Here is a 72,089-nt window from a genome sequence, read left to right as displayed (position 1 = left end):
GGAAGCCGAGAAGGAGGAGGTGGCAACAGGAGGCAAAGAATGTTGCCCTGCGATCCTTGGCGGCGGAAGGACGTGCGCCAAACAGCTCTCCGCCTGGGGCCCAGCTGCCACTACATTTACCCAGTGTGCAGTTAGGGAGATATAGCGTCCCTGGCCGTGCTTACTGGTCCACGTATCTGTGGTTAGGTGGACCTTGCCACAGATGGCGTTGCGCAGTGCACACTTGATTTTATCGGATACTTGGTTGTGCAGGGAAGGCACGGCTCTCTTGGAGAAGTAGTGCCGGCTGGGAACAACATACTGTGGGACAGCAAGCGACATGAGCTGTTTGAAGCTGTCTGTGTCCACCAGCCTAAATGACAGCATTTCATAGGCCAGTAGTTTAGAAATGCTGGCATTCAGGGCCAGGGATCGAGGGTGGCTAGGTGGGAATTTACGCTTTCTATCAAATGTTTGTGAGATGGAGAGCTGAACGCTGGCGTGTGACATGGTTGAGACGCTTGGTGACGGAGGTGGTGGTGGTGGTGTTGGTGGTACATCCCCTGTTTGCTGGGCGGCAGGTGCCAACGTTCCTCCAGAGGCGGAGGAAGAGGCCGAGGCGGCAGCAGCAGAATAGGCCGAGGCGGCAGCAGCAGAAGAGGTAGCAGGGGGAGCCTGAGTGACTTCCTTGGTTTTAAGGTGTTTACTCCACTGCAGTTCATGCTTTGCATGCAGGTGCCTGGTCATGCAGGTTGTGCTCAGGTTCAGAACGTTAATGCCTCGCTTCAGGCTCTGATGGCACAGCGTGCAAACCACTCGGGTCTTGTCGTCAGCACATTGTTTGAAGAAGTGCCATGCCAGGGAACTCCTTGAAGCTGCCTTTGGGGTGCTCGGTCCCAGATGGCGGCGGTCAGTAGCAGGCGGAGTCTCTTGGCGGCGGGTGTTCTGCTTTTGCCCACTGCTCCCTCTTTTGCTACGCTGTTGGCTCGGTCTCACCACTGCCTCTTCCTCCGAACTGTGAAAGTCAGTGGCACGACCTTCATTCCATGTGGGGTCTAGGACCTCATCGTCCCCTGCATCGTCTTCCACCCAGTCTTGATCCCTGACCTCCTGTTCAGTCTGCACACTGCAGAAAGACGCAGCAGTTGGCACCTGTGTTTCGTCATCATCAGAGACATGCTGAGGTGGTATTCCCATGTCCTCATCATCAGGAAACATAAGTGGTTGTGCGTCAGTGCATTCTATGTCTTTCACCGCTGGGGAAGGGCTAGGTGGATGCCCTTGGGAAACCCTGCCAGCGGAGTCTTCAAACAGCATAAGAGACTGCTGCATAACTTGAGGCTGAGACAGTTTCCCTGGTATGCATGGGGGTGATGTGACAGACTGATGGGGTTGGTTTTCAGGCGCCATCTGTGCGCTTTCTGCAGAAGACTGGGTGGGAGATAATGTGAACGTGCTGGATCCACTGTCGGCCACCCAATTGACTAATGCCTGTACCTGCTCAGGCCTTACCATCCTTAGAACGGCATTGGGCCCCACCATATATCGCTGTAAATTCTGGCGGCTACTGGGACCTGAGGTAGTTGGTACACTAGGACGTGTGGATGTGGCAGAACGGCCACGTCCTCTCCCAGCACCAGAGGGTCCACTAACACCACCACGACCATGTCCACGTCCGCGTCCCTTACTAGATGTTTTTCTCATTGTTATGGTTCACCACAACAACAAATATATTATTTGGCCCAATGTATTGTATTCAAATTCAGCGGGATATAAATTTGAGGCCTAGTATTTAGGCGCTGGGTGACCGGTATGGATTTAGTGACAGAATTAGACTTGGAAATGCACAGAAGCGTGTGTGTGAAGTTATTCTGAATGACCCTATGTGCACCTTGAATATTATATACCCTTTTAGGGATAGATTTCAAATAGCTCTGATATAGCAGAAACCACTAAATTATGAAATTGCTAAATTGGGAATTGTATTTCAACCCAGAACAAGAAATGTGCTTGAACGGACACTAAATAACTCGCCCAGCTACAGCACTAGGGACAGATTTAGCTGGATATAAATTTGAGGCCTAGTATTTAGGCGCTGGGTGACCGGTATGGATTTAGTGACAGAATTAGACTTGGAAATGCACAGAAGCGTGTGTGTGAAGTTATTCTGAATGACCCTATGTGCACCTTGAATATTATATACCCTTTTAGGGATAGATTTCAAATAGCTCTGATATAGCAGAAACCACTAAATTATGAAATTGCTAAATTGGGAATTGTATTTCAACCCAGAACAAGAAATGTGCTTGAACGGACACTAAATAACTCGCCCAGCTACAGCACTAGGGACAGATTTAGCTGGATATAAATTTGAGGCCTAGTATTTAGGCGCTGCGTGACAGGTATGGGTTTAGTGACAGAATTAGACTTGGAAATACACAGTAGCGGGTGTGTGTGAAGTTATTCTGAATGTCCCTATGTGCACCTTGAATATTATATACCCTTTTAGGGATAGATTTCAAATAGCTCTGATATAGCAGAAACCACTAAATTATGAAATTGCTAAATTGGGAATTGTATTTCAACCCAGAACAAGAAATGTGCTTGAACGGACACTAAATAACTCGCCCAGCTACAGCACTAAGGACAGATTTAGCTGGATATAAATTTGAGGCCTAGTATTTAGGCGCTGGGTGACAGGTATGGGTTTAGTGACAGAATTAGACTTGGAAATACACAGTAGCGGGTGTGTGTGAAGTTATTCTGAATGACCCAATGTGCACCTTGAATATTATATACCCTTTTAGGGATAGATTTCAAATAGCTCTGATATAGCAGAAACCACTAAATTATGAAATTGCTAAATTGGGAATTGTATTTCAACCCAGAACAAGAAATGTGCTTGAACGGACACTAAATAACTCGCCCAGCTACAGCACTAGGGACAGATTTAGCTGGATATAAATTTGAGGCCTAGTATTTAGGCGCTGGGTGACCGGTATGGATTTAGTGACAGAATTAGACTTGGAAATGCACAGAAGCGTGTGTGTGAAGTTATTCTGAATGACCCTATGTGCACCTTGAATATTATATACCCTTTTAGGGATAGATTTCAAATAGCTCTGATATAGCAGAAACCACTAAATTATGAAATTGCTAAATTGGGAATTGTATTTCAACCCAGAACAAGAAATGTGCTTGAACGGACACTAAATAACTCGCCCAGCTACAGCACTAGGGACAGATTTAGCTGGATATAAATTTGAGGCCTAGTATTTAGGCGCTGGGTGACCGGTATGGATTTAGTGACAGAATTAGACTTGGAAATGCACAGAAGCGTGTGTGTGAAGTTATTCTGAATGACCCTATGTGCACCTTGAATATTATATACCCTTTTAGGGATAGATTTCAAATAGCTCTGATATAGCAGAAACCACTAAATTATGAAATTACTAAATTGGGAATTGTATTTCAACCCAGAACAAGAAATGTGCTTGAACGGACACTAAATAACTCGCCCAGCTACAGCACTAGGGACAGATTTAGCTGGATATAAATTTGAGGCCTAGTATTTAGGCGCTGCGTGACAGGTATGGGTTTAGTGACAGAATTAGACTTGGAAATACACAGTAGCGGGTGTGTGTGAAGTTATTCTGAATGACCCAATGTGCACCTTGAATATTATATACCCTTTTAGGGATAGATTTCAAATAGCTCTGATATAGCAGAAACCACTAAATTATGAAATTGCTAAATTGGGAATTGTATTTCAACCCAGAACAAGAAATGTGCTTGAACGGACACTAAATAACTCGCCCAGCTACAGCACTAAGGACAGATTTAGCTGGATATAAATTTGAGGCCTAGTATTTAGGCGCTGGGTGACAGGTATGGGTTTAGTGACAGAATTAGACTTGGAAATACACAGTAGCGGGTGTGTGTGAAGTTATTCTGAATGACCCAATGTGCACCTTGAATATTATATACCCTTTTAGGGATAGATTTCAAATAGCTCTGATATAGCAGAAACCACTAAATTATGAAATTGCTAAATTGGGAATTGTATTTCAACCCAGAACAAGAAATGTGCTTGAACGGACACTAAATAACTCGCCCAGCTACAGCACTAGGGACAGATTTAGCTGGATATAAATTTGAGGCCTAGTATTTAGGCGCTGGGTGACCGGTATGGGTTTAGTGACAGAATTAGACTTGGAAATACACAGTAGCGGGTGTGTGTGAAGTTATTCTGAATGACCCAATGTGCACCTTGAATATTATATACCCTTTTAGGGATAGATTTCAAATAGCTCTGATATAGCAGAAACCACTAAATTATGAAATTGCTAAATTGGGAATTGTATTTCAACCCAGAACAAGAAATGTGCTTGAACGGACACTAAATAACTCGCCCAGCTACAGCACTAAGGACAGATTTAGCTGGATATAAATTTGAGGCCTAGTATTTAGGCGCTGGGTGACAGGTATGGGTTTAGTGACAGAATTAGACTTGGAAATACACAGTAGCGGGTGTGTGTGAAGTTATTCTGAATGACCCAATGTGCACCTTGAATATTATATACCCTTTTAGGGATAGATTTCAAATAGCTCTGATATAGCAGAAACCACTAAATTATGAAATTGCTAAATTGGGAATTGTATTTCAACCCAGAACAAGAAATGTGCTTGAACGGACACTAAATAACTCGCCCAGCTACAGCACTAGGGACAGATTTAGCTGGATATAAATTTGAGGCCTAGTATTTAGGCGCTGCGTGACAGGTATGGGTTTAGTGACAGAATTAGACTTGGAAATACACAGTAGCGGGTGTGTGTGAAGTTATTCTGAATGACCCAATGTGCACCTTGAATATTATATACCCTTTTAGGGATAGATTTCAAATAGCTCTGATATAGCAGAAACCACTAAATTATGAAATTGCTAAATTGGGAATTGTATTTCAACCCAGAACAAGAAATGTGCTTGAACGGACACTAAATAACTCGCCCAGCTACAGCACTAAGGACAGATTTAGCTGGATATAAATTTGAGGCCTAGTATTTAGGCGCTGGGTGACAGGTATGGGTTTAGTGACAGAATTAGACTTGGAAATACACAGTAGCGGGTGTGTGTGAAGTTATTCTGAATGACCCAATGTGCACCTTGAATATTATATACCCTTTTAGGGATAGATTTCAAATAGCTCTGATATAGCAGAAACCACTAAATTATGAAATTGCTAAATTGGGAATTGTATTTCAACCCAGAACAAGAAATGTGCTTGAACGGACACTAAATAACTCGCCCAGCTACAGCACTAAGGACAGATTTAGCGGGATATAAATTTGAGGCCTAGTATTTAGGCGCTGGGTGACCGGTATGGATTTAGTGACAGAATTAGACTGGGATATGGCCAAAAAATAAACAGACTATTGCTGGTTAAATGCACTTGGTGTGACAGCTTCACCCTGATGTAGGCTTTAGCCAAAAAACAACCACACCATTGAGGGTTAAATGCACTTGGTGACAGGCGCAGCTTGCCCCTGATTTAGTATATGGCCAAAAAATGAACAGACTATTGCTGGTTAAATGCACTTGGTGTGACAGCTTCACCCTGATGTAGGCTTTAGCCAAAAAACAACCACACCATTGAGGGTTAAATGCACTTGGTCGCAGCTTGTGCTGGCGCACCACAAGACACAAAATGGCCGCCGATCACCCCAGAAAAATGTGACTGACAAACGGTCTGTGCAGCCTAAAAACAGTGAGCAATTGAGGATCAGCAGCTCAATGATCCACAGCTGCAGATCGATCAGTTAATCAAGTCCTTTGGAGGAGTTAATCTGCCTAATCTCGCCCTACTGTCGCAGCCGCAACCTCTCCCTACGCTAATCAGAGCAGAGTGACGGGCGGCGCTATGTGACTCCAGCTTAAATAGAGGCTGGGTCACATGGTGCTCTGGCCAATCACAGCCATGCCAATAGTAGGCATGGCTGTGATGGCCTCTTGGGGCAAGTAGTATGACGCTTGTTGATTGGCTGCTTTGCAGCCTTTCAAAAAGCGCCAAGAAAGCGTCACAAAAGCGCGAAGAAAGCGACGAACACCGAACCCGAACCCGGACTTTTACGAAAATGTCCGGGTGCGGGTCCGTGTCACGGACACCCCAAAATTCGGTACGAACCCGAACTATACAGTTCGAGTTCGCTCATCCCTAGTCACTACTAGGCAAATAAAGTCATTCCTGGGAATGGTGGGCTATTACATGAGGTTTGTTCCCTACTTTGCTACTCTAGCCGCGCCCTTGACAGGGCTCTTGAAGGGACAAAAATCAGTGATGGTTCACTAGGATGATCGGGCGGAAGAGGCTTTTGCCGCTTTGAGTGCTGTACTGTCTCAGGAAGTCAACAGGGAGGAGCATCCCATTGTCTTCGTAAGCCGTAAGCTCACCCCAGCTGAAGCCAGGTACAGTATAGTGGAGAGAGAGTGCCTGGTTGTCAAGTGGGCACTCGAGTCTCTCCAATACTATTTGTTGGGGAGAAAGTTCCGCCTGGTGACCGACCACTTCCCTGTCAAGTGGATGAGCCAGGCCAAAGACTGGAATGCCCGGGTCACCAGATGGTTTTTGTCTCTGCAGAACTTCGGTAGAACACAGAGCAGGGCGGTTGCAGGGAAACGCGGATGCCCTGTCCCGGGTGCATTGTCTGGCGTGTGTCCACCCCTTCAGGGTTGAGCAAAGGGGGAAGGGGTTATGTGACACAGTGAGGGGTTTTGTCTGGCAAGGCAGGTATTTTCCTCCCAGCATGTGCGGCTGGGCTGGTTTACAGCCAGGTGAGGTCAAATACCAGACTGGAGTTTAAGTGCGGATCTGGGTTTTGGCAGCACCTGGCTGTCCTTAAATAGGCAGCTGGGCTCAGCAGAGATGTCTCTGCTTTTGGGATCTGAGGCTTTGTGCCGTGGTGGAGGGCTGAGAGCCGCATGCTGGGGAAACAGGCCCCCTAAAGCCTGCTGTGGACTACTGGAGGCAGAACTGCCAGCAAGGTGACTTGTGTTATATGAACTTTTCATTGTGTGTGAATTAACACCAAGACTGCAAAGTTACGTGCTGTTTTGTGCAATTGCCTCAAGTGTGAATAAAAACTGACGTTTTGAGTTAAGAACTTGTATTTTGCCTCTGTACTGCGCCCGCTTACCCTATCTACCAGAGCGAAACCCCACAAATGAAACTTCACCGCTGAACAGCAATTAAGACATATATTTTTTATTTATTTTTCCTTATTAATATTCCCCCCAAAAAAAGTAAAACAATGTAAAATCAACGCAGAACAGCTATTAATACACCCCATAAATGGCTATAGTACAATGTAACATCACCGCTGAATGGCAATTAAGACATTTTTTTTTTTTCTGCTTAATAAACTCCCCCCCTTAAAAAAAAATAACAATCACAATTCACTGCAGAATGGATAATAGGAAGTTTATTTCCCTTCAATATACCGCATAAATGGCTGTAGTACAATGTAACTTCACCGCAGAACCGCAATTTAGACGCATTCTTTTTCCTATGACTACATCCCAAAAAAAGAAATATAGCAATCCCAATTCACCACAGAATGGCTAATAGGACGTATGTATATTTCCTTTTAATACACTAGGTAAATGGCTGTAGTACAATGTAACTTTACTGCTGAACGGCAATTAAGACGTATATTTTTTCCCTTTTTATTCTATTAATACACCCCCCCAAAAAAAGTTAAACAATATAATATCAACGCAGAACAGCTAATAGGACGTACGTATATTTCCTATTAATACACCTCGTAAATGGCTGTATCACACAGGACTTGCACCCCAATCACAAGCAAGGTTTGCTGGAATTACTGATGTATCATATAGTGCAAACAACCTAAAAGCAGCTGTATAACTGCAATTTAGATACCCAATTAGTGCTGCAAGGTGTAATAGTAATCGCTCCTATTACCCAGGCTGTACACTTTCCTATTGCACCCTGTTCTACTTTTATAGTGTAGATGATGCCTCCCTATCCTTTCCCTACAGCTTGAATAATCTTTCCCTGAACTTGTCAATCTATTTTTCAGCACAATTAAGTCTTAGGGCTCTTTCACACAAGCGGATCCCATGCGGGTAATCCGCTGCATGAAAGAGCCAAGCCCCGTTCCGGACAGCAGAGACACATGTGAGCAGTAACATGATTAATACTGCTCTGTGCCTCTCTGTGATCTTTTCACTGCAAAATCACAGTGGCAACTTTATCTCACTGTGATTTTGTAGTAAAAAGATCACAGAGAGGCACAGAGCATTATCAATTATGTTAATGCTCCGTATCTCTGTTGTCTGGAGCGGCGTTTGGCACTCTTTCACGCAGCGGATTATCTGCACGGCAAAGAGCCCCTGTCCCTAGCGCCTGCTGACGTCTCTCCCTGCACTAAGTACACTGGAAAATGGCAGAATCCAAGATGGCTGAGGCTAATTATAGGGCTGTGACATCACAGGGCTGGCTGCTGATTGGCTGCATGCATGGCATTGTGGGTGATCCCTCGTTCCCAGAGTTCTTTGCTCCATGTCCTAACACATGCAGCAGCCATTTTAGGAAAAAATGTGATTCGTTACCACAAAGCATGAGGAAATTAGGCTTCGTTACGAATCGAATGTTTCCTGAAATTCCGATCTAATTCCACTTTGTCAACTTCGATTCGCTCATCTCTAGATACAATCTATTCCCTCTGACTTCCACTGGTAACACTATAGTAAATAACATTGAAGTATTTCACCCTTGACTTTGTATTTGCTCTTACAAAACATTGTTCATTATTGCAGAAAGTTGTATTGTCCAAACTAGAACATACAGTATATTTTCCTTTCTTTTCTTTCTTTGTAATCAGTTTCCATTTTGGGAAATACGCCTGCAAAAGGGTAAAAAGTGAGACAATTATATGCAAGGCCAGGTTCTTTACTGCTAGTCTACACATACGTAACCCTTTTAAGACCAAGCCATTTTTCACCTTCGTGACCAAGCTTAATTTTTCAATTCTGACATGTGTCACTTTATGTGGTGATAACTTTTGAATGCTTTTATTTATCCAAGCCATTCTGAGATTGTTTTCTCGTGACATCTCGTACTTGATGTTAAGGGTAAATTTGGGTTGATAACTTTTAATTTTATATCATAAAAAATCCCAAATTTACAGAAAATTTAGAAAAAAAATGTAATTTTCTAAATTAGAATTTTTACACATTAAAGGCAGACAGTGATACCTCATTAGATAGTTTTTACTTAAGATTCCCTATATGTCTACTTTATGTTGGCATCATTTAAAAAATTACATTTTATTTTTTAGGACGTTAGAAGGCTTAAAATTTGAGTAGCAATTTTTGAAATTTTCTTTAAAATTTTCAAAACTGACTTTTTCAAGGACCAGTTCAGTTCTGAAGTCACTTTGAGGTCCTTACATAACAGAAACCACCCATAAATGACCCCATTTTAGAAACTACACCCCTCAAATTACTCAAAGCTGGTTTCACAAACTATGGTAACCCTTTAGGTGTTCCACAAGAATGAAAGGTAAAAGGAGGTAAAATTTTCAATTTTCAGTTTTTATGCAGAATTTTAACTTTAATCCAATTTTTCCTTTAACACAGCAATGGTTAACAGCAAAACGAACCTTAATATCTATTACCCTGATTCTGCAGTTTAGAAAAACACCATATTTATGTTCATAATCTGCTGTATGGGCACACGGCAGGGCACAGAAGAAAAGGAGCAACATATGGTTTTTGGAGAGCAGATTTAGCTGGAATGGCTTTTGGGTGTTGTGTAATATTTAAAGGCACACTAAGGCAATCCTACAGAAGAAACCCCCTAAAGCCTTCTGCACACGAAAGTGGCCGCAATGCACGAACACCGACCGTGGGGCAGCCGCAGCGGATCGCGGACCCATTCACTTTAATAGATCCGCGATCCGGCCGTTCTATAAAAAGTTAGGACATGTTCTCCGTAGTGCTTCCGTGGGGTTCCATTCCGTGCTTCTGTTCCGCATCATACCGCATCTCCGGATTTGCGGACCCATTGAAGTGAATGAGTCCGCATCCGTGATGCAGAATGCACACGGAACGGTGCCCGTGTATTGCGGATCCGCAAATGCGGTTCGCAATACAGCAATGGGACACCTACGGTCAGGTGCAGGAGGCCTAAAAGTGACTAAATTTTGGAAACTACACCCCTCAAATAATTTATTGAGAGGTTTACTGAGCACTGTGACTTCACAGGCGTTTCATAAAATTTAGAAACACATGGCTGTGAAAATGAAAAATTATTTTATTTTACAAGAAAAAGTTGCTTAAGCACAAATTTTTCACTTTAACAAGGGATAATAGGAGAAATGCACTCCGTAATGTGTTACCCATTTTCTCCTGAATACGGAAACACCCCATGGTTTACGTGGTTGTAAACTGCTGTATGGGCAGACGACAGAATTAAAAAGGAAAGGAGCGGCATCTGCATTTTCTAATGTGGAATTTAGCTCAAAATAGATTTGAAGGGCCATATCTTTAAAAAAATTTTGTTAATTGAGCTGTGTAGGGGCACATTTTTTGCGGGATGGGTTGTTGTTTTTAATGGTACCCTGGTACATATGACTTTTTGATCGCTTTTTATTTAATTTTTTGTGAGGTGAAGTGGGCTAATATTGCAATTCGGCCAGTGTTTTAAATTCTTTTTTTTTTATGAGGTTCTCTATGTGGTATATTTGATAAGATAATTTTATTCTGTCGGTTGACACGGTTAGGCGATACCAAATTTATATTGTTTTATTTATGTTCTACCACTTTTATATTATAAAATTACTTTTTATAAAATGTAATTTTTTTTTTGCATCACCAAATCGAAGACTTGATTTTGATTTTTCCATCAATGTAGCTGTGTGAGAGCTTGTTTTTTGCAGGACGGGCTATAATTTTTACTGGTACAATTTTGGGGTCTATATGACTTTTTGAGCGCTTTTTATTCCATTTTTTAGGAGGTGAAGCAGGCAAAAATTGCATTTCTGTCAGTGTTTTTTATTTTTTTATGGGGTTCTCCATGTGGTATATTTGATAAGATAATTTTATTCTGTATTGTTTTTTTTTTCATGCTCTATAACTTTTATATCATAAAATCACTTTTTATTAAACATTATTTTTATTTTTTTTGCATCACCAAAATCTAAGACCCATATTTTTATTATTTTTGCATCAACATAGTTATATGAGGGCTTATTTTTTGCGGGATGGCCTGTAGTTTTTATTAATATCATTTTTGGTATGCATATGACTTTTTGATCACTTTTTATTCATTTTTTGGAAGGTGAAGCAAAGAAACAAAAAAAAAGAAATTCCGCTATACCGTAGTTTTTTTGTTTTTGTTTTTTACAGAATTTACCATGCGGGATTAGTACCATATACGGATGCAGCAATACCAATCATGAGTAGTTTATTTATTTTTTATCTTTTATAAATGAGTGGATATGTGGAAAAGGCTATTTATTTTCTTTTTCATTTACATTTTAATTTATTTATTATTTTACATTTATTTTTTTTAACTTTTTTTATTTTCACAATTTTTTTTTAATTAAGTCCCACTTGGATCTTGAAGATCCAGTGGGACTCATAGCTGTACTGTACATGTGCACATGCACTTTAACACTATTATTACCACATTGGGGCCCATATACTCTATATAGTTTTTCCTTTATGGCTCTTTTTTGTGACAACAGCATCCATATGATCCCTGATACTTTCCTCATACATGCACTTTGATAGAATCTGAGGAGTAGTCCGCACTTTGGTGTATCATGTCTCTTTTTATCTATGTTATATGTGTATTTAATAAAGTATAGTTTTGATTTGAAGCCTGTTTAGTCTCAGTTGTCTTGTGTAGGTCTGATCTGCAGAGTGTAGATCAGAACCTGAAACTGGCATTTTAACACAGCCGCGCTCCGATTGCTTAGTATGCACAGACTAACCAATCGGAGCGATCGTCAGCAAGAGACCACTCTAATTGGTCCCTTGCCGGCATTACTGGGCTCTGCACTGACAGCTTTGCAGCGCTTAGATTAAGGAGGTGCCATAACGTTTATATACATGCTAGCTGCACACGGTTTGTGCAGATAGCATGTATATGGCCATATGGCAGTCGTGAAGGGGTTAAAGGGTTTGTCCAAGCTTTTAATATTGATGACCGATCCTCAGCATAGGTCATCAATATCAGATTGGTGGGGGTCCGACACCCGGCACCCCCGCCGGTCAGCTGTATGAGGAGACGGCTTGCGCAGTGTGCATGTGCCATCTCCCTCCTCTCTTCCTGCTGTTATGACTGAAAAAGCAGCGGTGAGCAGGAAGACAGAAAGTAGATGGAACATGCACACAGCGCGCACAGTCTCCTCATACAGCTGATCGGCGGGGTGCCGGTTGTCGGAACCCTGCCGATCTGATATTGATGACCTATCCTGAGGAAAGGTCATTAATTTAAAAAGTCTGGACAACCCCTTTAAAAGCTATGGGCATCTCTTGAGCAATTTTTTGGTGGTTGTATTTTACTCATTTTGGGCCAAAACATTTTTTTATTTGGTCTTTATCAAAATGAAACTAAATTATTAAAAACTCCAAATTTGCAGTTTTTTAGATACAGGGGTTAAAAATCTGTCTCTTTGCAGACTATCACTTCCGAGTCCGCTGAAGGCTCATGTGAAGCCTTAACACTGATCTCCTGACCTCATAAACACTAAAGGGGTATGTAGGGAATTATTAAATTATATTATTATAGGACCCTATACTATCACTGAACATAAACCCCTGAAATATAGTATAATTATAGATACAATCTATTCCCTCTGACTTCCACTGGTAACACTATAGTAAATAACATTGAAGCATTTCACCCTTGACTTTGTATTTGCTCTTACAAAACATTGTTCATTATTGCAGAAAGTTGTATTGTCCAAACTAGAACATACAGTATCTTTTCCTTTCTTTCCTTTCTTTGTAATCCGTTTCCATTTTTGGAAATACGCCTGCAAAAGAGTAAAAAGTGAGACAATTATATGCAAGGACAGGTTCTTTATTGCTAGTGTACGCATACTTAAAGGCAATGGACACCTCAGACGCAATTTTTGATATTCAGCCGTTGAGGTACAAGGGTTAAAATTCTGTCTGTTTGCAGACTATCACTTCCGAGTCCCACCCGCTTAAGGCTCATGTGAAGCCTTATATCTGATCTCCTGACTTCATAAACACTCATTTAAACCATATTCATAAATTTTATAAGAGTTTAGCTATAAATAAAATTAAATTAAAAAAGTACAAAAAAAAAAAAAATCAATTGACCTGGTAAGAAAAGAGGGATAAACACTTTGGTAATGAAGCTGTTAAAGATGTGCACATTTATCAAACAATGTATGACCGTTTGGTAAATTTGGCAAACTTTTTGCTAATGCAAACTCAAGGCAAAAAGGCGCTCAAAAGGTCCTACTATGATGTATTCTCCCCTTTGTGTATTTTCCAACACAGTTCGACCTGCTGTCCTTTAATTGGCCGCTTGTTAAAGGGGTTTTCCTGGAGTTTCATATTGACGTCCTACCCTCAGGATAAGTCATCAATATCTGATCGATTGGAGTTCAACACCCAGCAGAGGCTTATCAAGCACAGCTCCGTATATTGCGGCTGTGCTTGGTACTTCACTTCAGGTTCATTCATTTGAATAGGACTAAGGTGCACATAGGCCATGTGTCCGATGAATGTGACATCATAGGCCTAGGTAGAGACTGCAGCATTCACCAGAACACCCCAGCCTCTTTAAACAGCTGATCGGCGGGGGTGCTCGGAGTCGTACCCCCCACAATCAGATATTGATTACCTATTCCGAGGCAAAGACAAATTTCTCTATACCATTTGTACCATTAATCACACCCTGGAGGGCAAAAACCACATGTGGTTTACTATGAATTGTTGCAGTTTTATTATGCAGATTTTGATCGCATGGCAAGTACAGATGAAGCACATGGTTTTTATGTACTTGCCACATGGAAGCAATCCGCATCAAAAAATGACAATAAAACTACTGAATATGCAGCAGGCTATTGCCAGCGTCTGGGGGATCCCTTGCCCCTTAAGAGGTATTTATGATTATATGTCCCTCTGTTAAAGCAAGTAGTCGTGATGCCAGTTGCGGTAAAGCAATGAGGACTTGGAGTCCTCTTTGTAGATGGTATAGTTGGAACCCAGGGTAGGAAAGCCAGAGTGTAGAGTGGCCGACAATCTCTGTAGATGTTGTATACACGTGTCATGGTGCTCCTATCTGGATATCCTTGGATCCCAGACCTGGTGTAGTCTGAAGCAGTGCAAAAAGGGTTGTTGAACTTGGTTGATGAATAAGTAGAATAAATGAAGTCCAGACTTTGTAGTAACATTGAACACGGCTTTACTTGGCATAAACGGTAATTCAAACAGTTTCCAAACTTTATCTTGGTCATCAGCAGGTATTAGCTTAACTCTGGCAGGCAAACACATCTGCAATAATCTCGGCCCTGCTATGCGGTAGCTTTCTCAGCTCTGCTATATCTGTAGCTGGAGTAAATAGGAACTCTTCCTCTTCTAAAGAGGGCTGGAATGGAACTAGAAGTTCCTCTCCAGGGAAACTATCTATTCACAGATTTGCTACCACCTACTGGTTAACCAGGTACATTATATGTTAACTAGAGATGAGCGAATCTAATCAGACGAAGTGGAATTCAATCCGAAGTTCAGGAAAAAAATCGATTTCAAATTTTTCGAATTCCTAAAATGGCTACTACAATGGCGGCTACACATGTGAGCACATGGGGTATGGAACTCTGGGAAGGTGGGCTGACCCATAATGCCATGTAGTAATGGACGAACATCGGCCGGGACGGTTTGCGAACGCTATCAAATGTTTGCGAGCCGCAAGTTTGCGGCGGGCCCCATTCACTTTAATGGCAGGCAAACGGGAAAAACCTTCAGCTCATATTTGCAGCCACCAAATACTTACTAGAAGTGCACAAACATTAGGCATTCACCGAAGAGAAAAGATCTAGTGATTATGTGGCCGGAGGTATATTACACGGTCAATGGATATCAATTTTACTGCAAGCAGTACAAATACAGGTCAAATACATATGTTTAAAAGAACTAAACATATAAAACTATATTAAAAACATGGCAAAAGGAAATCCACCCTCTTGAAAAAATCCCTAATGATAATAGTTGAAATTCGATAACACGTGGTTGTCACTGGTGTAGAATTCCTTCGAGGCCGCAACAATTATTTATTCACCATACAGAAAAGAACAAGTAAGTATGTGGCTGGAGGTAGATTACATGGTCATTGGATATCAATTTTACAGCAGGCCAGTGTACTACAGGCCCCAAAAAATATGCATTTAGTGTACATAAAAGAACAAGTAAGTATGTGGCTGGAGGTAGATTACACGGTCATTGGATATCAATTTTTCAGCAGGCCAGTGTACTACAGGCCCCAATAATTATGCATTCAGCGTACATAAAAGAACAAGTAAGTATGTGGCTGGAGGTAGATTACACAGTCATTGGATATCAATTTTACAGCAGGCCAGTGAACTATAGGCCCCAAAATTTATGCATTCAGTGTACAGAAGAGAACAAGTAATTAAGTGGCCGAAGGTAGATCACACGGTTATTGGATATCAACTTTCCAGCAGGCCAGTGTACTACAGGCCCCAAAAATTATGCATTCAGCGTACATAAAAGAACAAGTCAGTATGTGGCTGGAGGTCTATTAGACGGTCAATGGATATCAATTTTACTGAAGGCCAGTACAAATACAGGTCAAATACAAATGTTTAAAAGAACTAAAAATATCAAATTGGATTAAAAACATGGCTAACAAAATTCCCCCCTCTTGAACCCCTAATGATAATAGTTGAAACACGCTGTCATCTCAGTTGTTGAATTCCTCCAAGGCCCAAAACATTAGGCATTCAACAGACAGAAAAGGCCTTTTATGCCGCTGTATTTACCCAAGACAGGGACTAATATTTGTTCTGGGTGGTGATGGATATTTGTGGGCTAGCAGGAGGAAATTTAATTAAACGTGGTTGTCACAGGTGTTGAATTCCTCCAAGATCCATGCCTCATTCATTTTTAGAAATGTGAGGTAGTCCACACTGTCGTGAGCTAGGTGAGTGTGCTTATCAGTCAAGATCCCCCCTGCTGCGCTGAACGTCCTTTCGGACAGGACACTGGACGAGGGGCAAGACAACAGTTCCATGGCAAATTGTGCCAGCTCTGGCCACAGGTCAAGCCTGCACACCCAGTAGTCCAGGGGTTTCTCGCTTCTCAGAGCCTCCACATCGGCCGTTAACCCGATGTAGTCGGACACCTGTCGGTCTTGGCATTCCCCGAGGCTGGATCCGGAGGGAGGCTGTCGACCAACACATCTTCAAACTGCCCTATTCTTGCATGTGCTGATGGATTGGTACCCGCAACTGTTTCTCTGTGAGTGGAAATTCCTCTGCCACTGCCCACAAAAGCAGAACGCAGCATTTCTCGTAGCAAGGCCTGGACGTACTGCATTCTGACAGCCCTCTGTGATGCTTGTAACATGTCCACCATTTTGTGTTTGTACCGGGGGTCTAAGTACGTTGCCACCCAGTACTGCTCTTTGCCATTTATGCTTTTATACGGGAGTCCTTCTTCAAACACTGGAGCATGAAGGCCCCTATTTGCACTAAACTGGAAGCCGTGGAGTGGCCTGGCTCCTGCTCATTGTCCAGGATAATGTCGTCTTCGGTCTCCTCCCCCCAGCCAGGGACAACACCAGGGATCCCAGAAACGTTTAAAGCATGCTCTTCTTGCCCCTCCTCTGCCCCGGCACCATCCTCCTCTGACTCCTCTTCAGACTCCTGTTGACTTGTCTCAGATGAAGTAGCCCCCCCCCTGGGAATTCATCCAGCATTGCGACTTCCTCATCTTCCTGCTCCTGCTCCTCGACGGCTTGATCAATTACTCGACGCAATGCACGCTCCAGAAAGAAGGCGTAAGGTACGATGTCAATAATGGCGCCCTGGCTGCGACTGACCAGTTTGGTGATCTAATCAAATGGCCGCAGAAGTCTACATGCGTCGCGCATGAGCAGCCACTGGCGCAGTGAAAAAAAAACAAGCTCCCAGAACCTGTCCTGCCGCAGAGTTCCTACAGGTACTCGTTAACTGCACATTTCTGCTGGAGCAGCCTATAAAGCATATACAAGGTGGAGTTCCATCGCGTCGGGCAGTCACAAATCAGACGTCTGGCAGGCAGGTGGTGTCGCCGCTGAACGTCAGCAAGGCGAGCCATGGCCGTGTAAGATCTTCTAAAATGGCCAGAGATTTTCCTGGCTGCCGCAAGACGTCCTGGACCACGGGGTATTTGGCAATAAATCGCTGCACGACTAAGTTCAGGACATGTGCTATGCACGACAAGTGTGTCATTTTGCCCTGTTTCAGTGCGCTCAGCAGATTGGCACCGTTGTCGCACACCACTTTACCAACTGTCAAATTGAGCGGAGTTAGCCACTGATCGGCCTGTGACCGCAAAGCTGAAAGGAGTGCAGGACCAGAGTGGCTCTTGGCTTCCAGGCACAACAGCCGCAGCACAGCATGGCAACGTCTCACCTGGCACGTCGAATAGGTTCTGGGGAGTTTGGGGGGCGCAGCGGAACAGGCGGTAGCAGTGGAAAAGGATGAGTCAGCCGAGGAGGAGACGGAGGATGGAGCAGGCGGAAGAGAATAAGAGGCAGGCCTGCATGCAATCTTTGGCGGTAACACCAAATCCACACGGGTGCCACGGGTTGCATGCTTGACGGCCGTCAGAAGGTTCACCCAGTGGGCAGTAAAAGTTATGGACCTTCCCTGCCCGTGTTTGCTACACATAGAAATATAGAATGTGTCGACAGATAAGAACCATTTGGCCCATCTAGTCTGCCCAATATACTAAATACTATGGATAGCCCCTGGCCCTATCTTATATGAAGGATGGCCTTATGCCTATCCCATGCATGCTTAAACTCCTTCACTGTATTTGCAGCTACCACTTCTGCAGGAAGGCTATTCCATGCATCCACTACTCTCTCAGTAAAGTAATACTTCCTGATATTACTTTTAAACCTTTGCCCCTCTAATTTAAAACTATGTCCTCTTGTAGCAGTTTTTCTTCTTTTAAATATTCTCTCCTCTTTTACCTTGTTGATTCCATTTATGTATTTAAAAGTTTCTATCATATCCCCTCTGTCTCGTCTTTCTTCCAAGCTATACATGTTAAGGTCCTTTAATCTTTCCTGGTAAGTTTTATCCTGCAATCCATGTACCAGTTTAGTAGCTCTTCTCTGAACTCTCTCCAAAGTATTAATATCCTTCTGGAGATATGGTCTCCAGTACTGAGCACAATACTCCAAATGAGGTCTCACTAGTGCTCTGTAGAGCGGCATGAGCACCTCCCTCTTTCTACTGGTAATTCCTCTGCCTATACACCTAAGCATTCTGCTAGCATTTCCTGCTGCTCTAAGACATTGTCTGCCTACCTTTAAGCCTTCTGAAATAATGATCCCTAAATCCCTTTCCTCAGATACTGAGGTTAGGACTGTATCACTGATTTTATATTCTGCTCTTTTTACGTCCCAGGTGCATTATCTTGCACTTATCAACATTAAATTTTAGTTGCCAGATTTTTGACCATTCCTCTAGTTTTCCTAAATCCTTTTCCATTTGGTGTATCCCTCCAGGAACATCAACCCTGTTACAAATCTTTGTGTCATCAGCAAAAAGACACACCTTACCATTGAGGCCTTCTGCAATTTCGCTGATAAAGATATTAAACAATATGGGTCCCAGAACAGATCCCTGAGGTACCCAACTGGTAACAAGACCTTGGTCTGAATATACTCCATTGACTACAACCCTCTGTTGCCTGTCCCTCAGCCACTGCCTAATCCATTCAACAATATGGTAGTCCAAGCCCAAAGACTGCACTTTATTGATAAGCCTTCTATGTGGGACAGTATCAAAAGCCTCACTAAAGTCTAGATAAGCGATGTCTACTGCACCTCCTCCATCTATTATTTTAGTCACCCAATCAAAAAAATCTATAAGATTAGTTTGACATGATCTCCCTGAAGTAAACCCATGCTGTTTTTCATCTATCTGCTCTTCTGTGGTCAGATGTATCTTGGCACGTACACTGTGTGCCAGAGATACATTCACTTGCCGCTAAACGTGGAAATATAGCTCCGGGATGCCCTTCTGGGAGAAATATTTCCTTCCAGGGACCTTCCATTGCAGTGTGCCAATGGACACAAATTTTCTAAAGGCTCCCGAGTCCACCAGTTTATATGGCAGTAGTTGGCGGGCTAGCAGTTCCGACAAGCCAGCAGTCAGCCGTTGAGCAAGAGGGTTATCCAGCGTCGTCATCTTTTTTCGCTCAAACATTTGGGCCCCGGAAGCCTGCATTTTGCCAGATGAACGTGACGACGACACGGTGGAAGGTGTAGGACAAATAGGAGGAAAAAAGGAGAAGGAGAAGAGGCAGGATATGGAGCACCAGGAGTGTGTCTTTGTGAGTTCTGACGATGTTGCTCCCACTGAGCTCGGTGATGGGAGGCCAGTTGCCTTCTTAAGGCGGTCGTGCCTAGGTGAGTGTTGGGCTTATCGCGACTTAAGCGTTGACAGCACAGGCTGCAGATGGCAACACTATTGTCAGCAGCTTACACGTAGCAATCTGCTTTTTGACTCCTGTGCACTGTAAGTTCTGCTTGCTTCTCTTCCTTCTCCTCTCTATTTGCTGCTCCGTCTCTCCCTCTTAATGTCACGAGGGTGTCAAGAGCCACGTCTGACTCCGTTATACCCGGGGTCAGGAAGTCGCAGCGGGTGGCTGCGCGCTCTATGTCTAAAGATCACGTTGTTTCTTAGTGATTGTTTTCTGTGTTTGCCTTGCTATCCTTTTTGTCTCACTCAGGGATCCGTAGCTTCTCCTCCTCAGCTGTTTCTTGTCTGCCACTCCCAACCTCCTTATATTCTCCTCTCACACTTCTCTAGTTGCCAGTTATAGAGCTTCCTGCCTGGACATCTATTCTGACCCACTGGAGCTGTGAATCCTGGTTGTTGTTCCAGAGTGCTACCCTCCGGATCCCTGTTGGGCTTTTTGTTGTCTCCTGTTGTCGCCTACCTGGGATTATATGTTTAGTCTGTATTGTCTGTCCTCCCCTTGGTGTTTTCCTTTAGAGCTAGTGGTGCGGACTAGTGTTCCCACCGCCCTGTTCACTATCTAGGGCTCATCTTAGGGAAAGCCAGGGTTTTAGGCACGTGATCGGCGTACGGGTGAGGAACCCGTCTAGGGACGTCAGGGCAGCCAGGTGCCAGCCGCAAGGTGAGTCAGGGGTCACCACCTTCCCTCTCACTTGGGCAGGGCCTTCCTCTTTCCCTCCCTCTGTGTCACGTATGTGATAGTCACGCCGATCGTGATACTTAACGCCTCTCCTCTTCCTCTCTTGTTCGCACCCACGTGACGTCCATAGACATGTCATCATTGTCCCCTTCACCACCACTGACATTAGAGATTTCGGGGTGGACAGCAACAGCGTGGACCACCCTCCTTGGGCTGATCTGGGTACTGTCATCAGACTGCTGGGTGGCGACCGTTGATACCTTCTCTTCTTGATCCGATGCCAAGAATGGCTGCACATCGGTAAGGTCTTGTAATGGATGGGAAAATAATTCCTCTAACTCGAGCGAAGGGGATATGGTGGTGGTGTTTTTGGTGGTGCACACAGCAGAGAGGGTGCAGATACAGAGAATAAGGAGGGTTCAGAAGCGGAAGGCTGAGTGAGCCACTCAACCAAGTCTGGTGCATCCTTTGACGTAATCGCACGCACCTTCTGCAACTTCTCACTTAGGCTCCGGCTTGGTGCACCTGTCTGACCCCTACCGCCCCTGCGGAATGGCCTGCCTTATCCTCTGCCTGTCATTTTCAAAATGACCCTGTGGCAAAAGTCGCTTTAGAAGAGCAGTATTTGTGGAAGAAGGTATATCACACCCCTGTTTCAATCAGTTTTTTTGGGGGGTGTAATGGATCGCCTGGCACCCCGACTGTGCACCTTCCACTGACGGATGCTCCTAGCGCTTCTAAAGGGCTCCAAGCACCCCACAGGACACCATAACCACCACAGACCCCAGCTTGGTTGGGGTCTAGCCGTCCTCCACCCACGCTGGACCCAAGACCGGGCTTCAACTTCCAGTGGGTGAACCTCTCCTAAATCCAGAGAGCAGGAACCAGAAACAAGCTCTTACAAGAGCTTATACTCAGGGGAATATTGTGATATAGCAATCCCCAAGAGTGTAGCTATCCCATCCCCCAAACATGAGCCAAGACTTCATGAAGGGGTAAAGCAGGACTCTTTATTGAGCACAAAGGCATTTCTTATATACAGTTTTCCCCACAAGGTTACCACCCACGTGGACCTTGTGGAGCACAGGACACAAAGTCACAACAGCCAATCAACACAGTATAGTACAGTTAGACACTCCCAGCTAATGTACATAATACAATTAACAAACTACAATGGGCATTGTCTGTGGTGCAATCAACAAAATACAATGGGCATTGCCTGTGACACAATTACTGAGCACAATTAATTAATCACTCACAGGCAGAAAACACACATTTTTCCCAAAACACAGAAAACACCTCAAAACCCCAAATATCCCCATAAATTATACATCCATGGATAGCTCTGATCTGGGCGGACAATAGAAACAACAAAAATCACCCAGATCTGAGTAGGGGTTCCCCAATTCCATGGAAGTCATATTTGGAAGTCTATATTCTCCTTCACAGTTAGTATATGGGCCATAAACCTGAGTCAAGAGCCTGGCAAACAAGCCCCTCCTAAACCCAGTGGCGAGGTTATTTTCACCACACATCTCCCCCTCCCAGGGAAGACTATTTAGATACCTGACCTCACGCCGGTCGGTACCTGAGTTACTCTGGCAGCCCACCCACAACAAAATACTGGACCTGTTGAATTTGGTAGCCTGTCTCTATCCACGGAGTCCACCAAGGTTATGCTGGTAACTGGTACTCCCGGTCTCTGTGTTGCTCCCTGGCTTGGAGTGGAGGTTGCTTTGTGGGCAGGGATCAGCGGTACTCTGCCCTGGTGCCAGCGCATCAGCTAGGGTAGTCTGTGGGGAGTCAGGCTCTGGACAAGAGGATAGGGGAGGGCAGAGGCTGACTGCGCTCTGCCCAGATGCCAGCTCTTCCCCTGGGATATGGTCAGGGAATCCTACCCCCAGGACCTGGTTGTGGATCGGCTGTGGAGAGGAGGGATTGCTTCCATGGAAGTCATATTTTAGTTCACTATAGAGAAAGCATATAAATGGTATATAACACCCCTGATTCAATCAGTTTTTTTTTTGGGGGGGGGGGCAACTGGTAAATCACACCAATAGAAATGATTTGTTCCAATAGCGTTTGCCACTCTGTGTAGCTGCAGTATCGCACACAACTGCTGCACAATACAAATGCACTATAATATACTTTCTATGTTAGAAAGTATAAGTATATTACACCCCTCAGTAAGTCACACCTATCGATAGCACACCTATACCAGTCCTTAAAAGGACTTTTGTGGTCCAATTAGCATTTGGTGTCCCTAACAGCCTGCTCCACACAGCAACCTCTCCCTACACTGGCAAAAGACTGAATGCAAAATGGTAGGGGGTATGTCCATGTATGTCAATTGGCTGTCCTGTACCACCTTATGGATGTGTCATTGGTCAAAGTTCTTCACAATGTAAAAGAATATGGAGCCGGCGGACATCGCCATATGTTCGCCTGTTCGGCGAACCACGAACGAGCAAAGTTCCGCCAAAACGACCACCGGGTAAACTGCAAGGCCAAATGCCATACATGCAGCCAATCAGCAGCCAGCCAGCCCTGTGATGTCACAGCCCTATCAATACGGCACCATCTTAGAGTCAGACATTTTAAAGCGTTCTGAGTGCAGGGACAGATGTCTGATGGCCCTAGGTACAGCAATTGGAAAAACCTCTTAGTGATAAAACCCCTGAAAAAAACATTTATAAGTGCAGGGAACGGATAGGGAGGAATCATTTCACAGCATCTTAGTGCAGGGAGAGACGTCAGAAGGCGCTAGGGACAGTGCTAGAAAAGCGATTTACAAGTGAAGAGAAAGATAATTTAGGGACTCAAATAGCCATTATACAGCTCTGTAATTTCAGCAAGTTGTTCTTGTGGTGCAAGTGCTATGTTGAAAAGCCTTTAGTGGCTTATATCTTTTCAAACAAGAAAAATATATTCTCAGCTCATGTCGGTGGCTATATGTGTTGGAAGCGTACAGAAAGAAAAAAATATACGCACTTTACTGGTGCACTTATTTGTGGCTAAAACGTTTAGTGGCCTATTTCATTATAGAAAGAAAAATATATACGCACTTCACTGGTGCAGTTATTTGTGGCAAGAGGGTTTAGTGTCCTATTTCAGTACAGAAAGAAAAAAATATACGCACTTCCACTGGTGCACTTATTTGTGGCAAAAGCGTTCATTGGCCTATTTCATTATAGAAAGAACAAAAATGATACACACCTCACTGGTGCAGTTATTTGTTGCAAAAGGGTTTAATGCCCTATTTCATTATAGAAAGAAAAAAAATATACGCACTTCACTAGTGCAGTTATGTGTGGCAAGAGCGTTTAGTGACCTATCTCAGTACAGAAAGAAAAAAATGTCTACACTTCACTGGTGCACTTATTTGTGGCAAAAGCATTCAGCGCCTATTTCATTATAGAAAGAAAAATATATTCTCAGTTCACTTCTGCAGTTATATGTCCGGAAAGAGTTTACTGGCCTATTTCATTACAAAAAGAAAAAATATATTCTCAGTTCACGTCGGCAGTTACAGTATTTTTCGCCCCATAAGAAGCACTTTTTCCTCCCCAAAAATGGGAGGAAAATGCCCCTGCGTCTTATGGGGCGAATGCTGACATGTTTAACATCGCTGGCTGCGATGTGCGAGCGGAGGAGGGACTGGGAGAAGGAGCTGGGGGCCGGCAATTGCGGCGGGGCGGTGCAGTCACTGTACTATAGCCCCGCCCCGCCGCTCCAGTGCTACACAAATATAAAATGTATTATTAAATTAAAAGTTATTAAACATGCCCCCCTCACTCCTAATAGTACCGTATATCCTAATTGCTTCTGTATAATGCCGGCAGGCAGGCCGGGCGGCAGCGTAGCTCCCTGATGTCACGTTCCTGCGCCGCCTACTTTATGAATGAAGTAGGCGGCGCAGGCAAGTGACGTCAGTGAGTGACGCGCCGGCCGCCCGGCCCGCCTGCCGGCATTATACAGAAGCAATTAGGATATACGGTACTATTAGGAGTGAGGGGGGCATGTTTAATAACTTTTAATTGAATAATACATTTTATATTTGTATACTGGGGGGGGGGCGGCGGCGGGGGACACACACACGGACTTTGTGGATGGCACAGTTAAGGGGTGGGGGTCTGTGGATGGCACTGTTATGGGCTGGGGGGGTCTGTGGATGGCACTGTTATGAGCTGGAGGGGGGTCTGTGGATGGCACTGTTATGGGGTGGGGGGTCTGTGGATGGCACATATATAACAGTGCCATCCACAGATCCCCCCTGTAACAGTGCCAGCCACAGATTCCCCCCTGTAACAGTGTCTGTCATCCACAGATCCCCCCCATAACAGTGTCCGTCATCCACAGATCCCCCCATAAGTGTCCGTCATCCACAGATCCCCCCATAAGTGTCTGTCATCCACAGATCCCCCCATAAGTGTCCGTCATCACAGATCCCCCCATAACAGCACAGATCCCCCCATAACAGTGTCCGTCATCCACAGATCCCCCCATAACATTGTCCGTCATCCACAGATCCCCAATAACAGTGTCCGTCATCCACAGATCCCCCCCATAACAGTGTCCATCATCCACAGATCCCCCCATAACAGTGTCCGTCATCCACAGATCCCCCCATAACAGTGTCCGTCATCCACAGATCCCCCCCATAACAGTGTCCATTATCCACAGACCACCATTAGTTCCAAACCCACCAAAAGCACACCTTTTGGTTAAAAATATTTTTTTTCTTATTTTCCTCCCCAAAAACCTAGGTGCGTCTTATGGGCGAAAAATACGGTATATGTGTTGAAAGCGTACAGAAAGAAAAAAAATATACGCACTTCACTGGTGCACTTATTTGTGGCGAAAGCGTTTAGTGGCCTATTTCTGTACAGAAAGAAAAAATATACGCACTTCACTCTTGCAGTTATTTGCGGCAAAAGGGCTTAGTGGCCTATTTCAGTACAGAATGAAAAATATATACGCAATTCACTGGTGTATTTATTTCTGCTCAAAGCGTTTACTGGCCTATTTCAGTAAAAAAAATAATATATATATATATATATATTCTCAGTTCACGTCGGCGGTTATATGTGTTGAAAGCATATCTGGGAGTCAGCAGGGTGGCAGCAGTGGGAGGTCTTGAGCCAAACGTGCCTGGGATAGACCACCTGCTTCACAGCACCCTACCTGCCCAGGAAGTAGTGGTGCAGGTGTAGTGTCCCACTAGGTAAAGGTGGGCACTACACAAGGGTTAATATGTCTATTGCATTAATGTGATGTATGTTCATTTCCCTGTGTTATCTGGGTATCAGGCCTGTTAGGGTGTAGTTTAGCCTCCTATACACTAGAGGGAGCTAGTATGCCCTGAGTATATATAGCTAGGCCCAGACAGGGAAGGGCAGTGCAGTCCAGTCTATGTTTAGCTCAGAAGAGTCACCCCAGTAGAAGAGTTTGCCTCCTGGGAGAAACCTACAGTACCCACAGGCCAAGCAGAGCCAGTGTATCCAGCTAAACTCAAGTAAGCTGAAGGGCAGAAGGATTATAAGTATAGAGTAAGGATAAATACGGGAGGAAGATTATTTGCCAAGGATAAGAGCCAGCCTTTAGGCATACGGGCCTTGGAATACAGCCAGCCAGTATAACTGTAAAATAGTGCAGCCTGGGCTGGGAAGCGTGGATCTATTACCCTCCGAGTATCTTGCAAGATTATACCTGCCAGTATTGAAATAAGCCTGCTTGTGAAGCACTTGATACAAGGGACTGTATTGCCATCTTATTCTATAAAGTTGGACTGTTCTTCAGTAAAGCAAAGTTTGGTTCATCATACCATCTGTGTACCTCACTTATTACAACTGGAAATCGGTGTGCCACCGTTACAGGCACTGGCGTCACGATCCTTAAAGGGACCTTGCCCCAGGCACTCAAAACACCTGCAACATCCAGGGCACCTTATCCACCATCAGGCCTGGTCCCTACATACAGAGTGTGCCCCAGAGGAACTTTGTGTCAGCCTCTCCTTCACTGCCGCATGCCTGCCCAGGGTTCTCTTCCAGACAGTGAGTAACCCTCGATTACCCATAACCGTGACCTCACTTTGCAATACCCTGCAGGTCTGGCGTGCTGCATAGGGGTTTACAGAAGTAGTGGTGGTAGCAGTCAGTCAATGCAGGGGTTATATGTGTTATTTTGTATTTCAGTACTAAAAGAAAAACATATATATATATGAAAGCTTTTAGTGGCCTATTTCAGTCCAAAAAGGAAAGAAATATGCACATTTCACTTCTGAAGCTATATGTGGTGAAAGCGTTCAGTGTCCTTTTTCAGTACAAAAAGGAAAAAATTATGCGCACTTCACTGGTGCATTTATTTCTGCTAAAAGCGTTTACTGGCCTATTTCAGTTCAAAAACAAAAATATATATGCATTTCACTTCTGCAGTTATTATTATTTCAGTACAAAAACTAAATATATTCAGCATTCACTTTTGCAGTTATATGTGGTGTAGGAAGGTGCAAGGGTTACGTGTCACCGAGGTTCCTGGCCTCGGTGAGATAAGAACCGTAAATTTTGTGTGTCAGCGGCAGCTAGTGCTCGCTGACACTGTTTTACTTAGTGTGGCTGTAAAGCCAATCCGGGCCGGTTCTTATTGGGAGAAGCCAAAGAGCAGGGTGGGTGGCTGTTCCCCACGTCCAGGCCAGGTTTTGGGCTGGGGTTTAAAAACCCAGCCAGCAGCTCAGCTGGGTGTGGTATGATACTCCAAGTGATAGTGGAAGTGCTGTGGTTTTGGGAGCTGAGGAGATCTGCCGTACTGCAAGGCTCAGAGCTGCATGAGAGCCGCCTGTTGGGAGTCAGGCGCCCTAAAGCCTGCTGTGGTCTGCCAGGTGATTTATGTTATTGTGGGAGCTCTTGCTTTGTGAACTAACACCAGGACCCTGTAAAGCATTGTTTTTCTTTTCTGCCTTCTCTGTTTGAATAAACACTGGACTTTTGTTTTTTCAACCGTGGTCTTGCCTCTGTATTGCGTCCGCTTACCCTGCCTACCAGAGCAAATCCCTACAGTGGTAAAACCTTTAGTGACGTATTTCGGTCGAAAAACTAAATATATTCAGCATTCAGCGCTGCAGTAATATTTGTGGTAAAATCTTTCTTGACGTATTTGGGTGGAAAAACTAATTTTATTCAGTGTTTAGCGCTGCAGTTATATGCGGTGTAAGGGATCAACTCTTATCCGGGGGGTCATTCTCTCAGACTTCGCTATGGACACCAGATTAAAGTCCAAACGATGCTTTATATTCAAGCACATCAGCACAAAACAGCAACCAAAACATGAATCAAAAACAAAAATCCTCAGTTATCTGGCCACTGACTAAACAGTCTTTCCCTTTCTATCAGGATCTGGGTCTACCACCCAGCTCCCCAAAACACATCACCAGTGCTTACCCCACACACAGGGTTAGAGGGTCCCGGCTCCCACAGGCCTTGACACAGCCTGCTCCCTTCCCAGACTGGGAGCCACACTCAAGTCCAGCAACACAATTAAATAGCATCCCTGGACATGAGCATATTCCAAAATCCCGAACTGGAGCATGGGGAACAGGCACCCACCCAACACATTGCCTGTTCCCAGTAAAAGCCTGCCCCGGACTAGCTGGAGCCAGCTCAGCTAACTATCTTGGTGTCCACCAACTAACTTAGTGGCCACCTATATCTAGGGCCTTTACTCCACCAAGGCTGCGCCCCTTGGTGACATGCTCCTGGTGCAACAACACCCCTTTTCATGCTTCCCCTGGACTTTACTGCACCCATCACTATTCACATTGCCACAGCGGTAAAATCTTTATTGAAGTATTTTGGTCGAAAAATACTATTTAATTTATCGGTCAGCGCTGCGGTTATATGCGGTAAAATCTCCATGATGTCTCCATGATAAATCTACACCGTGGGGGCCCCATGTGGCTTCTACACACTGTCAAAATAATACTTCAGTGGGGCAAATAGATGCCATGACCTTCCCAGGAGCTGCTGTCGGGAGCAGCGATTCATTTCTGAGACATCTGTATAGTGCAGGGGGAATCCGAAGACCCTCTCCATCTCCGTGCTCCCTTATATGCAGTAAAATCTTTTGTGACTTATTTTGGTGGAAAAACTAATTGTATTAAGCGTTCAGCGCTGCAGTTATATGCAGTAAAATCTTTTGTGACGTCTTTCGGTGGAAAAACGAATCCCTCAGAAGGAAGGAAAAATTAGACGCACAACGGATCCTGTCTGTGTAGCAGCTGTAAGGACTGGATGGTCCCATCAGAATTGGCTTATGATTTGGTAGCCAAAAGCAGGAGTGGGTACAAAACACATAAGACATGCAAATATTCAGTTCACGTGTCATCTCTGTTTTGGATCAATTGAAAATAACAAACAAAGAAATCCCTCAGGGGGTTGCTACGCCACTATTTAACTATCATTTTGCACATCAAAGGTCCCTATACATCTAATGACCTTCTCACCATCCTTTTTTCTATTATTGAGGAGTTCATCCCGATTTGTATTGGCGGCTCTGTTATAGGCTCGATGTAGAACCTTCTTAGGGTAACCCCTCTTTCTAAATCTTAAATATAAGATATTTCTTTCTTTTTGGAAGGTCTCTTCATCGGTACAGTTTCGTCTGGCCCTCAAATACTGGCCCACGGGAATGCCTATCTTTAATTGCGGTGGATGGTAGCTCTGCCAGTGCAGAAAACCATCCGATGCAGTGGGTTTTCTATACACCTCTGTTCTAATATCTCCTTTCTTGTCCAGTGTGATTTTTAAATCAAGGAAATTAATACTTTCGGGTTGTATTTCTACAGTCTATCCGTAAATTCTTTAAATGCAGTGACCGTGCCATCCCAAAAAATTTAAATGGGGACGTAGTGCACTCACCTATTGGCAGTCACTTCTGAGAGCCCACCCACACCAACGGAAGATTGGACAAATAATATAGCCCAGGCAATCCGAGGGTTTAAAAGCCCGGACCCCGCCCCCCACAGTCACCTGTTTAGTTTCCCCTGAAGACGCCGACAGGCTCGGCGAAACATGTAGGGACGCAGGTTTTGATTTTTAGGCAGGAGTTAGTCAGGGTGCCTATGAATAATCTTCTGAATCAAGAGATGTTACACAACTAGTTCATTTAAAACACGAGGAAGATTAAGGTATAAGAAGTATAAGAAGTGTACATGGAGACTTGGCACTCGACCCTGATTCTGTGACTCCTGAAGTTTCAAATATGTTCCCAAGAAATACACTGGTTTTAAAGTATTGAAATAAAATCGAGTTTTATTATTACTAGTCAGAGGAGCTATAAAAATACGCCTGGTCCCAGTGACCATTAAATTCCAATCTCTGTTTTGGATCCACTCCTGTTTTTTTTTGGCATTAGCAATACTGATGGATTACTGACCAAATGCTGACCGAGTGAAGATGAATGCTCAACAGACAGGATCCGTTTTTTGAGGGGTTATTGTTGTGATGGATCAGAGGAAGGGCAAAATAATCAGTGACGTCAACACAAACTTATTGCTGACACCCTCTTCACTCTGTCGGGGGGCTCTACTTTTGTAAGCGTTTAATAGAACAGGTTCTGTAGACATGTAAGGCTGAGTTGATACTTGAGTTATTTGGTCAGTTTTGTCCCCGTGACTTCCCAAATAAGTGAAGTGTGCAGTGATTCTAAGAGCGACGCCTGTCATCTGCATGTCATACTGACTCACAGTATTGTTTCACTACCACAGCAGACTCCCTATGCGTGTTACTGCAAGGGACAGTGTTCTACACCCCTATAAAGGCTCCCTGCAGCCCAGAAATAGCCATTTTTTAACTCGATTCGCCGCAAATAAATTCAGATCGAAACAAATTTTTCTGAAAAATTCGGCGACCTAGCCGAATCGAATTTTTTAAAAATTGCTCATCTCTAATGTTAACATTACATCTGCATAGGAATAAATATACACAGTGAGAATGACACAAATGATAACAATGTATAGATGACACACTCTCAGCTCATAGGAGGTAACAACAAGGTGCAAAAGAGTGGTAATGGCACTCTGGGTCATTATACGTATACAGCCATCCTTATGGAGTCTACAGTCCCTTTCAGGGACATGGTTCAGGTTCATACATGATCAGGCAGTCACTGCACATCCCACCATAGAATGAAGAGACATTGGCGCTCCTCAGCAAACCACTCAGGTATATTAGCCAAAGGCAAAATCAAAAAATGTGTAAATAATTAATAGTAAATATGTTATAAAATAAATAAGAGAATAAATGTTTATGTGGTGGCATTAACCCTTTCTATCCCGGGCCAGTTTTCGCCCTCCTACCCAGGCCATTTTTTGCAAATCTGACATGTGTCACTTTATGTGGTAATAACTTTGGAATACTTTTAATTATCCAAGCCATTCTGAGATTATTTCTCGTGACACATTGTACTTCATGATACATTTCACCTTTGTTTATGAAAAAATCCCAAATTTACCAAACATTTTGAAAAATTCACAATTTTCGAAATTGTAATTTCTCTGCTTTTAAAAAGAAAGTGACTAGTGTTAATCGAGCACCGTAGTGCTCGGGCCGAACACATCGTGATATTCAAGCACCCGAGTATAATGAAAGTCAATGGGAGAACCCGAGCATTAAACCAGGTACCCCCTGCTCTGAAGAGGGGAGGGTGCCTGGTTCATAAGAAAATGTCAGAAATTGTTGGTAACACTACTGAAATGGTTCTGTAACAGCATGGGGAGGATGTATGGATGCATCTTGAACTTGCTGGTGGCTGCTGGGAACTATGTTGTCCGAATAGTACGCCACTTTTACATAATGACAATAATACACACAAAACCAAGGGGGAAAAAAATCGATTTTAGAGGAAAATGTACTGCCAAATATTACAAGGAAGAGGCACTCCGATACACCCTTAGTTACACATAAAGGAGGGCATCATACACACCCTTTAAAAATTATGATTGATGGCCTGCTAGTGACCCTCAAAAACATTAGGAGCAAGGGCCTGCTGATCTGACCATCTAAAACATTATGGGCGGTGGCCTGCTGTCGCTTTGGTGATTCTAGTTAACCTGCAGGGCCGGCGCTTCCATATAGGCAAGGGGGGCAATTGTTCCTGGGCCCCGAGTCCTTAGGGGTCCCTCCACGCCGGCCCCGCAACTAACTTTAGGCAGGACAGTCACACGGAGATAAGCGCTTCCATTGTGGAAGCGCCCATCTCCATAGTCATCTGTATAGCCGTCCTCAGGACAGCGATACAGATGGCTGTGCAGCAGGGCAGGGGAGGGAGAGATGTGTCCCTTCCCCTTCCTCTGATAGGCTACAGGCTCGCGCCGCCTGTGCCCTGAGCCGTACAGCGAGGGACACAGGCCAGAAGAGGCCTGCATCGCATTGCTGCCAAGGAGGTAAGTATAAGTGTTTTTTTGTTTTTTTTGTACAATACTGGTGGCTACTGGCACATGATGGGGGGCCTATGGCTACTAGGACATGATAGGGGGGGCGATGACTACTGGGACATGATAGGGGGGGCCCTAAGGTTACTGGCACATGATAGGGGGGCCTATAGCTACTGGCACATGATAGGGGGGGCTCTGGCTACTGGCACATGATAGAAGGGCTCTGGCTACTGGCACATGATAGGGGGGCTCTGGCTACTGGCACATGACAGGGGGGTTCAGACTACTGGCACATGATAGGGGGGGCTCTGGCACATGATAGGGGGCTCTGGCTACTGGCACATGATAGGGGGCTCTGGCTACAGGCACATAATATAGGGGGGATCTTGCTACTGGCACATGATAGGGGGGCTCTGGCTACTGGCACATGATATAGGGGGGCTCTGGCTACTGGAACATGATATAGGGGGCTCTGGCTACTGGCACATGATATAGGGGGGCTCTGGCTACTGGCACATGATATAGGGGGGCTCTGGCTACTGGCACATGATATAGGGGGGCTCTGGCTACTGACACATGATATAGGGGGGCACTGGCTACTGGCACATGATAGGGGGTCTCTGGCTACTGGCACATGATAGGGGGCTCTGGCTACTGGCACATGATAGGGGAGGGCTCTGGCTACTGGCACATGATATGGGGGCTCTTGTTACTGACACATGATGGTGGGGGGGCTCTTATTACTGGCACATGATTGGGGGGCATCTATGAGGGCACATTTTACTGGCACATTATTGGGGGATATGTATGGGGGCTCTTATTACTGGCACATTATTGGGGCGCTTATGTCACGGATTGTGTTGCAGAAAGCTGGAACTTATAAATAAACATACGACTGGCTTGATCCCAAACTAAGGAGCATATGGGTGAGCCCTATAAAACCCCTAGAGCTCTCCCTGACTGCTATGCCCATGCAAAGGTCCTTATGGTAGACGATTGCATGTCCACGTACCTAATACTATGTGACACCTAAAAACCCTATAATAGTGAGGGGACACGACCACCGGCTCCCTGCACTGAATACGGACGGAGTTAGGGTCACCTAGAATCAAGCCAGCAAGGAAACACAAATAAAAGAAACAGACTTATCTGAGGAATCAGCAGAAGCAGGCTCCAGCAGTGAACAACTCATCCAGGAAGAAGTATAAACCGCAAAGTGAGGCAGTATGGGAGGGAATATAAAGGGAGACAATTAGTGTAAATAGGTGACAGCTGGGAGAAGGAAAGGAGATGACAAAGTGAAACCAAAACAAAGAACGTCATGCAAGAGGTAGAGAAGAACGTCTAACAGACCTTCTCACAGACCTGGCGGTGACAGTACCCCTCCCTCTATGGGTGGACTCCAGACACTCAGAGCCCACCTTCTCAGGATGAGACCTATGGAAAGCCCTGATGAGACGAGTGGCCTTAATGTCCGCCACTGGGACCCACATCCTCTCCACAGGACCATAACCCTCCCAATGAACGAGGTACTGGAGAGAACCACGGATAATGCGAGAATCCACAATCCTAGAGACCTGAAATTCAAGATTACCATCAACAACAATCGGAAGAGGAGGGTACAGTGGGTTGGACATAAGGTTTTAATAGGGACCTGTGAAAAACATTATGGATCCAAGTCTGAGGAAGATCAAGACGGAAGGCAACGGGATTTATGACGGACAAGATCTTGTAAGGCCCAATAAACTTAGGACCCAACTTCCAGGAGGGAACCTTCAGTATGATATTCTTTGTAGAGAACCACACCAGATAACCCACATTCAGGTCCGGACCAGGCACACGTCTCTTATCCGCCACACGCTTATATCTCTCACTCATCCTCTTCAGATTACCCTGAATGTTTTGCCAAATAAATGACAGACGAGGAAAATCTCTCCTCATCAGGTAAACCAGAAGACCCCTCTCCAGAGAATGTCCCAAACTGCGGATGAAACCCATATGCACCAAAAAATGGTGACTTATCAGAGGACTCCTGGCGACGGTTATTTAAAGCAAACTCAGCAAGGGACAAAAAAGAACACCAATCCTCCTGATTCTCCGCCACAAAACAGCGCAGATATGTCTCCAGATTCTGATTGACGTGTTCGGTCTGACCATTCGACTGCGGGTGAAAAGCAGAAGAGAACGACAACCGAACCCCCAAGCGAGAACAGAAGGCCTCCAGAATCTGGAAACAAATTGCGTGCCCCTATCATAAACTATGTCTGAAGGAATGCCATGCAATTTAACAATGTGATCAACAAACGCTTGCGCCAGTGTCTTAGCATTGGGTAACCCAGGAAAGGGAATGAAATGCGCCATTTTTCTAAAACGGTCCACTACTACCAGAATCACAGTCTTCCCCGAGGAACGAGGCAGGTCCGTAATGAAGTCCATGGACAGATGCGTCCAAGGACGGGAAGGAATGGGTAACAGGAGGAGAGAACCCGATGGCCGTGAATGAGGGACCTTGGCACGAGCGCAGGTCTCGCAGGCTGCCACAAAACCATCAACCGTCTTACGAAGAGCCGGCCACCAGCATCTCCGAGCAATGAGATCCACTGTGGCTCTGCTCCCCGGGTGCCCAGCAAGGACAGTATCGTGGTGCTCCTTAAAAACCTTGTGTTGTAAAGCGAGAGGCACAAACAACCTCCCAGGGAGACAAAGATAAGGAGCCTCTGCCTGAGCTGCCTGAACCTCTGCCTCCAAATCAGGATAAAGAGCAGAGATGACCACCCCTTTAGCCAAAATGGGACCCGGATCTTCAAAGTTTCCCCCTCCCGGAAAACAACGAGACAGGGCATCCGCCTTCACATTTTTAACCCCAGGGCGGAACGTAACAACAAAATTAAACCTAGAAAAGATCAAAGACCATCTGGCCTGTCTCGGGTATAGACGCTTGGCCGATTCCAAGTAGGCCAGATTCTTATGGTCTGTAAACACGGTAATAGGGTGTCTGGCTCCCTCTAACCAATGGCGCCATTCCTCAAAAGCTAATTTGATGGCCAACAACTCCCTATCTCCCACATCGTAATTTCTCTCTGCAGAGGAGAGTTTCCTTGAGAAAAAGGCACACGGTCGCCAATTGGCAGGAGAGGGACCCTGAGATAAGACCGCACCCACACCCACCTCAGAAGCGTCCACCTCAACAATAAAAGGTAGAGAGACATCAGGTTGTATCAAAATGGGAGCGGAAGCGCGTCTACCGACCACGAAGAAAAATCTACCCCCTTTTTAGTCATATCAGTGAGTGGCTTAACAACAGAGGAATAATTAAAAATTAACTTTCTGTAATAATTGGCAAAACCCAAAAACCGCATCAGCGCCTTCTGATTCTCAGGAAGCTCCCAATCAAGCACAGCGCTGACCTTCTCAGGGTCCATGCGAAAACCAGAAGCGGAGAGAAGAAAACCAAGAAATTGAATCTCCGGAACCGCAAACACACATTTTTCCAGTTTAGCGTAGAATTTATTATCCCGCAGAATCAGCAAGACCTGGCGTAGTTGGTCTCGATGAGTCTTGAAATCAGGAGAAAAAATCAAAATGTCATCCAGAAACACCAGTACAAATTTCGAGAATTTGGTTATGCCCTTTGGTTTGATGAATGCTCCGGCCGTCTTCCAACATTTTGTGAACAGCATTTTTCATCATTTAATGGGGAACATTAAATGATGAAAAATGCTGTTCACAAAATGTTGGAAGACGGCCGGAGCATTCATCAAACCAAAGGGCATAACCAAATTCTCGAAATGACCCTCAGGGGTATTGAAGGCCGTCTTCCATTCGTCCCCTTCCCTGACCCTGACTAGGTTGTATGCCCCTCTTAAATCCAACTTAGAAAAAACCTTAGCCCCAACAATCTGGTTAAACAGGTCCGGAATCAGAGGAAGCGGATATGGGTCACGAAATTGTGATACGGTTCAGCTACCTGAAATCCAGACAAGGTCTTAAAGAACCATCTTTTTTCTTAACAAAAAAAAAAACTGCGGCAACAGGTGACTTCGAGGGTCGGATGTGTCCCTTTCTCAGGCTCTCAGAGATATAGGTACGCATAGTGACTCTTTCAGGTTGGGAGAGATTGTATAAACGAGATTTTGGCAGTTTTTGCGCCTGGGATGAGATTAATAGGGCAGTCATACTCCTGGCGCAGGGGCAACTCCTGGACACCACTCTCGAAAAACACATCCGAAAATTCAGAGAGAAAAGATGGCACAGTCTTGGTAGAAACCTCTGAAAGAGACGCCGTGAGGCAAGTCTCTCTGCAAAAGTCACTCCAACCATTTATTTGCCTTGCTTGCCAATCAATGGTGGGGTTATGTTTAGTGAGCCAGGGTAGCCCCAACACTAGAGGAGAAGGTAATCCGCTTAAGACGAAACATGACATATCCTCAACATGAGCGTAACCCACAGTCAAACGGATATTGTGAACTATGCCCTTTAACGATCTTTGAGAAAGTGGAGCGGAATCGATAGCAAAAACAGGTATATCCTTTGCCAAAGTGCATACCTGGAAACCATGCGTTATTGCAAATTGATTATCAATGAGATTGACACCTGCTTCACTATCTACAAAAATCTCACAAACAATGTTCTTGCTGTCTAGCGCCACCCTGGCAGGTAGGAGAAAACGGGAACTACAAGTAAATGGCAAACCTTTAATTTCCGCATCAACCTTGCAAATAGTAGCAAACGGAAAGTTTTTAGAGGGTTTTTTCTTTCTGTTTTTCTTTTATTACCCTCAGAAAACTCCATGAATCTCCTAGAGGGGCAAACATTAGCCAAATGATTTATACCCCCACAACAGAAACAAACCCTCCTCTGAGAGCTGAATCCTCTACTATCAGAGGCAAGCAAACCCAGCTGCATGGCCTCCTGCTCAGAGGGGATTGAGAGAGACTGAGACCCCTGCGCGCTGAATGAGACAGCCCCACTGTCCTTGGACTGAATATGACAGGAAGGAGTAGTATCCTCTCTCTCTCTAAGACGCCTGTCAATACGAACAGCTAGAGACATGGCAGACTCTAACGATGCTGGTCTCTCATGAAAAACAAATGCATCTTTCAATCTTTCCAAAAGACCATGGCAAAATTGACTTCAGAGTGCACCATCATTCCAACCAGTATCAGCTGCCTATCTCCGAAATTCTGAACAATATATCTCTGCGGACTGTTTACCCTGGCATAAAAAATGCAGTTTAGATTCAGCCAGAGCAATACGATCCGGGTCATCATATATCTGCCCCAGGGCTACAAAAAATTCATCCACCGATCGGAGGGGGCTGTGCCCCGCCCGGCAGCAAAAAGGCCCAAGACTGAGCCTTATCCCTGAACAGCGAGATGATGATCCCCACCCTCTGCTCTTCATCACCAGAGGAATGGGGAAGTAGGCGAAAATGGAGTTTGCAAGCCTCTCTAAAGTGAACAAAATTCTCACTACCCCCGGAGAACGTATCCGGAAGCGAGATCTTAGGCTCGGAACAAACTCCATGAACGCCAGCAGAACCAGTCACCTGAAACTGAGACACAGTTTTACGGAGATCTGCTACCTCCAGCGAAAGACCTTGCATGCGGTCAATCAAGGCTGAAACCGGATCCATGCTTAAGACGGTAATGGCGGTTTATAATGTCACGGATGGTGTTGCAGAAAGCTGGAACTTATAAATAAACATACGACTGGCTTGATCCCAAACTAAGGAGCATATGGGTGAGCCCTATAAAACCCCTAGAGCTCTCTCTGACTGCTATGCCCATGCAAAGGTCTTTATGGTAGACGGTTGCATGTCCACGTACCTAATACTATGTGACACCTGAAAACCCTATAATAGTGAGGGGACACGACCACCGGCTCCCTGCACTGAATACGGACGGAGTTAGGGTCACCTAGAATCAAGCCAGCAAGGAAACACAAATAAAGGAAACAGACTTATCTGAGGAATCAGCAGAAGCAGGCTCCAGCAGTGAACAACTCATCCAGGAAGATGTATAAACCGCAAAGTGAGGCAGTATGGGAGGGAATATAAAGGGAGAAAATTAGTGTAAATAGGTGACAGCTGGAAGAAGGAAAGGAGATAACAAAGTGAAACCAAAACAAAGAACGTCATGCAAGAGGTAGAGAAGAACGTCTAACAGACCTTCTCACAGACCTAGCGGTGACAGCTTATTACTGGCACAATAGGGGCACTTCTTACTGGCACATTATTGGTGGGCACTATAGGGGCATCTACTGAGGCCACAAAGCATGGTAATTTTATATTGGGGCTCTGTATAGGGGCATTTTATACTGCGGCGGTGTGCTGTTTGTCACCTAGGCAGATCAGTTTCAGCATGGTCTGTTGCCACTCCCCCACTGCAGTGCTACACTGCTTCCAGCTACCGACTGATGACTAACTGTGCTGCACGCGGATAATTCGGAGGTGGAAGTGGAGGAGGAGGCGGAGGACGAGAAGTGCGGTTTGGAGCCGCTAATGTAGGTGGTGGCGGAAACCCTGATGGAATTGGGGCCCGCAATCCTTGTCATCGGTAGTACCTGTGCCATCCCAGGGTACGAGTCTCTACCAACCTCCACAACATTCACCCATTGTGCCGTCAGGGAAATGTAGCGTCCCTGGCCGAAAACACTTGTCCATGTGTCCGTGGTTAAGTGGATCTTCCCAGTAACTGCGTTGGCCAGGGCACATGTGATGTTAAGGGACACATGTTGGTGTAAGGCTGGCACGGCACACCTTGAAAAATAGTGGCGGCTGGAGACTGCGTAATGGGGGATGGCCACCGACATCAGGCTGCGGAAGGCCTTAGTGTCCACAAGCCTAAATGGCAACATTTCCAGGGCCATTAATTTGGAAAGCTGCACATTTAATGCTATGGCCTGTGGGTGGGTGACTGGGTATTTGCGCTTGTGTTCAAATGCCTGGGGTAATGACATTTGGACGCTGCGCTGGGACAGGGAAGTGGATGTGGTCACTGATGGTGCTTGCAAAGGTCCAGTTGCAGGGCAGGAGGCATTCGGGCCTGCGTTTTGAACAGGGGATTGGCCAGCACTTAACACAGGGGAAGAGGAGGCAGTGGTGTGACCCGCAGACACAGACGTTCGGCACACCTAATAGGGTGCTTTGATGACATGTGGCAGATCATACTGGTGGTGGTGAGGTTGCTAGTGTTCACACCCCGGCTCATTTTGGTATTGCACAGGTTGCAAACTACTATTCTTTTGTCGTCTGCACTTTTCTCAAAACTGCCGAACACCTACCCCTTGGCAAAGGAGATTTACGCAAGGGGGTGCGCCAAGGAACAGTTGCAGGCCTGTTCGGTGGTGCCCGCCTTCTACCTTTTGCCACCTCACTGCCTCTTCCAGCCTTTTTCAGTGCTGCAGATCCCTCCCCCTCTGTACTGCTCTCCTCGCTCGGCTTATTGCCAACTTCCCAGGTTGGGTCAGTGACCTCGTCGTCCATCACCTCCTCTTCCACTTCCTCACTCTTATCATCCTCCTGATTTGTTGACCTAACCACAACCTCAGTGATTGACAACTATCTGTCATCCTCTTCCTCAACCTCTTGAGACAGTCATTGCGGTTGAGTCATTGGCAACTGTGTCTCATCATCATCCACCTCATTAAACACTAATTGCCGTCATGTTCTTGTGACTCTGGGAATCAGGGTACAAGATCTCAGGTCCCTCTTCAAGCGTGCTTGGCAAGAGGGACAAATCAATTAATGACGATGTAAAGAGGTCCTCGGAATATCCGAGTGTGGGATCACTTGTTTGGCCAGACTGTAAATGGTGGGAGGAAGGAGGATCAGGGTGAAGATTGTGTGGACCAGACTCCTGGCTACTGAGACTGGACTTGGTGGAACACAGGGTGGTGCTTAACTGACTTTGCAATCCAACCGACCACCTGCTCGCACTGGGTTGACTTCAAGAGTGGTGTCCTGCGCCGCTCTGCAAACTGGAACATGAAGCTAGGTATTTTGGATGATTGTTTTTCTTGTGCTCTGGCAGCAGGCACAGTTTCAACGCGCCCAGGGCCACGGCCTCTGTGTGCACCAGCATCACGGCCACTTCCCCGTCCCTTAATGCTCGCCTTCTTCATAATAAATGTCATAAGCACGCTTGACAAGATGTGGCACGGACGTCACAGTTCACAGCAAGCACAGTATATGGAAAAAGTACGTAAAAGTATGGAAAAAGGAAAGTATATTTCACACGCTATTGCAGCGCAGATGTGAAAATTCACTGCAGACACTGTTTATGGATAAATTATGGAAAAAATATATTTGTTGTCAGTAATATTTTTCCCAATATCTGGCCCTGACACACAGATGCTATTGCAACACAGATGTAACAATTCACTGCAGGGACCCTTTATAGGAAAATTATGGATAAATTATGGAAAAAATATAATTGTTTTCGCTAATATTTTTCGCAATATCTGTGCCTGACACACAGCCGCTATTGCAGCACAAATGTAACAATTCACTGCAGAGACCCTTTATAGGAAAAATGTGGATAAATTATGGAAAAAATATAATTGTTTTCGCTAATATTTTTCCCAATATCTGGGCCTGACACACACAAGCTACTGCAGCACAGATGTGACAATTCACTGCAGGAACCGTTTATAGGAAAATTATGGAAAAATATATTTGTTGTCAGTAATATTTTTCCAAATATCTGGCCCTGACACACATATGCTATTGCAGCACAGATGTGACAATTCACTGCAGGGACCGTTTATAGGAAAAATGTGGATAAATTATGGAAAAAATACACCGTATTTTTCGCCCTATAGGACACACCTGCCCATAAGACGCAACTAGGTTTTTGAGGAGGAAAATATGAAAAAAATATATTTTGAACCAAAAGGTGTTCTTTTGGTGGGTTTTTAACTAATGGTGGTCTGTGGATGACACTATTATGGGGGATCTGTGGATGACACACTGTTATGGGGGATCTGTGGAGGACACTGTTATTTGGGATTTGCAGATTACACACTGTTATGGGGGATCTGTGGATAACACACTGTTATGGGGGCTCTCTGGATGGCACTGTTATGGGGGATCTCTGAATGGCACTGTTATGGGGACATCTGTTGATGACACTGCTATGGGGACATCTGTGGATGACACAGCTATAGGAGGATCTGTGGATGACACTGCTATGGGGGGATCTGTGGATGACACATATATAGCATCTTATGCTATGTGCCATCCACAGATCCCCCCCATAACAGTGTCTCCGCAGTGTGAACGACCCCAATACAGGGGCTGGGGGCCGGCATCTGGATTAGGAATGACAGCGGGGACTGGTGCAGTCCCTGTATTCTAATGCACCGGCCCCGCTCACTGTTGTATAATCTCATCTAACCTGCATTGTTAAGATATAATATTCATGTGTAATCCAGCTGTATTACTTACAGCTAAGTTCCGTAGGAGGGAGGAGGCAGGCAGGCCGGGAGGGCGGGAGACGCGTCACTCACTACTTGACGCGCCCGTGCCGCCTGCTTCATTCATAAAGTGGGCGGCGCAGGTGCATGATGTAGTGAGTGACGCGCCGCCCGCCTGCCCTCCTGGCCTGCCTCCTCCTCTCTGCTACGGAATTTAGCTGTAAGCTAGATTACACATGATTATTATATCTTAACAATGTCTACAGGTTAGATGAGATTATACAACAATGAGCGGGGCCTGTGCATTAGAATACAGGGACTGCATCGGTCACCGCTGTCTTTTCTAACCCAGATGCCGACCCCCAGCCTCTCCTCCCTCTCAGTTGATACACCCGCCAACCGCGCTGTGCGGCATCACGGCGGCCGTGTATCATTGAAAATTGCAGCATTCGCCCCATAAGACGCACTGCTATTTTCCCCCCACTTTTTTTTGGGGGGGAAGTGAGTCTTATAGGGCGAAAAATACGGTAATTGTTTTCGCTAATATTTTACCCCAATATCTGGGCATGACACACACACGCTACTGCAGCACAGATGTCACAAGTCACTGCAGACACCCTTATAGAAAAAGAATCGCAAAGTATGGAAAAAAAAAAATCAAAGACTACTTTTGTCCCCAACTTGCCTGTCCGAGCTCCAGCACAGCACTGGGGCTCGGACACTGCAGCGCTGACTGAAGTTTGCTTGGACTTCGTCCGTTCCAGTGGGACCCAGGACCCGGGATTTTCCGTGTTGCATCCGTTCACATTCCGGAGAAATTCTTATTTTTCTTAATATGCAAATGAACTGCTTGGGGTAATGAGGGTGTCACCGTAGCGCCTAACTGCCCCTACTGTCCCCTCCAGCTTTGAGTGACAGGGACAGGTAGTCACACCTGCTCGTTTGCCTGGGATTAGGGCATGCAAGTCTGCACTCTGAGTGTGCCAATCCCCGACAAATAAGCTGGGGTGATCCATTGTGGGTCAGTAGAAAAGCAACGGATCAGGAATACCTGATCATTGGTAGGAAGTACTCTGAAAACCAATTTGTAGGGCAAAAAACAGACACACGAACCACACATGGATCCTTCACGGATGAAACACTGACCGTCTTGTCACGGATGTCATCAACAATACAGAATTGTGAACAAGGTCTTAAAAGTAAAGGTCCTCTTTTTGGGAAAAAAATAACTAAAGTATAATAAATGAATTAAAAATAAGGTAAAAGACATTAAAGAAGAAACACAACAGATGTAACTTAAGATTATCTGAAAACAACATAAAAAGCAAGATAAATGGTAATAGGGCACCCTAAGTTCATTGTGGGGAGTGAAAGCTAGCGCGCCTGGACCAGTCCCCGAAAAAAGCTACTGTATCACAAATTGCTGAAAAAGCTAGAAAGAAAGGTGTCAGAAATCCCAGGGTATAGAAGCTTGCTGTATATGGAGCTATGCAGCTGCAGACCGGTCAGTATCTCCATGCTGACCCCTTTATACCACTGAAAAGGCCTACAATAGGCACAGGAGCATCAGAACTGGATCAAAAATGGATGGAAGAAGGAAGCCTGATCTGCTGTAAAACGCTCAGGTGTGGACCCAGCCTTAGAGGGGATCAACACCTTGTCAGCTCTAATGCACAGCCTCTGGGAGAAACCTTTCATGTTGTATACCTCAGAACTGTGCTTTCTACTGATCTTTGTACTGTGCCACCCATCATCAGTAAAGAGGCTGTTATTCATCATAAGGAGGCTGGCGTGATTATTGTTTTCATCATCCACCAGCCTGTCCTCCTGCTTTGCACCCTGCCAACAATCCACCATCAAGGTCTCCCCAGCCACCTTCAGGCAGGAGGCCCCCAATCCCAGGGTGTGCCCAGAGGAGAAGGGTTGCAATCCTCCATCCTCTACAGCTGCGGCCTAGGGGAGAGCTGGAGTGGAATCAGCCTCTGTGAGAACTACTATCTCTCTCATTGCCACCACACCCACTCTCATCCTCTCTGCACCTGTCACAGTGCCTCTCCTCTTTGGGTTGCTCACGCTGAACAAGTCCACCTCTTTATGGCAACAATATTCCTTAATGCTAGTGGTCTCCTTCACCAGGATAATGCCCTGTCCACATGGCAAAAATGTCAGAAAGTATGTGAGGAATATAGTTAAGGTAATGCCTCCTCCTCTAGTCTTAATTTGAACGAGCATCTGTGAGATGTGCTGGAAAAACAAGTCTAATCTACAGTATGAAAGCCACACCTCACAGCTTACACAGGACTTAAAAGTGTTGTCTCACCTGGAACACTGGTGGCATATAGTTAGCATATGCCTCAAATTTCAGATAGGTGTGGGTCTCACCTCTGGGACCCACACCAATCTATAGAATTAAGCGTCCAAAGAGAATGAGAGCACACTGTGCGCGGCCAAGAGCTGGCTCAGATATTTTTGGCAGTTCCATAAAAGTGAATGGAACGGGACTGCTCTTGCATGGTGCGCTCTCCAATCATTTCTATGGTACATCCGAAAATAGCTGAGCACACTTCTTGACTATTTTTGGCGCTACTATAGAAATGAATGAAGGGCATCTTCGCATGCATGGTACGCTTTCCCAAACTTTGGGCGCTCCATTCTAGAGACAGAAGAGGTTCCGCACCTTTCCGACAATGGTGGCATATTCTAGCGATATGACACCAATGTTCCAAGTGAGACAATCCCTTTAAAGGATCTGCTGTTAACATCTTGGTGGACAGATCTGACCTGTTTAGGCAGCATGATGAAGGTCTACACAATGTTATTTTTGAATGTTATGGCTAATCTTCTTTCATATATTTCTGTAGCTTGAGGATCCTAACATTAAATTATTTATAACCTGATACAAGGGTAAAAAATAAAAATGACAAAAATAATGCATCATTCATTAGTGAGACCTTTTTGTCATAACATAGCAAGTAAATAAAAAAAAAATAATAATAACTTGCAAAAAATGCATAAAATATAAACATAATCAGAAACAAATATCCATCTCCTGTAAAATACAAACATTGAACTATTGATTTTATGCTAAAGCGCCCCACCATCTGACATGTTCTGGAGCAAAAGATCGAAAAAAACTACCTTATGGGACCCTAACCTGTTATTTTTTACTCATGATCAATATATGGTGGATGACACTTCGGTTGTTTAATCCCAGATTTCGTGTTTGATGTGTGGAAATTGGTGGTTTTATAGAACTTACCAGGCTTTTATTGTGTTTCTTTCATTCTTTCTTTTTAGTTGTTTTTGTTCTTTTAGATATAAAATTACACTGTTGTTTCAGAGAAGAGAAATTGCTCCAGACTGACAATTCAGTCAAAAGCTATACATGTGTGAAGTGATAGATAGTCCATTTCTCTATCTCAGAAACGCTGTACTAAAATATCATATAGTACGATTCCTCAATATAATAGAATAGCAAAAGTCTAATATATACAGCAACATACAATTAAAAATTATAGTATGTGATAGGATATAACGAAAAAAATGCTTCATCCTAAAGGGAATGTGTCATCAGAAAATGACCTATTGTTTAAATAATGTTTTTATGTTAAAAATATTTTTTGAATTGTTGGTGTTTTTTTTGTTTTAATTTTCCATGTCAACCTATATTAAAAAATAAATAAATAAAATAATGCAGTTTTCACACTGGCCACTAGGCCCAAGAATATGTTGAGACTTTCTGCTCTGTACTGGTAACTTTTCAGTAGTCATCGCATTGTCATCACAGGAAGGACAACAATAACAGATATTACCGCTATATATAGATAACACAGGAACCATAATTCACATTAGGGGATGTCCCAACTATTCGCTCCTGACCTCTGCACATATCGCAGAGCATGTCTAGAAAACTCTTTCACAGAATGCAATTAAGTCCCCTCCAGTCTATTGTTCCTATGGCCCATGCACTGTAGTTGACAATTTTTAGGCCTAGTGTCCAGTGTGAAAAGTGCATGATTTTAGGAAGTTTTCACATGGAAAATTAAAAAAAAATCACTAAAAATTCAAAAAATATATGTTTAGCATAAAAACTTGATTTAAGCAATTGGTCATTTTCTATTCACACATTCCCTTTAAGGTCCAAAATACCGGTTCCTGAAGAGGATAAAGGAGATCTGATCCAAAGTCTGTAATAATGGGGGGTCTGGTGTCTGTACTAAGGGGGTCCGATCAGGGTTTGTCTTTCTTTAGTAGGCTTTTATTTAATTGAGGAATATTTTTTGGGGAACTACAGGGGTCCTTTTCTAATTATGGGGTGTTAATTATTGGGGTTTGATTTATGACTAAGTTAGGGGTAGGTGGAGAGTCCTTAAAAATGATTTCAGGGATTTAGGTCAAAAGCTTAGGGCAAGGACCTCAAAGGTAGTATTTTCCGAAATACTACCTGTACCACGGGCCACACAAGAAAGGCAGCGGGAGATTAGGGAGGTCAACAAGTGGTTCAAGAACTGGTGTAGGAAGGAGGGGTTTGGGTTCCTGGAGAACTGGGCCTACTTCTCTATCGGCTACAGGCTCTATCGTAGGGACGGGCTGCACCTCAATGGGGAAGGGGCAGCTGTGTTGGGGGAGAAGATGGCTAGAAGGTTGGAGGAGTGTTTAAACTAGGGACTGGGGGGGAGGGTAATTATGTTATAGGATGGGAAGATAATGCAGATAGAGACCGGGGGCAAGGTAATGGGACTGTGGGAGGAATGGAAGGAGGGACTAGAACAGTTCAGAAGGAAAGGTGTAGGGTAAAAAATATACATAAACCTCTCAAATGTATGTATACTAATGCCAGAAGCCTGACTAATAAAACTGGTGAACTGGAATTAGTGATGTGTGAGGAGGACTGTAACATAGTGGGAATAACTGAGACATGGCTGGATGATAGCTATGACTGGGCAGTTAATGTACAAGGTTACAGTCTGTTTAGAAAGGATCGTCAAAACCGGAGAGGGGGAGGGGTCTGCCTTTATGTAAAGTCCGGTCTAAAGCCCACACTCCGTGAAGATATAAGTGAGGGACATGAACATGTGGAGTCACTGTGGATAGAGATACAAGGCGCGAAAAACAATAATAAATTACTAATAGGAGTTTACTATAAACCACCTAATATACCAGAGTCCACAGAAAATCTACTACTAAACGAGATAGACGAGGCGGCAAATCATAATGAGGTGGTTATTATGGGGGACTTCAACTACCCAGATATAGACTGGGAAACTGAAACTTGTATATCTCATAAAGGAAACAAGTTCTTGGCAATAATCAAAGACAATTACCTTACCCAACTGGTTCAGGACCCGACTAGAGGGACGGCCATACTGGACTTAGTATTAACCAATAGGCCTGACAGAACGTGCAGGTTGGGGGACACCTGGGAAATAGTGACCACAAAGTAATAACCTTCCAATTATCATTCAAAAGAGCTTTTCTACAGGGAGGAACAAAAATACCAAACTTCAAAAAAGCTAAATTTAGCCAACTAAGAGAGGCCATAGGCCTAACTAAATGGGATAAAGTCCTCACAAATAAAAATACAGCCACAAAATGGGATATCTTTAAAAGCATCCTAAAATCTCATTGTGAGAGGTACATACCGTATGGGAATAAAAGGTTAAGGAACAAAAAGAAACCAATGTGGATAAACAGAACTGTAAAGAAAGCAATAAATGACAAAAAGAAAGCATATAAAACACTAAAACAGGAAGGTAGCACGGAAGCACTGAAAAACTATAGAACAAGGAAAAAAATAGAACATGTAAAAAAACTAATAAAAGTGGCCAAACTAGAGACCGAGAGATTAATTGCCAAAGAGAGTAAAACTAACCCTAAAATATTCTTCAATTATATAAATGTTAAAAAGTATAAATCTGAAGGTGTCGGCCCTTTACAGAGTAATGAGGGGGGAGGCGCAGAGAGCGACAAGGAGAAAGCAAAGCTGTTAAATATTTTTTTCTCCAATGTATTCACTGAGGAAAATAAACCGTCAGATGACATGCAGAATGCAAAAATAAATTCCCCATTAAATGTGTCCTGTCTGACCCAGGAAGAAGTACATCAGCGACTTAAAAAGATTAAAATAGACAAATCGCCAGGACCGGATGGCATACACCCCCGTATCCTAAGGGAATTAAGTAATGTCACAGCCAGACCCTTATTTCTAATATTTGCAGATTCTATATTGACAGGGGATGTCCCACAGGATTGGCGCATGGCAAATGTGGTGCCAATATTCAAAAAGGGTTCAAAAACAGAGCCTGGAAACTATAGGCTGGTAAGTTTAACATCTGTTGTGGGTAAACTGTTTGAAGGTTTTCTGAGAGATGCTATGTTAGAGCATCTTCACGAAAATAAGCAAATAACGCCATATCAGCATGGCTTCGTGAGGGATCGGTCATGTCAAACTAATTTAATCAGTTTCTATGAGGAGGTAAGTTCTAGACTTGACAGCGGCGAATCAATGGATGTCGTGTATCTGGACTTCTCCAAAGCATTTGACACTGTACCACATAAAAGGTTAGTATATAAAATTAGAATGCTCGGACTGGGAGAAAACGTCTGTAAGTGGGTAAGTAGCTGGCTCAATGATAGAAAACAGAGGGTGGTTATTAATGGTAAATACTCAGATTGAGTCACTGTCACTAGTGGAGTACCTCAGGGGGTCTGTATTAGGCCCTATTCTCTTCAATATATTTATTAATGATCTTGTAGAAGGCTTGCATAGTAAAATATCAATTTTCGCAGATGACACTAAACTGTGTAAAGTAATTAACACTGATGAGGACAGTATACTACTACAGAGGGATCTGGATCGATAAGTGGCAGATGAGGTTTAACACTGACAAATGTAAAGTTATGCACATGGGAAGGAATAATGCAAGTCACCCGTACATGCTAAATGGTAAAACACTCGGTAACACTGACATGGAAAAAGATCTAGGAATTTTAATAAACAGCAAACTAAGCTGCAAAAACCAGTGTCAGGCAGCTGCTGCCAAGGCCAATAAGATAATGGGTTGCATCAAAAGGGGCATAGATGCCCGTGATAAGAACATAGTCCTACCACTTTACAAATCGCTAGTCAGACCACACATGGAGTACTTTGTACAGTTCTGGGCTCCTGTGAACAAGGCAGACATAGCAGAGCTGGAGAGGGTCCAGAGGAGGGCATCTAAAGTAATAACTGGAATGGGGCAACTACAGTACCCTGAAAGATTATCAACATTAGGGTTATTCACTTTAGAAAAAAGACGACTGAGAGGAGATCTAATTAATATGTATAAATATATCAGGGGACAGTACAGAGATCTATCCCATCAGCTATTTATCCCGAGGACTGTGACTGTGACGAGGGGACATCCTCTGCGTCTGGAGGAAAGAAGGTTTGTACACAAACATAGAAGAGGATTCTTTACGGTAAGAGCAGTGAGACTATGGAACTCTCTGCCTGAGGAGGTGGTGATGGTGAGTACAAGAAAGGAATTCAAGAGGGGCCTGGATGTATTTCTGGGGTGTAATAATATTTCAGGCTATAGCTACTAGAGAGGGGTCGTTGATCCAGGGAGTTATTCTGATTGCCTGATTGGAGTCGGGAAGGAATTTTTTATTCCCCTAAAGTGAGGAAAATTGGCTTCTACCTCACAGTTTTTTTTTTGCCTTCCTCTGGATCAACTTGCAGGATGACAGGCCGAACTGGATGGACAAATGTCTTTTTTCGGCCTTATGTACTATGTACTATGATGTCATTGCATTGCACCTGCTGTTAGTGCGCAGACCGGTATATGGTGGAGAAGGGATCTAATGGCTCCTGGCTTCACTATTGCGTTCAGCTGAGGACCCAGATACAGTTAAAATCAGGACAAAGTTTTACATAGTTAATACGGTTGTAAAAAGACATAAGTTCATCAAGTTCAACCAAGGGATAGGTGGTGACGTGAATTTTAGTAAAAGGGGAGTAAGACCCAGATTTGTACACATTTTCATAAGTATTAGGGCTCATACATGAACGTATTTTCTTTCCGCTTCCATTTTTTTTTTGTGGACCGTATGGGAAACAATTCATTTCAATGGGTCCGCAAAAACAACGGAAGGTACTCCATGTGCATTCCGTTTTCGTATTTACGTTCTGCAAAAAAGTAGTGCATGTCCTATTATTGTCCGCAAATCACTGTCTGAGGCCCCATTCAAGTCAATGGGTCCGCCAAAAATAAGGAATGCACACAGAATACATCCGTATGTCATCCGTATTTTATCCATACTCGCGAATTCGAGATTATTTTCTTGAGTGAGAAAAATCGGCAATGTAATATTCGCGGAATGCACGTGAAATACAGGCGTGGGTCACTTTGTCTGGGATTTTCTAAGCAGCTAGAAGTTTCCTGAGACTGGAGAAAATGGTTGGCACGGCAGAACATTAAAAATGGTTTTATATGCAGTTAGAGTGCTCCAATATATTTGCAATTGCAGTAATTGGCACTAATGATGCAAATATTTTGGCGCAATACGTGAAACTTCACATTTTAGCAGGTCTGCATGTATGTATGGACAGCAGAACCTATCAGCTACACTATATCAGGATATAACCTACACTGACTATTTCCCACTAACTATCTGTATTATATATATATATATATATATATATATATATTAGCTAAACTAAATGCAACTAGATGCGTTAAGCAATTGCTTTTCAATGGATTTTGTTTCAAGATAACGCGATGAGTTAAGAAATTTGAGTTAAGAGTGTGAGTGTTACCCCTGCTACATCTGTATCTAACTACCGTATTTTTCGCCATATAAGACACACCGGACCATAAGAAGCACCTAGATTTTAGAGGAGGAAAATAAGATTTTTTTATTTTTTTTTACCAAACTAATGGTGGTCTGTGGATGACACTATTATGGGAGATCTGTGGATGGCACTGTTATGGGGGCATCTGTGGATGGCACTGTTATGGGGGCATCTGTGGATGGCACTGTTATGGGGGCATCTGTGGATGGCACTGTTATGGGGGCATCTGTTGATGACACTGTTATGGGGGCATCTGTGGATGGCACTGTTATGGGGGATCTGTGGATGGCACTGTTATGGGGGCATCTGTGGATGGCACTGTTATGGGGGATCTTTATGGGGCATCTGTTATGGGGGCATCTGTGGATGGCACTGTTATGGGGGATCATTATGGGGGCATAACAGACCTTTGCACTGTTATGGGGGCATCTGTGGGTGTCACTGTTATGGGGGCATCTGTGGATGGCATGACACTGCTATGGGGGAATCTGTGGATGACACATAAATAGCATCCTATCTAATGTGTCATCCACAAATCCCCCATAACAGTGTCCTGTGTAGTGAATGGGGGCTGGCATCTGGTTTTGTAATGGCAGCGGGGCACGGTGCAGTCACTGTATTTGACTACACCGGGCCCCGCTCACTGTAGTATAATATCTAACTTGTAGGTATTGTTAAACTATTCAAATCATCTGAAATCCAGCGCATGTACTACTAACTTCGTAGCAGCCAGGAGGCTGGGTGGGCGTGGGCAGCAAGACTCACTACATCTCGCACCTACGCCGCCTGCTTCATTCATAAAGTGGGCGGAGCAGGCGTGTGACGTAGTGAGTTATGCTGCCGCCCTCCCGGCCTCCTGACTGCTACGAAGTTAGTAGTACATGCGCTGGATTTCAGATGATTTGAATAGTTTAACAATACCTACAGGTTAGATATGATTATACTACTGTGAGCGGGGCCCGGTGAAGTAGAATACAGTGACTGCACCGGGCCCTGCTGCTATTACAGAACCAGATGCCGGCCCCCAGCCCCTCCTCCCTCTCAGCCGATACACCCGACGGCCGCAGGATTCGCCCCATAAGACGCACTGCTGTTTTTCCCCTACTTTTGAGGTATCTATCTAATGTAGTGTGGAAAGCACAGAGCACAGCAATGACACTGCTGTCTCTCTCAGAACTGTAGAAAAACTGTAGAAAATGGCTGCTAGGGAGGTTATTATATAATAAGGGGCAGGCAACTTTCCTATTGGTTGCTAGGGAATTGCTAAGCTCAGACAAAGATATTGCAGCCTTCTCATTGGCCCACAAGCAAGAAGAGAGGTTACTGATGGAAAAAAAAAATCTAGAATATTCGAAATTGTGAATATATATAACTATATTCTAAATATTCGCGAGTGCCGATAGTCGCGATTAATATTTGCGATTTGAATATTCGCGCCCAACACTACTCTCCACCACAGGAATAAGAGATGAGAAGTTCTATTTGTAGCATGGGTCGAGAAGGGTGAACAACCAGTAATCGGTGTTGGCCAAAATGCGTACAACATGAGGGTCACGGGAAAGGCAGCCTAACCTAAAGTCAGCTATGTGTGCCAGAGTCCCAACAGATAAGACTTTGCTGTCCTCATCAGGAGGATGACTCTCAATCTCCTCATCCTATTCCTCCTCTTCTACCCATCTACACTGAACAGATGGAATAAAACTTCCATGGATACTACCCTCTGTAGCGGAGGCATCTGGCTCCTGTTCCTCCTCCTCATCATCATCATCCAATTCGTGCTGAGAAGACAAACTGAGGGTGGTCTGGCTATCACCCTGTGTACTTTCTTCCGCCATTTCCACCTCTTCCACATGCAAAAAGTTTGCCTTAATTGTGAGCAGCGAGCGTTTCATTAGACACAGAAGTGGCATGGTTACGCTTATAATAGTGATATCGCCGCTCACCATCTCTGTTGATTCCTCAAAGTTGCGTAAAACCTCGCATAGGTCAGACATCAATGCCCACTCGTCACTTGTGAAGAGCGGAAGCTGACTGGAAAGGAAACGACCATGTGGCAGCTGGTTTTCCACTACTGCCCTCTGCTGTTCACAAAGCCTGGTCAATATGTGGAACGTGGAGTTCCAGTGCATGCTCACGTCGCACAACAGTCAATGAGCTGGCAATTGCAAACGATTGACTGATACAGCGTTGCCAGACCGATGGAAGCTGTCGATGACTTGCGAAAATGGGCACACACGCGGCACACCTTCACCAGTAGCTCTGGCAAATTGGGGTAGGTTTTGAGAAACCACTGAACCACTAGGTTGAACACGTGGGCTAGGCTTGGTATGTGTGTGAGCTTGCCGAGCTCCAAAATAAAAACGCCACCAAGTTATGGCCATTATCAGACACAACCATGCCTGGTTCTAGGTTGAGTGGCGAGAGCCACAATTCAGTCTGGTCCCTTACTCCCTGCCACAGCTCTATGGCGGTGTGCTGTTTGTCACCTAAGCAGATCAGTTTAAGCACGGCCTCTTGCCGCTTTCCCACTGCAGTGCTACACTGCTTCCAGCTACTGACAGATGTCTGACTGGTCCTGCAAGATGATAATTCAGAAGTGGAGGAGGCGGAGGAGGAGAAGGGGGGGTTACAGCCACTAACGTAGGTGGTGGCGGAAACCCTGATGGAAGTAGGGCCCACAATCCTTGGCGTCGGTAGCACCTGTGCCATCATAGGGTGCGACTTGTTCCCGGCCTCCACAAGGTTCACCCAGTGTGCCGTAAGGGAAATGTAGTGTCCCTGGCCAAAAGCACTTGTCATGTGTCAGTTGTTAAGTGGAACTTCCCAATAACTGCGTTGGTCAGGGCACGAGTGATGTTACGGGACACATACTAGTGTAAGGCTGGGACTGCACACTGTGAAAAATATTGGCGGTTGGGGACAGAGTACCGCGGGACAGCCACCGTCATCAGGCTGCAGAAAGTCTCAGTGTCCACAAGCCTAAATGGTCTGTGGGTGGGTGGCTGGGTATTTGCGCTTTCGTTCAAAGGGGAAAAGACATTTGTATGCTGCGCTGGGACACAGAAGTGGATGTGCTAGCTGATGGTGCTTGCGAAGGTCCAGGTGCATGGTGGGAGGCATCTGGGCCTGCGTCTTGGACAGGGGATAGGCCAGCATATAACACAGGGAAAGAGGAGGCAGTGGTGTGACCTGCAGACACTAGTTTTGGACCCAGACTTTCGGCCCGCCTATTACAGTGCGTCAATGCCATGTGGCGGATCATGCTGGTGGTGGTGAGGTTGCTAGTGTTCACCCCTGCTCATTTTGGTATGACACAGGTTGCAAATGACAATTCTTTTATCGTCCACACTTTCCTAAAAAAAGCGACAGACTGCGGAACACCTACCCATTGGCAAGGGAGATTGCCGGAAGAGGGTGCTCCGGGGGAACAGTTGCAGGCCTGTTTGGTGTGGCCCGCCTTCTCCCTTTTGCCACCCCACTGCCTCTTCCAGCCTGTTGCGGTGCGATCCTCCTGACTTGTTGACCTAACAACAACCTCAGTTATTGACAACTGTGTCCTCATCACGAACCTTTTGAGGCACTAGTTTCGGTTGACTTATTGGCAACTCTGTCTCATCATCATCATCCACCTCGTGAAACAGTAATTGGCGATCCCCACAGTCATCTTCTTCTGACTGTGGATGCTCCAGAGTTTGGGAATCAGGGCACAAGATCTCCTCATGTCCCTCTTCCGGCCAGCCAATCACTGTAATGCCAGCAGCCAACATGGCTACGGCATTACAGTGAATGGCATTACTTACCTGCACGTTTATTGGCTGTGTAGCAGCCAAAAACCGTGCGGGGAGAAGACTCGAGCATCGCGCTCGAGCACATACGGTATTTGGCCGAACACCGCGATGTGCCAAGCATCGCGATGCTCAAGCCGAACTACTGTTCGGCTGAGCATGCTCACCCAACACTGGTCAACACCACTGCAACTGGAATCATTATGCCCCTGACCAGAGATAATGAAAGGGCAGGTGAAATTGGGCAGATAAGCTCCCATCAGATGTATCTGGGAGCAGCTTTCTCCTCTCTGCCAATTCAGGACACACTTATATCTGGCCGAGCCAAGAATTCATGTGTATGGAGAGGTCAGGGAGATAGCTGTTAATCGGTCTTTTTCTCTCTGCAAGAAGCTGCATTAAATGTTGCAGGCTGATGCATCCCAGTGCCCTCCCGAGTGTTGATTCACAGCTTTGTCAGGGAGAGTTTTTTGATACAATGGTACATGGCGCCATTTCCATGCCCAGGGCTAACACCGCCTTAGTCACTGCTCCCTCTGTTCAGCGGCACGAAACCTTGCACAGAAGACCAGAGGGACAACCAACATGACAGGGAGAGCACAAGTATAGGTACCTGAGGGAAACACACACAAGGAGGGTAAAATACAAAGCACAGCAAAATATTAAGGACCAGCGCCATCTCCTTATATAAAATAATCTATCACCAAAGGGTTTATACAAAGCCAGAACAACCCAAGACAGGAATAAATTTTTTTTTTAAATAGACTCCAGTATATATATTTTTCCTTTAATGTTACTGGGAAGCAGAAGAACATGTTAAGTGAATATATCTAATAAATGAACTAAGTATTTTCTTATGAAGAAGAAACAATTTACCATAATGCGAAAAGTGGTCAAGTAGAAAGGCAATTATGGGCCATGTTATGTGAGATTAGTGCAGAGTTAAACTACTCTGGAAGCACACAATGTCCTCGTCTTGGTGATTAATTTTGTTATCTTGACTGCAAAAGAGGAGTTGGGTCCCCCCCCTCCAGGAGGACCTGAGACTATGTGTCATAGGAACACAAATACCTGATGGCCCGTGAGTCATTCATTGTTATTCTTTTCATTCCATTTCTTTAATGGTTGTTTCAAGGAGTCCTTAAATGTATTCCGCAGAAACTTACATTAAAGTAAAACCTTACCAATAATTTCTCTTAAATGGTGTTCATGAGAGTACTGGTAAGTATGTGAAAATCGAAGATTTCTGATGATCAAGTTGAAGTCACTATGTAACAAGAGAAAAAAGGACCACAGAGTTGGACTGGCCCACTAGAGTACCAAAAGACCCTAGGACCAGGTTCTGACACAATAATGGGCCCTAAAGGTCTAGCCAGCCCTTCACTGCCCTTGATTGACAGGGCCATATGCAGGAGCCTGGCCCAGTCAATCAAGAAAGGGATGGAAGGTCTGGCAGAGGGAGAAGGAGGGGCAAGGGTGCACAGACTGGGTTGGGTCCACCCTCGGCGCACTTAACTGCTAGTTTGCATATGGATGAAAAGTACAGTACTTTTTCTTCAGAATGAAGCAATTGATTACTAAGTGAAAGGTATCATTACATTCAAGCTAGTCCTACAAGACATTGGACCTGGTTTATCAGTGAATTTGCTGACTTTCTTTAAAGTGATGCTGTAGTTTCAGTAACCTTTTGATATGTCATAGGGACATATCAAAAGTTTAACTCAGTGGGGGTCTGAGTGCTGAGACCCCCACCGATCTCTAGAAAGAGGGGAGAGAAGTGCTCACTTAGTGCACTCTCTCTCCTTGCTGCATGAGAGGGTCCCATAGACTTTCTATTGCGTCCATCTTGCTTCAGTCCTGCAGCAAGGTGAGAGACTGCGCTAAGAGAGTCCTGTGGTGGTCTATGGGGGTCTCAGCATTCAGACCCCTACTGGTCTAAACTTTTGATATGTCCCTATAAAAAAAAATATTGAAAGTACAGTGCCACTTTAAGGGTTTTTTAAAAAGACCAATAGTTGTAGGAACATTTATTGGGCCAGTCATCAGCCCATCTATCCACTGTACTGATCAAGTGAAAAGTTCCCTTAGGGTCTGTTCCTCACTGGATGAGTCACGTATAACCTATTAGATCCTATTCATGAGACAATGAGAACTATAATGTGAACTACAAAGATTATGATGCAATTTAGTGAACAAGTACATGTTCTGCATAAATGGAGGCTGGGTCCTCAGAATCATCTCCTCTGGAGGACCCAAGGAACCCCAGTCTGGCACTGAAGTATTCCATAATAAATGTCTGATAAGTGCAGGTCCTACCCCATACATGGGAAGAACATGGTTGGCTGATCCCCATTTGCTGATCATGACTGCCTTCTCTATAGAGTTCAATTACTTAATAAAGGACCCAGGTTCTAAAAAAAAAACAAAAAAAAAACACAAAGTGACTTACTTTGTCCAGATTATTCGAAAAACATATCCATTCAGTAATTTTTTTTTTTTCAAGAAACAATATTTCATTACAAGTAGAGTTGAGCGAACACCTGGATGTTCGGGTTCGAGAAGTTCGGCCGAACATCCCGGAAATGTTCGGGTTCGGGATCCGAACCCGATCCGAACTTCGTCCCGAACCCGAACCCCATTGAAGTCAATGGGGACCCGAACTTTTCGGCACTAAAAAGGCTGTAAAACAGCCCAGGAAAGAGCTAGAGGGCTGCAAAAGGCAGCAACATGTAGGTAAATCCCCTGCAAACAAATGTGGATAGGGAAATGAATTAAATTAAAAATTAAATAAATAAAAATTAACCAAAATCAATTGGAGAGAGGTTCCATAGCAGAGAATCTGGCTTCCCGTCACCCACCACTGGAACAGTCCATTCTCAGATATTTAGGCCCCGGCACCCAGGCAGAGGAGAGAGGTCCCGTAACAGAGAATCTGTCTTCATGTCAGCAGAGAATTAGTCTGCATGTCATAGCAGAGAATGAGGCTTCACGTCAGCCACCACTGCAACAGTCCATTGGCATATATTTAGGCCCAGCACACACACAGGCAGAGGAGAGAGGTCCCGTAACAGAGAATCTGTCTTCATGTCAGCAGAGAATTAGTCTGCATGTCATAGCAGAGAATGAGGCTTCACGTCAGCCACCACTGCAACAGTCCATTGGCATATATTTAGGCCCAGCACACACACAGGCAGAGGAGAGAGGTCCCGTAACAGAGAATCTGGCTTCATGTCAGCAGAGAATCAGTCTGCATGTCATAGCAGAGAATGAGGCTTCACGTCAGCCACCACTGCAACAGTCCATTGGCATATATTTAGGCCCAGCACACACACAGGCAGAGGAGAGAGGTCCCGTAACAGAGGATCTGGCTTCATGTCAGCAGAGAATCAGTCTGCATGTCATAGCAGAGAATCAGGCTTCACGTCAGCCACCACTGCAACAGTCCATTGTCATAAATTTAGGCCCAGCACCCAGGCAGAGGAGAGAGGTCCCGTAACAGACAATCTGGCTTCATGTCAGCAGAGAATTAGTCTGCATGTCATAGCAGAGAATGAGGCTTCACGTCAGCCACCACTGCAACAGTCCATTGGCATATATTTAGGCCTAGCACACAGGCAGAGGAGAGAGGTCCCGTAACAGACAATCTGGCTTCATGTCAGCAGAGAATCAGTCTGCATGTCATAGCAGAGAATGAGGCTTCACGTCACCCACCACTGCAACAGTCCATTGGCATATATTTAGGCCTAGCACACAGGCAGAGCAGAGAGGTCCCGTAACAGACAATCTGGCTTCATGACAGCAGAGAATCAGTCTGCATGTCATAGCAGAGAATGAGGCTTCACGTCACCCACCACTGCAACAGTCCATTGGCATATATTTAGGCCTAGCACACAGGCAGAGCAGAGAGGTCCCGTAACAGACAATCTGGCTTCATGACAGCAGAGAATCAGTCTGCATGTCATAGCAGAGAATGAGGCTTCACGTCACCCACCACTGCAACAGTCCATTGGCATATATTTAGGCCTAGCACACAGGCAGAGCAGAGAGGTCCCGTAACAGACGATCTGGCTTCATGTCAGCAGAGAATCAGTCTGCATGTCATAGCAGAGAATGAGGCTTCACGTCAGCCACCACTGCAACAGTCCATTGGCATATATTTAGGCCCAGCACCCAGGCAGAGGAGGGAGGTCCCGTAACAGAGAATCTGTCTTCATGTCAGCAGAGAATTAGTCTGCATGTCATAGCAGAGAATGAGGCTTCACGTCAGCCACCACTGCAACAGTCCATTGGCATATATTTAGGCCCAGCACACACACAGGCAGAGGAGAGAGGTCCCGTAACAGAGAATCTGTCTTCATGTCAGCAGAGAATTAGTCTGCATGTCATAGCAGAGAATCAGGCTTCACGTCACCCACCACTGCAACAGTCCATTGGCATATATTTAGGCCCAGCACCCAGGCAGAGGAGGGAGGTCCCGTAACAGAGAATCTGTCTTCATGTCAGCAGAGAATTAGTCTGCATGTCATAGCAGAGAATGAGGCTTCACGTCAGCCACCACTGCAACAGTCCATTGGCATATATTTAGGCCCAGCACCCAGGCAGAGGAGAGAGGTCCCGTAACAGAGAATCTGTCTTCATGTCAGCAGAGAATTAGTCTGCATGTCATAGCAGAGAATGAGGCTTCACGTCAGCCACCACTGCAACAGTCCATTGGCATATATTTAGGCCCAGCACACACACAGGCAGAGGAGAGAGGTCCCGTAACAGACAATCTGGCTTCATGTCAGCAGAGAATTAGTCTGCATGTCATAGCAGAGAATGAGGCTTCACGTCACCCACCACTGCAACAGTCCATTGGCATATATTTAGGCCCAGCACCCAGGCAGAGGAGGGAGGTCCCGTAACAGAGAATCTGTCTTCATGTCAGCAGAGAATTAGTCTGCATGTCATAGCAGAGAATGAGGCTTCACGTCAGCCACCACTGCAACAGTCCATTGGCATATATTTAGGCCTAGCACACAGGCAGAGCAGAGAGGTCCCGTAACAGACAATCTGGCTTCATGACAGCAGAGAATCAGTCTGCATGTCATAGCAGAGAATGAGGCTTCACGTCACCCACCACTGCAACAGTCCATTGGCATATATTTAGGCCTAGCACACAGGCAGAGCAGAGAGGTCCCGTAACAGACGATCTGGCTTCATGTCAGCAGAGAATCAGTCTGCATGTCATAGCAGAGAATGAGGCTTCACGTCAGCCACCACTGCAACAGTCCATTGGCATATATTTAGGCCCAGCACCCAGGCAGAGGAGGGAGGTCCCGTAACAGAGAATCTGTCTTCATGTCAGCAGAGAATTAGTCTGCATGTCATAGCAGAGAATGAGGCTTCACGTCAGCCACCACTGCAACAGTCCATTGGCATATATTTAGGCCTAGCACACAGGCAGAGGAGAGGTTCATTCAACTTTGGGTAGCATCGCAATATAATGGTAAAATGAAAATAAAAATAGGATTGAATGAGGAAGTGCCCTGGAGTCCAATAATATATGGTTATGGGGAGGTAGTTAATGTCTAATCTGGACAAGGGACGGACAGGTCCTGTGGGATCCATGCCTGGTTCATTTTTATGAACGTCAGCTTGTCCACATTGGCTGTAGACAGGCGGCTGCGTTTGTCTGTAATGACGCCCCCTGCCGTGCTGAATACACGTTCAGACAAAACGCTGGCTGCCGGGCAGGCCAGCACCTCCAAGGCATAAAAGGCTAGCTCTGGCCACGTGGACAATTTAGAGACCCAGAAGTTGAATGGGGCCGAACCATCAGTCAGTACGTGGAGGGGTGTGCACACGTACTGTTCCACCATGTTAGTGAAATGTTGCCTCCTGCTAACACGTTGCGTATCAGGTGGTGGTGCAGTTAGCTGTGGCGTGTTGACAAAAGTTTTCCACATCTCTGCCATGCTAACCCTGCCCTCAGAGGAGCTGGCCGTGACACAGCTGCCTTGGCGACCTCTTGCTCCTCCTCTGCCTTGGCCTTGGGCTTCCACTTGTTCCCCTGTGACATTTGGGAATGCTCTCAGTAGCGCGTCTACCAACGTGCGCTTGTACTCGCGCATCTTCCTATCACGCTCCAGTGCAGGAAGTAAGGTGGGCACATTGTCTTTGTAGCGTGGATCCAGCAGGGTGGCAACCCAGTAGTCCGCACAGGTTAAAATGTGGGCAACTCTGCTGTCGTTGCGCAGGCACTGCAGCATGTAGTCGCTCATGTGTGCCAGGCTGCCCAGGGATAAGGACAAGCTGTCCTCTGTGGGAGGCGTATCGTCATCGTCCTGCCTTTCCCCCCAGCCACGCACCAGTGATGGACCCGAGCTGCGTTGGGTGCCACCCCGCTGTGACCATGCTTCATCCTCATCCTCCTCCACCTCCTCCTCATCCTCGTCCTCCTCGTCCTCCAGTAGTGGGCCCTGGCTGGCCACATTTGTACCTGGCCTCTGCTGTTGCCAAAAACCTCCCTCTGAGTCACTTCGAAGAGACTGGCCTGAAAGTGCTAAAAATGACCCCTCTTCCTCCTCCTCCTCCTCCTCCTCCTGGGCCACCTCCTCTTCCATCATCGCCCTAAGTGTTTTCTCAAGGAGACATAGAAGTGGTATTGTAACGCTGATAACGGTGTCATCGCCACTGGCCATGTTGGTGGAGTACTCGAAACAGCGCAACAGGGCACACAGGTCTCGCATGGAGGCCCAGTCATTGGTGGTGAAGTGGTGCTGTTCTGTAGTGCGACTGACCCGTGCGTGCTGCAGCTGAAACTCCACTATGGCCTGCTGCTGCTCGCACAGTCTGTCCAGCATGTGCAAGGTGGAGTTCCACCTGGTGGGCACGTCGCATATGAGGCGGTGAGCGGGAAGGCCGAAGTTACGCTGTAGCGCAGACAGGCGAGCAGCAGCAGGATGTGAACGCCGGAAGCGCGAACAGACGGCCCGCACTTTATGCAGCAGCTCTGACATGTCGGGGTAGTTGTGAATGAACTTCTGCACCACCAAATTCAGCACATGCGCCAAGCAAGGGATGTGCGTCAAATTGGCTAGTCCCAGAGCTGCAACGAGATTTCGCCCATTATCACACACCACCAGGCCGGGCTTGAGGCTCACCGGCAGCAACCACTCGTCGGTCTGTTGTTCTATACCCCGCCACAACTCCTGTGCGGTGTGGGGCCTGTCCCCCAAACATATGAGTTTCAGAATGGCCTGCTGACGTTTACCCCGGGCTGTGCTGAAGTTGGTGGTGAAGGTGTGTGGCTGACTGGATGAGCAGGTGGAAGAAGAGGAGGAGGAAGCCGAGAAGGAGGAGGTGGCAACAGGAGGCAAAGAATGTTGCCCTGCGATCCTTGGCGGCGGAAGGACGTGCGCCAAACAGCTCTCCGCCTGGGGCCCAGCTGCCACTACATTTACCCAGTGTGCAGTTAGGGAGATATAGCGTCCCTGGCCGTGCTTACTGGTCCACGTATCTGTGGTTAGGTGGACCTTGCCACAGATGGCGTTGCGCAGTGCACACTTGATTTTATCGGATACTTGGTTGTGCAGGGAAGGCACGGCTCTCTTGGAGAAGTAGTGCCGGCTGGGAACAACATACTGTGGGACAGCAAGCGACATGAGCTGTTTGAAGCTGTCTGTGTCCACCAGCCTAAATGACAGCATTTCATAGGCCAGTAGTTTAGAAATGCTGGCATTCAGGGCCAGGGATCGAGGGTGGCTAGGTGGGAATTTACGCTTTCTATCAAATGTTTGTGAGATGGAGAGCTGAACGCTGGCGTGTGACATGGTTGAGACGCTTGGTGACGGAGGTGGTGGTGGTGGTGTTGGTGGTACATCCCCTGTTTGCTGGGCGGCAGGTGCCAACGTTCCTCCAGAGGCGGAGGAAGAGGCCGAGGCGGCAGCAGCAGAATAGGCCGAGGCGGCAGCAGCAGAAGAGGTAGCAGGGGGAGCCTGAGTGACTTCCTTGGTTTTAAGGTGTTTACTCCACTGCAGTTCATGCTTTGCATGCAGGTGCCTGGTCATGCAGGTTGTGCTCAGGTTCAGAACGTTAATGCCTCGCTTCAGGCTCTGATGGCACAGCGTGCAAACCACTCGGGTCTTGTCGTCAGCACATTGTTTGAAGAAGTGCCATGCCAGGGAACTCCTTGAAGCTGCCTTTGGGGTGCTCGGTCCCAGATGGCGGCGGTCAGTAGCAGGCGGAGTCTCTTGGCGGCGGGTGTTCTGCTTTTGCCCACTGCTCCCTCTTTTGCTACGCTGTTGGCTCGGTCTCACCACTGCCTCTTCCTCCGAACTGTGAAAGTCAGTGGCACGACCTTCATTCCATGTGGGGTCTAGGACCTCATCGTCCCCTGCATCGTCTTCCACCCAGTCTTGATCCCTGACCTCCTGTTCAGTCTGCACACTGCAGAAAGACGCAGCAGTTGGCACCTGTGTTTCGTCATCATCAGAGACATGCTGAGGTGGTATTCCCATGTCCTCATCATCAGGAAACATAAGTGGTTGTGCGTCAGTGCATTCTATGTCTTTCACCGCTGGGGAAGGGCTAGGTGGATGCCCTTGGGAAACCCTGCCAGCGGAGTCTTCAAACAGCATAAGAGACTGCTGCATAACTTGAGGCTGAGACAGTTTCCCTGGTATGCATGGGGGTGATGTGACAGACTGATGGGGTTGGTTTTCAGGCGCCATCTGTGCGCTTTCTGCAGAAGACTGGGTGGGAGATAATGTGAACGTGCTGGATCCACTGTCGGCCACCCAATTGACTAATGCCTGTACCTGCTCAGGCCTTACCATCCTTAGAACGGCATTGGGCCCCACCATATATCGCTGTAAATTCTGGCGGCTACTGGGACCTGAGGTAGTTGGTACACTAGGACGTGTGGATGTGGCAGAACGGCCACGTCCTCTCCCAGCACCAGAGGGTCCACTAACACCACCACGACCATGTCCACGTCCGCGTCCCTTACTAGATGTTTTTCTCATTGTTATGGTTCACCACAACAACAAATATATTATTTGGCCCAATGTATTGTATTCAAATTCAGCGGGATATAAATTTGAGGCCTAGTATTTAGGCGCTGGGTGACCGGTATGGATTTAGTGACAGAATTAGACTTGGAAATGCACAGAAGCGTGTGTGTGAAGTTATTCTGAATGACCCTATGTGCACCTTCAATATGATCTACCCTTTTAGGGATAGATTTCAAATAGCTCTGATATAGCAGAAACGACTAAATTATGAAATTGCTAAATTGGGAATTGTATTTCAACCCAGAACAAAAAATGTGCTTTGACGGACACTAAATAACTTTCCCAGCCACAACAGGACAGCGGTAACGAGAGATTTAGCGGGATATAAATTTGAGGCCTAGTATTTAGGCGCTGGGTGACAGGTATGGGTTTAGTGACAGAATTAGATTTGGAAATGCACAGTAGCGGGTGTGTGAAGTTATTCTGAATGACCCTATGTGCACCTTGAATATTATATACCCTTTTAGGGATAGATTTCAAATAGCTCTGATATAGCAGAAACCACTAAATTATGAAATTGCTAAATTGGGAATTGTATTTCAACCCAGAACAAGAAATGTGCTTGAACGGACACTAAATAACTCGCCCAGCTACAGCACTAGGGACAGATTTAGCTGGATATAAATTTGAGGCCTAGTATTTAGGCGCTGGGTGACCGGTATGGATTTAGTGACAGAATTAGACTTGGAAATGCACAGAAGCGTGTGTGTGAAGTTATTCTGAATGACCCTATGTGCACCTTGAATATTATATACCCTTTTAGGGATAGATTTCAAATAGCTCTGATATAGCAGAAACCACTAAATTATGAAATTGCTAAATTGGGAATTGTATTTCAACCCAGAACAAGAAATGTGCTTGAACGGACACTAAATAACTCGCCCAGCTACAGCACTAAGGACAGATTTAGCGGGATATAAATTTGAGGCCTAGTATTTAGGCGCTGGGTGACAGGTATGGGTTTAGTGCCAGAATTAGACTTGGAAATACACAGTAGCGGGTGTGTGTGAAGTTATTCTGAATGACCCAATGTGCACCTTGAATATTATATACCCTTTTAGGGATAGATTTCAAATAGCTCTGATATAGCAGAAACCACTAAATTATGAAATTGCTAAATTGGGAATTGTATTTCAACCCAGAACAAGAAATGTGCTTGAACGGACACTAAATAACTCGCCCAGCTACAGCACTAAGGACAGATTTAGCGGGATATAAATTTGAGGCCTAGTATTTAGGCGCTGGGTGACAGGTATGGGTTTAGTGCCAGAATTAGACTTGGAAATACACAGTAGCGGGTGTGTGTGAAGTTATTCTGAATGACCCAATGTGCACCTTGAATATTATATACCCTTTTAGGGATAGATTTCAAATAGCTCTGATATAGCAGAAACCACTAAATTATGAAATTGCTAAATTGGGAATTGTATTTCAACCCAGAACAAGAAATGTGCTTGAACGGACACTAAATAACTCGCCCAGCTACAGCACTAAGGACAGATTTAGCGGGATATAAATTTGAGGCCTAGTATTTAGGCGCTGGGTGACAGGTATGGGTTTAGTGCCAGAATTAGACTTGGAAATACACAGTAGCGGGTGTGTGTGAAGTTATTCTGAATGACCCAATGTGCACCTTGAATATTATATACCCTTTTAGGGATAGATTTCAAATAGCTCTGATATAGCAGAAACCACTAAATTATGAAATTGCTAAATTGGGAATTGTATTTCAACCCAGAACAAGAAATGTGCTTGAACGGACACTAAATAACTCGCCCAGCTACAGCACTAAGGACAGATTTAGCGGGATATAAATTTGAGGCCTAGTATTTAGGCGCTGGGTGACAGGTATGGGTTTAGTGCCAGAATTAGACTTGGAAATACACAGTAGCGGGTGTGTGTGAAGTTATTCTGAATGACCCAATGTGCACCTTGAATATTATATACCCTTTTAGGGATAGATTTCAAATAGCTCTGATATAGCAGAAACCACTAAATTATGAAATTGCTAAATTGGGAATTGTATTTCAACCCAGAACAAGAAATGTGCTTGAACGGACACTAAATAACCCGCCCAGCTACAGCACTAGGGACAGATTTAGCTGGATATAAATTTGAGGCCTAGTATTTAGGCGCTGCGTGACAGGTATGGGTTTAGTGACAGAATTAGACTTGGAAATACACAGTAGCGGGTGTGTGTGAAGTTATTCTGAATGACCCAATGTGCACCTTGAATATTATATACCCTTTTAGGGATAGATTTCAAATAGCTCTGATATAGCAGAAACCACTAAATTATGAAATTGCTAAATTGGGAATTGTATTTCAACCCAGAACAAGAAATGTGCTTGAACGGACACTAAATAACTCGCCCAGCTACAGCACTAGGGACAGATTTAGCTGGATATAAATTTGAGGCCTAGTATTTAGGCGCTGGGTGACCGGTATGGATTTAGTGACAGAATTAGACTGGGATATGGCCAAAAAATAAACAGACTATTGCTGGTTAAATGCACTTGGTGTGACAGCTTCACCCTGATGTAGGCTTTAGCCAAAAAACAACCACACCATTGAGGGTTAAATGCACTTGGTGACAGGCGCAGCTTGCCCCTGATTTAGTATATGGCCAAAAAATGAACAGACTATTGCTGGTTAAATGCACTTGGTGTGACAGCTTCACCCTGATGTAGGCTTTAGCCAAAAAACAACCACACCATTGAGGGTTAAATGCACTTGGTGACAGGCGCAGCTTGCCCCTGATTTTGTATATGGCCAAAAAATGAACAGACTATTGCTGGTTAAATGCACTTGGTGTGACAGCTTCACCCTGATGTAGGCTTTAGCCAAAAAACAACCACACCATTGAGGGTTAAATGCACTTGGTCGCAGCTTGTGCTGGCGCACCACAAGACACAAAATGGCCGCCGATCACCCCAGAAAAATGTGACTGACAAACGGTCTGTGCAGCCTAAAAACAGTGAGCAATTGAGGATCAGCAGCTCAATGATCCACAGCTGCAGATCGATCAGTTAATCAAGTCCTTTGGAGGAGTTAATCTGCCTAATCTCGCCCTACTGTCGCAGCCGCAACCTCTCCCTACGCTAATCAGAGCAGAGTGACGGGCGGCGCTATGTGACTCCAGCTTAAATAGAGGCTGGGTCACATGGTGCTCTGGCCAATCACAGCCATGCCAATAGTAGGCATGGCTGTGATGGCCTCTTGGGGCAAGTAGTATGACGCTTGTTGATTGGCTGCTTTGCAGCCTTTCAAAAAGCGCCAAGAAAGCGTCACAAAAGCGCGAAGAAAGCGACGAACACCGAACCCGAACCCGGACTTTTACGAAAATGTCCGGGTTCGGGTCCGTGTCACGGACACCCCAAAATTCGGTACGAACCCGAACTATACAGTTCGAGTTCGCTCATCCCTAATTACAAGGCATTAATGAAAAATGTGATACATTTGCTTGTTTTGCCCTTTCAAAGCTCTGATCATCGGATGCGGGATGGGAAGTAGTCACTGGAGCATTGTGTTCCGTGTTGTTTATCATATACACTCGGGGGTGTAAGTGCCTCTACATCTCAATGTGATAGTGGCCAGTAATCATTGTTTCTGCAATTGACAGATGTTTACACAACAGCAGAATAGATGTGGCTGATATGAATATTAAATATAGTCAGACACCAGCCGGATAATAGACAGATAACTGAAACATACACGCCTTTAAATCTCTGATTTACAGATAGTAAAATAGCACATCATCCTCTCACACCCTGTACACATGAGGAGAATGTTGAAATGTACAGTTTAAGAATACGCTGCAAATTTCTTAACTGAGATTAAGTAGATACCGTAGAGCAAGCATGTCAAACTCAAAGGCTAACATGGGCCAAAAAAACTAAATGTAAGTTTATGTGGGCCGCATCAAAAAAATATATAATTTTTTTTACAATATAATGCAGACGGATCCGTTCTGAACGGATCCACCGTCTGCATTATATGAGCGGATCCGTCTCAGACGGATCCGCTCTGAACGCAAGTGTGAAAGTAGCCTTAGGGGCGAGAACCTGGGATCTTTCATCCCTTGTCCTATTCAGCTCTATCAGGGTGAATAGGACTTCACACTGACCCTGCTTGCTCTGTGCCTTGTGCACACAGCATCAGGGATGTTACCATGGCAACCAGGGCTTCTGTAGCGTCCTGGCTGCCATGGTAACTGATCGGAGCCCCAGGCTTACACAGCTGGGGCTCCGATCAGAAGCTGCCACTGCACCACCAATGAGGGGGAGGGGAGAGGTCCCTGTGGCCACTGCCACCAATGATTTTAATACTGGGGGGGTTGAGAGGGGCTGGCGCACTGTGCCACCAATGATTTTAATGGGATGGGGGGTTGAGGGGGGGGGCACACTGCACCACCAATGATAAATTACCCCTTTATACAGGAGGCTGGTACTGGCAGATCAGCAGTTAACCCCTCAGGTGCGGCACCTAAGGGGTTAACTGCCTCTGATCGCAGCTCCCTGTCAGCGGCAGGGTGCCGGCAATGCGATTCTGCTGCCGGCACCCGCCTCCTGTATTGTGTTAAAGACTGACTTTCACTATCAGGCCACACAGAGCGGCGCCCAGCGATGTCTCAGCACTCACCATTAGTCCTGGGCGCCGCTCCGTTCGCCCACAGTGCTCCATTACTGTCTCCTCTCCTGCTCCACATGCTGATTTACTATCGGAGCGATGGGAGGAGACATCAGCTTCACTAGTGGGCGTTCCTTCTTCCTGGCTGTAGCGCTGTCCAATCGCAGCGCAGGGAGAAGGCACGCCCACTAGTGAAGCTGATGTCTCCTCCCATCGCTCCGATAGTAATCAGCATGTGGAGCAGGAGAGGAGACAGTAATGGGGCACTGCGGGCGAACAGAGCGGCGCCCAGGACTAATGGTGAGTGCTGAGACATCGCTGGGCGCCGCTCTGTGTGGGAAATGGGAATAGTCCTATCATTGGTGGCTCAGTGCGCCCGCCCCTCCTCCGCCCCTCTCTCCTCATTGGTGGCGCAGTGCGCCCGCCCCTCCTCCCCCCCCTCTCTTCTCATTGGTGGCAGCGGCAGCAGCACAGGGGGTGGGAGGACAGCTTCCTTCTCCCTGTGCTGCTGAGAGAACATGAGCGCGCCGATAGCAGCGCGCTCATGTTCAGAGATACTAGACTGCCGGGCCGCAAAGATATTCATTGCGGGCCGCATGCGGCCCACGGGCCGCATGTTTGACACCCATGCCGTAGAGAGATAGCTAGCTGGACAGCCTGCTTTCTGCCAGCTGGGCCTCTCCCTTCTGTTAGTAGGGCTCTCTGGCTCTTTAAGGGCCAGCATGTGCGCACTCTAATTCACTCCAGTCAATGGCTGGCCACCTCTGGTTACTTAAGGGACCTTCCCCTATAGTAGAGTGCCTGAGCAAAAGGTTAGCTAGCTTGCTAGTTCCCTCCAAAGGTGTGCTTTATTCATTTATCTGCCTGTGTACTGACTTATGCCCAATTACTGGATTCTGACCATCCACTGCCTGATCTGTGCCTGCACCCCTTATTGACCGTTTACTGGCTGTCTTTTTACAATATTGTATGCACTCTGTCTGCCCTGACCTCACCCTGTCCCTGACTATGATTTTGCCAGACCACTATGAGCTTTGCACCGGTGTCTCCAACCCCATGGTTCAGAAGTCAACCACACAGAGACTACTCTAGGAGTTAGCAGGTGGATACCAGGGGACTGCAAGGATAACACTTTTAGGATTAGCCCAAAGCCAAATCTGTTGGTTAACATAGCGGTTCCATACCTACTGCTGAAAAAGTTTGCTCAGGCCATGGAGGGGTCTGCCTGGGGCATATAAGGAACTGACCAGCCAGCGTGGTCATCAGGAGCAACTACTGCAGTATTTAAAGGGGTTGTCCGGGTTCAGAGCTAAACCCGGACATAGCCCGTTCTTCACCCCTCCAGTCCCTCTGAGTTGAGCATCAGAGCATTTCTTCATATCCGGTGACGTACTGGGCTTCTGCTAGGTGGAGGCTTCCACCTAGCAGTGAGCCCAGTGATGTCACTGGCACTAATAGGCAGTCTTTAGCGCTGCCCTAGCCTGTAAAATAGCCTAGGGCAGTGCTATTAACCGTCCATTAGTGCCGATGACATCACCAGGATCACTGCTAGGCAGAAGCATTCCGCCTAGCAGTGTAAAAATGCAAACAAACAAGCCTTGCCCTGCGCAATGCAGCACAGGGCAAGGGAGAGCATCAGACTATTAAATGCTCCTATACTCGACTCTGAAGGGCTAGAGGGGTGAAGAACGGGTTATGTACAACCCCTTTAAATTCAATTTCAATCAGCGGGGATGCCTTGACCACTACCTATACAGTACTGCCACCTCAAGCTCCAGCATGAGCACCAACATCTCCACCAGTCACAGTGTCCAGTGCTTCTCGTCTGCATCTGACAATTCCCTCATGCTGTGAAGGGGACCACAAGTTATGCTGAGGTTTTCTGAACCAGTGTACCATACACTTCGAGTTGCAAGCTCATCAGTTCCCTTCAGACCGCTCCAAAGTTGCTTTTGTGATTTCTCTCCTCTCCAGAGAAGCACTTGCTTGGGCTATCCTCCTCTGGTAATGCAATGATCCACTGACTACTAACCTTCGGGACTTCCTGTCTACATTTCGCAGGGTCGTTGAACAGCCTCATCCCTTCTGCACCACCACCAAAGCAGTCTCACTGTTGGACTGCACAGTAGTACATCATTCAGTTCTGCACCCTTGCAACAGAGCTTTCATGGAGCAATGAGGCTTTGAGGGCAAATTTCTAGGAGAAGCTGTCTGGATGCATAATGGATGAGTTGGCAGGTCATGAAATGCCATCTACATTGGATGACCTAATCTCCCTGGCTACTCATATTGACCTCTGCTTTAGGGAAAGTCTTTAGGAATGTGCAGGAGACAGGAGAATTCCCAGGTTGGCACCATCCTTTCCCTCGACTCCTGCCCAGGAACCCATGCATGTGGGCAGGGTCCGACTCTCTGAAATGAAGCACCAGCACCTGTGTATGTTTTGTGGAGGCGAAGGACATTACCTGCATACTCGTCTCCTCAAGCTTTCTCCAAAGTTAACGATCCCTGTGTCTCTGTCCTGCAATGAAATTTGGTTTCTCATACAGGCTTTCCAGGACTCTGGCCCAGCAGGAAACTTCCTGCATCAAAACTTGGTAACCCAAAACCGCATACCTGGTGTACATCTGGAGAAGTCCTTGGCGGTGACATCTGTTAATAGAGTGGTGCCTCCAGAATCCATACAGTATGTCAGCATGGGAATACTTCACATATAGAAATTCTAATTTTATGTCCTTTCTATATCTACCAGTCTTCTTGCTGTGACTGCCTTGGCTTCGTCTGCAAAGTCCTACCTACTCTAGACTGGAAATCTGGCCAGATTCTACTTTGGGTTTCTGCCTGTCAATATCACTGTCTGACAGGGATACAGCCTATCCAGACTCCACAAGTTTGTTGGAGTTCTCAGGGTCTACCCCTTCCTATTCCAGCTACATGGATGTCATCGACAAGAAAAATGAATGTCTTCAATAAGAAGGAGGCTGAGACCCCACATCCACATTGTCCCTATAACTGTTCCATCGATCTGATACCTGAAACTACTCCTCCACGTGGCTGTGTCTACCTGCTATCATTACCTGAGACTCATGTCAAATTATATTAAGGAAAACCTGTAGAGGGACATTTTTGGGAAGTCCTCCTCACTGGCAGGAGCTGGAGCATGTCAAGGATGGGTCCTTTCATCCATGTATAGATTGTCAAAGACTAAACAAAATTGCCATTAAAAACAAAAACACTATACCACTGATTCCTGAACTCATTGCTAGGCTTCAGACGCTTTACTAAACTGGATCTCAAAGGAGCCTATAATCTGATCCATATACATGAGGGTGATGAAAGGAAGATTGTCTTTAACAACCAAGATGGCAACTATAACTATATCTAGTCCTGCACTTTTCAGCAATGCTCCAGTGGTATTACAGTGTTTTATTAATGATATATTTCATAATATCCTTTATGTCTGTGTCAAGGTCTAACTGGATAACATCCTGATCTTCCCATCCAATCAGACTTCTCACCGGAGACATGGTCGCACCTTCCTCCAGCATTTAAGAGAGAACAGACTTTATTTAAAAAAATTGAAAAACATCTCTTCGGTAATTAATTTTTAAAGTGGAAAACCACTTTAACCTCTTAAGACCAAGCCAGTTTTCACCAAAAGGACCAAGCCACATTTTACAAATCTGACATGTTTCACTTTATGTGATAATAGCATCCACATAAAAATCGCTATAGGTCACCTACAAAATTCATAGCCAAATTTATTATTATATTTCTGTGTCAGTGGTGCAAAACTGTTGTATTGCTCCCACAAAAAATCATTATAGGTCACCCAGAAAATAAATAGCCAGATGAGATTCCTAACACTCTCCCTTACTTCAGCTGCCTGCTTCCTGTCCTTGCACTACTCAGAGCTGATGCGCGGTGCTAAACGTGATCCAGCTTGTATAGAGGCTGGGTCACATGATGCACCGGCCAATCACAGCCAAGCCATTACTAGGCATGGCTGTGATGTCTTCTAAGTGCCCACAACTTAAAAGCTTGTTGATTGGCTGCCCTGCAGACTTTTGCTGTAAAGTTCGGGTTTGGGTCTGGGTCCCCCAACTCGTAAAGTTCGGTACTGACCCGAACTGTGCAGTTCGGGTTTGCTCAACACTAGTGAATATGTTTTACCTTTATTTATTTAAAAAAAATACCAAATTGATGGAACATTTGGAAAAATTCACTAGTTTCTAAATTAGAATTTCTTTGCTTTTTCAATGGATAGTGATACCACATAAAAAAGTTATTACTTAACATTCCCCATATGTCTACTTTATGTTGGCATCATTTATAAATTTCATTTTATTTTTTAGGATGGTAGAAGGCTTTGAATTTTAGAAGCAATTTTGAAATTTTTTTAAAAAAATTCCAAACCCGCTTTTCTAAGTACTAATTGAGTTACAATTTGTGGGGGTTTACATAGTAGAGATCACCAATAAATGACTCCACTTTA

The sequence above is a fragment of the Bufo gargarizans genome, chromosome 4 (assembly GCF_014858855.1).
Source record: "Bufo gargarizans isolate SCDJY-AF-19 chromosome 4, ASM1485885v1, whole genome shotgun sequence".
Classification (NCBI taxonomy): Eukaryota; Metazoa; Chordata; class Amphibia; order Anura; family Bufonidae; genus Bufo; species Bufo gargarizans.
The sequence above is the reverse complement of the archived record's forward strand: the minus strand, read 5'-3'. Positions refer to the sequence as shown.